Source organism: Zingiber officinale, chromosome 8B (genome assembly GCF_018446385.1).
Source record: "Zingiber officinale cultivar Zhangliang chromosome 8B, Zo_v1.1, whole genome shotgun sequence".
NCBI classification, from domain to species: domain Eukaryota; kingdom Viridiplantae; phylum Streptophyta; class Magnoliopsida; order Zingiberales; family Zingiberaceae; genus Zingiber; species Zingiber officinale.
The window spans coordinates 48,362,077-48,434,165 of NC_056001.1; the positions used below are offsets into that span (position 1 = coordinate 48,362,077).

The following is a 72,089-nucleotide window of genomic DNA, read 5'->3' on the forward strand; positions in this document are numbered from 1 at the left end:
ATAATGGAGAGTATTTTAGACTCCTTACAATTTTAGAGATCCACAAGACCTGAAATGATTGCAATATTAGGTCTCTAGGTCGATCAATAAGTTTCAGTCAAAACCCACTGATCGACTTAGAGACCTCAGATTGCAATCATTTCATGTCCTGTAGATTTCTAAAATTGTAAGGAGTCTAAATATGCTCTCCATTGTTATTTCGACATTCCTAGTGGTGGACTAGAGGTTTTGAAAAACTTAAATATATATTTTTTTCTTTTTTCTTTTTTTTTCCTATTGTTAGGCCTGATATCTCCTCATATCAGACCCACATTGGGCCTGATATGGAGAGATATCAGGCCTAATGTGGGTCTGATCTCTCATAACAGGTTTGAGAAAAAAAATTCAAAAAAAAAAAAAAGAGAAGATAAAAAAGAGGGTAGGAAAGAGAAGATATGTTGCATGCATAGTAGAAAAGAGAAGAGAGAGAAATGACAAAAAAAAAAAATCAGTTAAATTTACCAAGAGGGTAGAAACAGAAACACTTAACAGGTGAGATCCTTTTTATAATATCTCTGCAATCTTCCTCATTATACATAGCAATTTGACATTTCCTAAACATGGTGCCACCATGTTGAATTGATAGTCCCATCGCCGATTATACATCAGAGGGAAATGTTAAATCGTTATATTTTTATTATATTGATAGTCCCATCGCCGATATCTCATATCCGTATAATGATATTGTCGCACATGATTATGACATTTCACATATTGCATTTATTGAAGGGTTAGCCTAGATACCACAAAGCCTGGTGGGCTTTCGGAGGTAGGCTACATAAGATGAGTTTTAGTAGGGGCCCAATGGGATAATGCAACATATAAGGACAAAACCTCTAGTCTCGTGCAGATTGGTTTGATGATGTGCATGTTGATTTATAAGGAATTGAGGGGAGCCAACCAGAATGTGATAAGAATTGGACGATCAGATCATAGAGTCGGAGGGAGCATAATCCTTGGGGGTCGAAGGAATCCGACTGATCAAGTGCATCAGATCCACCTAAGAAAGGTGGAGCCAAGCCTAGAAGTTTTAAGGGACTGATTAGAACGATGCTGCCAAATTAGCCGAGCGGATAGCAAGTAGGAGTAATCTGATTAGTTGAAGATCCTATAAAAGATCAAGTCAAAGGAAAATGAGTTGAGTTGAATGAAACATAATCCTTGGAGTCGAATGAACCCAATCGGCAATATGTTTCTAAAAGGACCATAGTGCGATGAGTCATCATCTTTGGGGGTCTGTATGATCCGATCGGCGGTCCCCGTAGCATTAACCTGATTGAATTTTGACCATCCCGTTCGTAAAATGATTGATCTTCTGGTCCTACGTGGAGATGTCCAATATCTGTCGTATCAATATCCAAAAATCTAAAGAAGAAAAGATAAAAATAATCCTAAACAATAATAAAAATTATTCAGAGCCAAACAACTTTAAATGATTTTTTTTAATCCGAAATTGGGCTGTTATGAATTTTATCCGGTAATCAATCATAGATCCCTAAATTGGTTCAATTTAATTAGTTAAAGGTCACTTAATTCAACTCGAATAAAAAATTACCGTTCAAAATTTATCCACTCATGGCCACTGATCAAAATGGTCCCATAAAAAACAATACAACAAGAGAAGTTTATTAAGTAGTAACTACAAACGATAGCATAATAATACAGCAAAACTAGGTAGAATTAGTTGAATATTGTTTGAAAAAAAAAGAAGTCTACAAATAAATATATAACAGATCAATTGCACAAAAATTAACCAAGCATATAATTGCATAAACTCAATCAACAATTAAGCACGCTTAATTTCAGTCAGAGCATAGTCTTTGAAGCCTTCCTGACCAGCAAAATCCAACACATAACTCGGTAGATGATGAAGAAGAAGCACATGATCCCGACGTTCATCCATCTGGAGTCCTTATCCAGCCCTCTCGCCCTCAGCACATCTCCGCCGGTGAGCATGCACGCCCCTCCATGCCCGACGGAGAAGCATTCGTCCCTCACGCTCCAGTACTCGTTGATGAGCAGGGCGTCCAAAGGGTACCTGTAGAGAGAGAGGTAGTACATGAAGATCCAGTACTTGGGGATGCTCTCCTTGGGGATGAAGTAGCCCGAGAACAGGAAGAAGACCCCCAGGAAGACGCAGATGAGGGAGTTTCCCAGTATGAAATCCGGCGAGACGGCGCTGAGGAAGAGCACCAGAGAACTCGCCATCAGAACGATCAGCCACACCACCAAAACGAAGAAGGAGAAGGCGGCGAAGGAAGGGTTGAGACCCACGAGCCAGTAGACGGGGACGGCGAAGAGCAGAGCCACGACGAGCAGGAAGGGGAGGAAGACGATCGTGTTGGCCGCGACGTAGGAGGAGAGCCGGTACGTGCTCCGCGAGGCCTCCCGCATCAGCACGCGCCGCTCCTGGAGGAAGATGGGAAGTGCTTCGACTGTGGAGGAGAGGAGGAAGCTGAGGCTGAAGGCGAAGAGGCCCAGTCTCTCGGCGACGCCCTCGGCGTCCGGCTCCACGTGCAGGTACACGCTGCCGAGTCCCAGCCCGCCGACCACGGCCTGCATCGTGCGCGCCAGGAACAGCTGCTTCGTTCGGTAGATGATCTTCCAGAATCGCAAGCTCAGGATCTTGATCTCCTCCATGCGGGAGCAGTAGCCGCTGTGAAAAATTTCTGCGTCTAATGCTAAATCTTTGCTAAGCTTGTTCTTGTAATTATAAGTCTCTGTCTCTGTCTTCTCTGTCTCTGTCTCAGGAGGTAATTTCGAAGAGTGAAAGTCCTCTAGCTGCTGAATGATCTCCATGGCGAACTCCAGAGGATTGAGCTGAGTTGGTATTGTGAATCCCAGTCTTGCGATCGTCTGGGTGAGAGATTCCAGACTGCCATAGTGAGCTACCTGTCAAAGTATAGCAAGCATAACTAATCCTGAAAGTCATGAAAATTTTCCATAAACCATTACAGTTAATTTGGAAAACATAGATGGATCATCACGGAGAACCTTAGTATGTATCATGAGTGTCTTGCCTCAAGTTGTCTCCTCGGGGCGGTGTGATGATTAAAATATGGAGTGTTACCATATGAAATCTTGTGGTCGAAACTCGGCGTGACCGAGCATAACCTCTCCCATGTCTTGGTCATTTGTACTAATGGCTAGTAGCCACCCGTGATTTACCTCCTTCGTGTTGGCCTAGGGACGGGTTGGCGGGAGCATTGGGGGCGAGCGAATCGCCTTTTGCCACATGAGTGTCTTGCCTCGAGTTCCCTCGGGGCAGTGCGATGGATTCCCTCGGGACGGTGCGATGGGTTCCCTCGGGACGGTGCGATGGTTAAGACATGGGGTGTTGTCACATGAGGTCTTGGGGTCGAAACTCGGCGTGACCGAGCATAACCTCCCCCATGTCTTGGCCATTTGCACTAATGGTTAGTAGCCACCCGTGATTTACCTCCTCCGTGTTGACCTAGGGACGGGTTGACGGGGGCGCTGGGGGCGAGCGAATCGCCTTTTTGCCACATGAGTGTCTTGCCTCGAGTCCCCTCGGGGTGGTGCGATGGTTAAGACATGGGGTGTTGCCACATGAGGTCTTGGGCTCGAAACTCGGCGTGACCGAGCATAACCTCCCCCATGTCTTGGCCATTTGCACTAATGGCTAGTAGCCACCCGTGATTTACCTCCTCCGTGTTGGCCTAGGGACGGGTTGGCGGGGGCGCTAGGGGGCGAGCAAATCACCTTTTGCCACATGAGTGTCTTGCCTCGAGCACCGTAGGCATACGAAGTGTCATGTAATCGAACTCTCATTGCATTGAGGACAAGTTCATCAATTTTTTTCAAGTAAGACTCGTTAAAGAAGGGGAGCCTTGGCGTAATGATAAAATTATTGTCATATAATCAAAAGATTACGGGTTCGAATCCTGAAAACAACTTCTTACAAAAAGCAGGATAAGACTGGGTATAATGAATCCTTCCTCGAGACCCCGTATGATGAGAGCTTCGTATACTGGACTGTCATTTTACCTAACTCATTAAACCTGACTAATTATAAAATCATTAAAATAAATTTAGAAATGTGATGTTCTAGAATTGCCTTTCCACAGAAGGAATGTTGCATCGTAGCCTAGGCACAACATGATCCTAAGAGATAGGACTGGCTCCCAAGAACTTTACAAGTTCATAATGAATTGTTGCATGATATAACTGAAGAAAATTGATAATCGTCATCATAATTATGATTGTAAGAGTGAGCAGGGGATACCTTCCCGTGGGAGAGGAGCAAGAAGGTGGAGACGTACTGAAGAATCCGATAGCCCGGCTGGTGGATTGTGAGGATGACGACCTGCCGCCTGCTCCGCGCCATGGCCGCCAGCAGCTGCACCACCTGCAGCGCCGAGGCGCTGTCCAGCCCCGAGGTCGGCTCGTCCAGCAGAAGGACCGGTGGGTCATCTATCACGTCCACGCCGATGGCCACCCGCTTGCGCTCTCCGCCCGACACTCCCCGCCGCTCCTTGTCGCCAACGTAGCTGTCAGCCACCTGCTCCAGCCCCAGCTCCCTCACCAGCGCCTCCACCTTCTCCTCCCGCTCACCCGCGCTCGCACCGCGCAGCCGCAGCTGCGCGCTGAACGCCAGCGTCTCCCTCACCGTCAGAAGCGGCAGCAGGTTGTCCTCCTGCGTCACGAACCCACACAGCTTCCGCAGGCGGGGCGCGCTGGAGACGTGCCGGCCTTCGAGGGAGACGGCGGTGGCCGTGGAACTGGAGGCACCGGCGCGGCCAGAGATAACGCGGAGGAGCGTGGATTTACCCGCTCCGCTTGGGCCGACGACGGCGAGGAGCTCGGAGGAGGCGGCAGCGAAGGAGACTGAATTTAGGAGGTGGCGTGCATGGCTGGGCGAGTGGCTACTCCGGCGGCGGAGGAAGGTGGAGGTGGAAGAGGGGTGGATAGAGTAGGATAGATTGGAGACGAGTAGGGTGGTGGTGGTGGCGGTTGTGGAAAGGGGAGAGGAGGAGGAAGATGGAGAGGAGGAGGAGGAGAAGGAGGAGGAGCTGGGGTCGAGGCCTGCAACCGTCTGATAGTCCATAACGATCTGCGGAGATGGTGCTAAAAACAGAAAAGGTTAAAGAAGATGGAGAATTATATGAAGAGTAGAGTAGAGTAGAGTAGGAAAGGAGATTGTAAATGGTGAGTTTGGTGAAGTAGAGGAGACGACGACGACGTTGTTGATCAGGGCATCTGGAAGAAGGCCGGGAGTTGGAACTAACTTGGAGTGGTTTTTGTGTGGGCGGGGGAGGGTTGGCACTGTTAGCTCACCAGAATGCAGAAAATGAATATTTAAGCATAAATATACTGAGGAACACTGATTGAGATTTTGTGAAGTTTTTATACCTTCTTGCAATTTTATTACTAAATAAATTATGTTGGTTTAAGGATATCCTGCAATTATTCTGGTAATTTTATGTATGGAAATTTTAAAATTTTAATTTAATTTCAAATTAGGAGATGATTTTTTTTTTTTTTTTTTATTTACCTTTGGAGCTAATAGTATGGCGCTTTTTTTTCCCTTTCTTTTTCTTACAACTTGAATTGAATTATTTAAAAATTATCTTTCTTTATTTTTTTTTCACAAATCATCAAAGGCGCTCCTTTTTCCAAAAAAATATTTAAATAAATAAATATAGATATCTTTTTCATAATTTTATTTTAAAATTATCTCTTGATCTAGTGCTATTATAAAAGCTACAAGTAGCTTCTATAACGTCAGGCGGATCCTCTGGTCCATAAATTGTGGACCGGAGGATGGTTCCTTGTATGGAATTGGGTGATTTGGATGGATCTCACCCGTAAATAGGTAGGATCCATCTAAATTATCCAATCTCATATAAGGGACCATCCTCTGGTCCACAATTTGTGGACCAGAGGATCCGCTCTCCTATAACGTGTAACAGTTAATATTCTAAAAAGTGTTAGGTGGTAGGTGGGCGGTCACCTACCACCCAATGTGTAGGAGGATTTTTTTCTCTACCAATCGATTGACCCAATTGATTGACAGTGCTCAATTGATCGGATAATCTATTATAAAGACTTCTTTAAGAAAAAATATGCATTATTTAATTTTTTGAAATAGTAAAAATATACAAACTGACAAGGAGCAAAATATTAATTTGTTAAACTTCAACATGCAATGAAAATTAAAAATAGCAAAAGGATACAAAATAACTCATATAATTCTATATCCTTAATTCTTCTTTTAGTTCATCTTTATATTTCTCTAATACTTCCTCTGTATTGGATTCAAACTCAAAATCTATGACATCTTTTTTTTCTTCTTCATCCGATACAAATTCTTCTTCATGAAGTTCTCTTGCATCTTTAATATTTGTCTCGACGTCTTCTTCTCCACCATCAACAAACTATTCTTGTGCCATAATTGTTTCACTAGCATGTAGCACATCAACTCTATTTTTTTCTTGTCTTCTCTTTTTGTTTATATATGATATTGACATTGAATCAAACATAGACTAAATTATTCAACCTTTCAATATCTAGTATATTTTTTTTCTTTGTATGAATTCACATTAAATAAAAATATTAATATTGAATATATATCTAGACATTTAGTAATTACTAATTAGTAGTAAGTGCATAATAAGTAATTAAGTACTTACCTCAAAAGTACTCCAATTTCTCTCACAACTGGAAAAACTTGTAGTTAAAAAGGATCATTTTAATCATCTTTTGCAATTTAGGTACACCGTTTCCAAAAAGATGCCACCATCTAACTAAATAAAAATAAATCAAACAATAACAATAATAAAAATCATAAAACAAGCAATAAAAATTATAAAATAAAGTAAGCAATTATTACTTAGTTCTTACCGCGTGAATCATATTTTTCATCATTTTTTGTGCATCCAATTATAGTCAATGCTCTTCCAAATTCCCCCGCTTTGTTGATATACTTCAACAACTTCACATTTACTATCTCACTTTGGCTATCAATATCATCGGGAAAGAATGCTTTAACATAAGTGAAAAATCCATTCGTGACCACTTCTTCACTTCCTAAGCTCTGGTCATTGAAGGAGTAATAAGAATTCAAGAGGTAAACTGCCAAATGTAGTGGACTAGTTGATTATGACTTTTCTTTGTTAGAGTGTATACTGAAAGCCTAAGCTTTTGTAAACATTTATTTTTAATAAAGAATCACATTTGGTCAAATTGTCTACATTTAGTTGTAGTTGTTCAATTAATTTATATTGTAGATAACATAGTATGTGGTGCCACATACAGAAGATGATGTTATCAGTACCTTATAAATTATAAACAGTAGCTCACGACCAAAATGGAAAGGAACAAACCATTGGAAGGTCGTAGTGTAATTAGGAATTAGTTTATCTTAACTATATAATTACACTAGTACACTTAGAGTGTATTGAGTAGGACCATTTGAGGTCGTTTCTTTTATACTGACTTTATAAAGGAACAAAGACCTCAGTTATTATGGAAGTGTGTGCTCTTAATCCTAATATAATAACAAGCACATATATTTGATATTTATTTCTTTAATTTATCAATGGATGAGATTTAGTTCGATGAATCAATAAGCCTGATAAATTGGGAAATGATATCACTTATAGTGTGTGTTGTTGATTATAGAAGGAAACTGTGTCCTAGTAATCTAGGTTGATAATGCCCCCAAGATGAGCTCATAAGGATTGTCATGTTAAACCCTACAGGTGGACTTAGTCCGACATGACGATAAGGTTGAGTGATACTATTCTTGGATTAAGATATTAATTAAATGAGTTGTCAGTAACTCACTTAATTAGTGGACATTCGACATCTTAAACACAGGGAGACTAACACACTCATAATAAGAAGGAGCCCAAAAATGTAATTTGGGATTGGTGCGGTAGTTCAATAATAGTTCTCTAGTGGAATGAATTATTATTGATAAAATTAAGTTATGTGTTCGGGACGAACACGGGATGCTTAATTTTATCGGGAGACCAAAATAATTCCTCCTCTCGGTCCCTATCGTAGCCTCTTATTTATAGAGTACTATATCCACCTATACCCACCTTCATACCCATGAGAAGGGGGCCGGCCAAGCTAGCTTGTGGTTCAAGCTAGGGCCGGCCAAGCCTTGGTTCATGGGTGGCCGGCCCTAGCTTGAACCCAAGCTTAGGTGGCCGCCCCCCATTAAATTTAAAAGAATTTTAATTTTAAATTTTTCTTATGTGGAAGATGTAATTTATTAGAGAGAATTAAAATTAAAATATCTCTTTTACAAAAGCTTAAGAAAAGAGATTAGATCTCTTTCCTTATTTGTAGATAGGAGTAATAATGATTGTTCCTTACAAGTGAAAAATTCATTCGTGACCACTTCTTCACTTCCTATGCTCTAGTCAATGAAGGAGTAATAATGATTCAAGAGGTAGACCATCAAATGTAATGGACTATCAAGTTGATTACGACTTTTCTCATTAACAATATCAATAATCGGACGATAGTGAAGCTCTTGATTTTTGAATACCACTTTAATTTCTTCTCTCGCTCTAAGTAATTTTTCATACACAAAACCCATAAATGACTTCCTATCCCCATCAATAAGACAAAGCAACTTAACTAAAGGGGTAAACACCTTCAAGCAAAAGCTTACCCCATTCCAAAAATAGGCACTCATACCGGTATTATATGCCACCTTCCGCTTTGCACTATTTGAATGTTGGGAAGTCTTCCACTCTTCACTAGCAACCATAGCTCTTAGTTCACTTTTCTTCTCCATCAAGATTTGAAAAGTTAGAAAAGTGGTTGCAAATCATGTTACTCCTAGCGTCACTATGCCCCTTTTTTGGGTAAACTTTCTTATCATTGACAATATCTTGTGATGTACATAAATAAAGATTATCAAGCTCTTTGTCTTCTCAGTCACCCCTTTGAACTTAGGTTGGTTCCCAATTCCTTGAAGCAAAAGATTCATGGTGTGAGTTTCACATGAAGTCCAAAATATATGTGGCCTCTTCTCCTTCAATAAATATTTTGCCGCCATATTATTCGAAGCATTGTCCATTATCACTTGAACTATATTTTGGGGCCCAACTTCTTCAATGCATTTGTCCACATATTCAAATATATAATTCTTGATGTGTACTTCATCTGATGCTTTCCTAGAAGAAAGGAAAGTTGTGGCACACAAATTCATGATACTTTTTCTTTTTCGGTCGATCTAAGTATCGGTCAAAATTGAGCAACCATTCCAAACTCATTTTGCTTCTTGCTTCTTTAATAGACTTTTAGTTCTATCTACCTCTTCCTTCAAGAAGGGCTCCCTTAATAGGTATTGAGTTGGAGGATGATAACCCAGGCCAAATTAATCAACCGCTTCTGCAAACCTCTTGAAGCTATCAATGTCAATGGCATGAAAAGGAATATAGGCTATTACACCCATCAAGTTAAATATTGGTGCACATTGTGTGTCCTTTGCTTTCAAAGTGTATTAATAATATTTTGTTGTTATTTTATCTTATTACTTCCACTTAATGAAGATTCAAGATGAATGGCGGATGCAAATAGGTCCATAGGGTAAGAGTAAGCGGGCTTCTTCTTGTTCCTAGACTTCTTTTATCTTCCTTCTATTTTTCGCATGCTTCTGTTTTTCGCAAAACTCATACCAATCAATTAGATGCATTCAACCGATCGACCAATCGATTCGGAAGACTTCTATTTCTCATGAAACTCATGTAAATCGGTTGGCCAAACAATTAGAAGTGTTCAATCGATTGGTCAATTGATTCGACACCCTTTTGTTATTGTTTCTAGCAAAACTCATGTGAATCGATTGTTCCAATCGATTAAAAGTGTTCAATTAGTCAGTCAATCTATTAGGCAGACTTCTTTTCTTACAAACTCATTCGAATCGATTGGCCCAATCGATTAGAGGTGTTTAATCAATTGGATAATTGATTTGGCAGAGTTTTATTTTTTTTTAAAAAAAATTGGATGCCCGTACCTAAGCGGCGCTTAGCCACCTAGGCGACCGACTAATGCAACAACACATATAGGCGTCACCTTTGCAAAAGGCGGGGAGGTGGGCGGCTAGCTGCTCACCGCCTAGGCGCCACCTAGGCGGTCCTAGGCGGCGCCATTTAGAACATTGGTAGCAGCTACAACGTGTAATAACTGTAATGTGTAAAAACTACTAGTTGTTGAGATAACAGATTTAGAATGAGTTTACAATTTAAAATTTATATTGTGTAGAAGTTATTCAGTAGCTGCCACAATATGTAAAAGTTACCATGTAACCGCTACAATGTATAGAAGCTACCTAGTAGCTACTACAACATATTTAATGTGAGTTTAGTATTTACAATTTAAGATTTAGGATTTAAAATATCTGAACACTATTATATCAAAATAACTTCTACAATCATTTTAAAGTTATTTTGATGAAATTTAAAAAACTTTAACCCAATTGGTAAATAATATTTGGATACAATAGTGTTCAAATATCTTAAATCCTAAATCTTAAACTCTAAACTCACAATAAACACACTATAACAATTACTAGGTATCTTCTACTTCTACACGGTATAAATCTTTAACTCACCTTAAATATGTTATAGCAACTATTGGTAGCTTTTGCATGTTGTAACAACTATTGGTAGCTTCTGCATGTTGTAACTGTTGGATAAAAAAGAATGCTAGGGGGGGGTGGATTGACTCCTACTCCAAGGCCCGCATGTGAGAGTGTTTTCATTGGACAATTCCTAATAGTTCGTAAAAGATTATTGAAACTTCTAGAAACATAATGTCCAAATTGACATAATATTTTTAGGAAAAATAATGACTCAAATCAATAATACCTTTAAGGTACAAATAAATAATATCATTGAGCAAAGGGAATTTATTTCCTAAAATTAAAAAATTTCTCGTTAAAAATCCTAGCAGGACTAGATTGGAATATCAATCTTGAGACTCAATCATGAACTCTTCAACCAACAGATTCAATAATATATAAAGACAAGCAAGGTGGTTTGATCATTAGGTTTAATGACTATATACCTTCAACTTCACATTATGAGAAAAATGATGAAAATGAAAACTTTAACTTAACGCCTATTAAAGACATTGAAAATAATATCTTAGAAAGACGATGCAAACACTACAACACCACCTAGGCAAAGGATACCTTCAATTAGTCAATCAACTCTTATACTAGGCAATTGACATAGATTACATGTTTCAGCAAGAGACACAACAAGATTTTTTGATAACTTAGACAAATACATGTATATCCTTACAGAAATAACACTCATATGACCCTAGAAGAATTAATAGAACTAGAAAACTTTGAGAAATAAAAAAAAAAAAACTTGACCATCTATGAGGATTATATTTTGACAAACAAAAAAAATATAATTGTTAGAAAATAATTCAACGAGGTCAATCTCATGAATCCAACAGAATCTACCATGACATTTGCTACATTCAGACCACCAATGATCTAGTATCCAAAAAGTTCTATAAGAAATGCGGATTATGGACATGGTCATCCCACTAAGGACAGAAATAACATCATATACAAATAACAATCTATTACTTAAAACTATAGGAAAAAGAAGGCCATCGAAAATTACTTATTTTGGAAAAAAACTCAGTATTATTGAATAAGTGTGGTTACCCCCAAATGTATGATACTTATTTAGAACAATGGATTATATCTGTTCGAATATATTACCAAGCTAGGTATGAACTTGACATAGAAACTGGCGAAGCTATGATGCGCGTAGGAGAAAATTACTTAGGTGACGTAACTAGACCTGTATGAGAAGCCTAGAAGCTAAAATTTTCAGATGAAATAGTTGTATAACATCCCAAGAAAATAATATCCTAAACTTTTGTTATATCATCCGTAGACTCCTAACAGCCAAAGATGTCAATACAGGATTAGATTTACGACAGTGAGAAGCAATGAAAGATTTAAAATAACTTCAACTATTTAGCTGGACATGAATTAAACTTTTTTACAATGATTTCCTAGTACTTATAGTCTCAGGAAATTATTGTAATCATGAATTAGGTAAAAGACGATTCAATAAATTGCTAGGGGACTTAGGGGAAAAATTCATAAAGCCTGAACATACATGAAAGTAACACCCTAATATGATAATATAAGAGTACGAATACAACATATCATCGCAGTACTCAAAGAAAAATATACTTATATTCAAATACAGAAACAACTTAAAAATCAATAATTAGATTTTTGTAGTCAAATATATACGCATCAACAATATAAACACACTCAACATAGGCACAAACAATAAAAGACAATCAATTAGACCCGTCATCAAACCAAAACAAAAAAATCAAGCCTAGAAAGACTTACTACTTAAGAAAAAGTAAGAAAAAGAAGCATTACTTAAATAAAGATAAACATGCCAAGACATTTAAGGCAAAGAAAATATATGTCAATACTATAAGCTATTTTGCCTATAATGAATTAGGATATTTATACTTAGTGTGTTCAAACAGGAAAAACTTATATACAAGAAAGGCTAAATCAGTATCTTATACTAACTTAGAATAATAGAAATACAAGAATATCTGACACTTCTTCTATATACTCTATCACACGAGAAGGTTACTCCGGATGTCAATGTGCACCTAACGTAACCTTTTTATTTATTTATTTATTTAAAACAATTGATTATGCCAATCAAATTTTGTCTCTAAAGATTAGAGATTGAGTTATAATATTAAATAAAAAAAATTAGATATTCACATAATGTGTACTACATAAGGAATGCACATATATATATTTTTTTTTCTTCCAATATTTAAACTCTTCCACATTACACTTGACATATCCAATGTTGAGTATAATGTTTTCATTGATTTCTCCATGAATATAACTGGTTAATATTCATAAATTAAAAATAAAAATTATTTTTAAATAATATTCACAAATAAGATTTACAAATTATTTTTATCAATAAATATCTTATCAAATTTATAAACAAATAAAAAAATAATTCTTAAAACGAACAAATGAACTTATATTGTTAAAACACATTAATCAATTAAACAAACTTAAAAATATAAACCTCACAATCAAATTAAGAGCTAAATTTAACCAAATTTGATTATCATATCAAACAAATTTAAATAATATAAAATTTAACTCGATTTAAATCCTTTACAACCTCACTCTAATCCCAGCAAATCACTGCGGAGCGTTAGCTCCAAATAAATAATGAAATATTGGTTTCGAAACCGCAAAGAATAGCCAGCACTGCGAAAGAGCTTGTTTTGAATTACAGTGCATAAGAATTATTTGGTGGAACATACAACAAGAATCTATCTCATCAAAGAATATCTTGTTAAGAATTTCAGCACATAAAAATTCTGTCACCAGGAACAACACTGCGGACATTCAAGTAGTTGACATCAGCCACATGATCACCAAAATCATCTGGTAAAAGCCAAGAAAGCCATCTTAATCACGTCTAAGGACCATACTATCAGAAACTAGTAAATCTTTTGCAATAACAATTGAAAAAAAAAAATTGATACTAAAAACAAACCAACCTTCAAAAATAGTTCTCACAGTATCTACGTATTGTGGCACTAGTTCCTTGTATATAATACCATCAGGATGAGCATCAAGAACAACCAACACACCTAAAAATCATGTACAACTAGTTAAATGGATGACATCTTATCAATCTTTTCCTTTTCAATATTGAAGTAAATCATTGAGATATCCTTAAACTTTAGAAATGATTATCAGATATTAGTGAATCCTTCTTCTGACATCAAGGTAAAAGAGGTCATTTCATTAAACACGCCTAGTAAATAATTTATACTAATCAAGTGGGTAAGGGGTTTACGACCTTTTTCTTCCAGTTCTCAATTTCAAGAAGATAACGTTGAAGAAAACATTCCACCCTAAGTAAATCAGTAGTGGTCTATGAGGAGCATGATTTTCATCAAGGAGCTACTCTTTTCCAAAGATAAGTTTTGCAGAGTGAACTGAAGTGGTAGACAGAAATGAAATCTAATTGAACTAGTTTTTATTTGAAACAGTGTGCGCTTATGGGTATTGTACTAGATTTCTCCCAGAGCCAGTCTAAAGCACATATCATTCAGAAACAAAGAAAAAGGAATTACTTTTTATCGGAATATTGATCAGTAGACAGGGAGTTGAGTAGAATAACAGTTGCTAGTCCATAAAATAGAAGAATTTGATATACACATTATAGTAGTACAATGCAAGTACCAGCATTTAGCTACCATAAAACAAATGAGTAATAAAAAGTAAAAACTGAATGTCATATAAAACATCAAAAAAACAAGAGGGATATTCAACAATTTGTAACTAGACAAGTTGAATCGTACCAGGTGATCCCCCAGCATCAGTTCTGTTACCAGGTTGTGGTGCAAGCCAAAGTATATTCCTTAGATTCATAGAATCATCATAGACCACAGTGGAACCTGAATAGGACAGGACATAGCACTAAGTAAAACAGGATAGCAGGACCATAACAGAAGTATATCAATCATTTTAACTCTCCACCACAATCAGGTGTGAAGTCTTTGCAGATAGAATATGAGAAAAATAAAATATAAATAAACAATAAATGCATTAGTAACGACTCTAAAGACCTTACCTCTTTGGCAATAACCCATGTTATAAGGAAATGATTCTTTATTGTATTCAGGATACTCTCTTGCATGGAACCTGTAATAAAAAAATAAACACAATAATCTTTGAAAGCACATTAGTATATCAGACTAAGTCAAAATATCTAATCACATGGTTGGCAAGTTAGAAGCTGCCAACTCCTCAAAAACTGGATAAGATATTAAATAAGGTCTATAGATATAACAAAAAAGAGAAGAAAAAAAATTGAATATGACAGAGAGCTGTTACTCTCACACAGTAGTTTCTTGATATAACTCTACACCACATTATCTGTTTTTTCATCAGCATTCTAACTTTATTATGTTTTGAATGCCTTCAACCTATATGAATCTCATTGCATGCAACAAATTACTGTTCTGCCTTAGAAAGATTAACACAGTGCATGCAGATTTTCCTCAACCATTTAACCTTAAAACCAGATTCTATAGCAATTGCACAAGAAGGATTTGAAACATCAACTTCAAATGAGTACCTTGATCATTAAACTCAACAGTCTAAAGCTAAATCATAAATGAATAACATAATGGAGGCTCAAGCCTACAATCTACAGATTGACTCCATCACAAAGTATGAGTAATACGTGGGAGAAAAAATCTATCACAACAATTCATCTTAAAACATATCCAAATTATAAAAACAAATTTTCAAGTTCATTTCATCATTTTGTAAGAACTATGAACTAAAGTTCCATTCATGTAACGCTAATATTCTAATTTGCCATGGATGTTGTGGGGGGAGAAACTGTTATTACAAAATATTCATTGAACAATTGCAATACAAACTTCCCTTAGGAAGTCCAAAGATAAGATGAGAGATTACGAACTGACTAGCCTGTGATCATTTACCAAGAGACAAATCATTTTAGTTTAATTGTTTATTTTTTTTTTCTACTTAAATTTGCATAGGCATTACAAACACTAAGGCACGTTCTATGTTTGCTACTATTCCTTGAAAACACTTGTCACTCTGACAAAAGGAGCATGAAAATAGAGTGAGCGCTGCCGAAGAACACAGAATTTCAAACAATAAGAAAGCCATAACTTTGCTGAGAAATTGGAAGATCATTTTCTACTTACAGAATGCCAAGTCTTCCAGAGTCGGCAATGAAGAGATGGCCATGAAACAGATCATATCGGCTAAGGTTAACATTCAAACCCACAGAAGGTCCCCTCTCAGTAATAAGTTCGAACAAAAACGCAAAATATGCATTTAACTCCTGATCAAGCTCAAATTGGTCAAGTATGGAAGGACTGGTACTTTCATTCGGATGAAAGACAAAAATACTTGACATTTATTACCCAGTTCACAAATCGATAACCATAAGGAGTACTTGTCAATTGACACTTATCTTTCTTCAGGCCCTCCACATCAGGCACCTAGATACAAGAATGAATTCAGGCCAATGTTGCTTACAAGAAAAATGGAGAGAGAGAGAGAAGATTATTAGGACACCTCAATTCAGCATCCTGATCCGAGAGATTGTTAATAAGAAGTTTACTACTCCTACAACTCACAGGCAACGGGGTCGGATCCAGTGCCCCCTGGATCACAGCGGGATCGCCTCCCGAGTCGATGGCGAGGCAAGCCAGCTCCATGACCGACTCCGGCGGCCACCAGATCATGTCGTTGGCACCTTGGCAGCGGCGGAGGTGCTCATTCTTGGCAGAGGAAGGAGGTGAGAAAGGGACAAGAAAACGGAAGCATGATGCGATCTCCCGGGCCTCGGAGACGGGAACAGCGGAGGAATCGTCGGGGGAGCCGAGGAGGGCGAGGAGGTTCGAGGCGAAGGATCGGGGAGAGGAGGGAGGGGGAGGTTGGGAGAAGGATTTGAAGGCAAGGACGGATGGGATCTTGGGGAGGGACGGTGGAGACGATGAAGCTAAGGAGACGGCGAGAGAGATGGAGACGGAGAAGGAGAAGGCCAGCTTGAGGGAGAGCGAAGAGCTCCTCATGGTCAACTTCATTCCTCCCTTCGTAGCCGAAGCCGAACAAGGGGGGAGGAGCAAAAGATCCGAGCCGAGGAAGGCCGGGCCGTCGCCCGAGGCCGACCGAGCTGAGGCCGACCGAGCCGGGTTGGAGACGGGCCATCGGTAAGAAGAGAGGTAATTCTTAAAACTATCACTTATTATATAATCCATGATTTTCTTTTTACTTTCAAAAACTAATAAATTAATCACGGATAAAATTTTATTGAACATCCACTTATTGTTAACATACTCATTAGCATATGTTTTTTTTTAATTCCCACGCCTTACTGTTCGATTAGTCTGAGGTGGACAATCTTCTCCTAATTTATTCATCAGATAAATTTAGAAGTGTATGCGGTTCGATTACCTAAAAGCTCAATTGCCCCAGTAGTTCGAACACTGTCTTATAGGTATTTTGATATGTGCATATTAAATTTATAGAGAATTAATAAATTGCATATGGAGTGACCTGATAGGGTCAAGTCGGTTTGGCTAGATGGATCAGAAGTTTGGTATGAGATCGACTTGGAGGAGATTATTTCGGCTATGCCTAAAAATATCTTGGATGAGTTTGGAAAATACAAAAACACCGAGGATCTTCTGAATTAAATACTGCATTACATGAATAAGAGAAAGAAGTCCAAGAAGAGGAAGTTCAAGAGAAAATTGAACTCAAACTTCAATAATTGAAAAAAAAAAAATCAATGAGGAGAAAAGACTTCATCAGATGAGTCAAGCGGAGAGCCATCCACCTTTCCAAGAAATGAAGATGAATCCGAGTGAAAGAAGAAAGAGACCTTGGAAGAGAAATCCTCAAAGTATCTGTATCTCCATCGAAACTAAGTCAATAGATCACATTATTATGATTGATGCAATGAGTGAGAACATAGAACGAGTGTCTACATGTAAAGAATGAGGAAAAAAAAGATACTTCCCAAATTCGGTAGAACTTTTGGGGGATTTCTAAGAGTTTCCTTTAGCGGCTTCAAATTTTTACATAATTGTATGTATGTTGTCTTGTACACACACCTTGTTTCTAAATTGGATAACTCATTCCTCTTCTAGGCTTAGTTATATTGCATATTCTTCATAGAGATTTTTTGTGTTATTTTTATTTCTCTGTTTTTTATACTTCAGTTCATATTTGTTTTGTAAATCTAATGTCAGTTTAGAGGTTTCATTCTCTAAGTTATATTTATGATCCGAGTGAGCTTGTTCTTGAGATTTTATTCTCTTTGACAAATCTATGTTTTTATACTTTATATAGAGATCTAGATTTACATATGGTAAAGACTACTCTTATTTTGTCACTAATAATCACAAACAATAGCTATCTTTTATTTGTTTTTAGTCGATTTATTTCAAGAAAATTTAGTCTTTTTTTTATAATCTAGTGGTCTGTATTTGACTTATTTGGAATATGATCGGTTCGATCTTATGAAAATTTTCTAGCAACTATCAAGATAAATCTGAAAGCACACAATCTATACAATGATACAACAATTCTAATGGTTCAAAAATGGGAGACGAATTTCTTGCACTCTGGATTTCAAACCTTGTGTACATTTAGAGTCCCAAGGTATACATACTAGTGCATCATAGGATGAGGCAATCAAGAAAATTTAGTTTTTTTATGCCATGATCCATATACTAAAACCTGACTAATCATGGAATAGACAGTCCAACTCCACATTCTGCCCACCAAGTAAAATCAAAAAGCATTGTGACCCTTGATGTAGCGCCTTAGTTTTATCAGTAGTTCAATCACCATAGGTGTATCCTATGCGGAAATGAATCCTAATTGTTTGGAAAATACACCTTGCCTCCTACCACCACACCAAACAACCTTTCAAAAAGTAATGTACAATTTTTTTTTTTTTTATAATTGACACCAAGTGTTTTTACGTTGACAAATCTTGAGAGTGATCAACTTAGTCTCACGAAAATTTTTCACTAATCATCATGGTAAATTAAGAAGTACTTACAGTGGATGACCTATCAATTGCTAATTAAAAAAAATTAAATTCATCTATTAATTTATTCAAATTGAAACTCAATCCTCAACTGCCATATATAAGGTTGCAAAAGGTGGAACAGCCACTCAACTGCCATATAGGCTCCGTTTACTTGAGAGGACGAATTTAAAAACTGAGGAAAATTTTTGGTGAATTTTTTTTTACCGTTTACTTCATGAGAAAGGATGGATTAATCATTCTTTCTATTATTTACTTCTTATTAAATAATGGACGGATGGATTCTTAATCCATCAATGGATCATTTTTTTGCCGTTTTTTTCATCCTCCCAAAATCGGACAGAAAGCCCATATCCGTCCTCTGCTCGCGCGTGTTGACATCATCTAGGCCACAACAGGTGAGCAGTAGGTGGGGAGCCTCAGCAAGTGAGCAGGGAGGGGCCTCGCACTCGCCTGCGAACAACAGTACGACCTCATGCTGGCCTCCCTACTCGGTCTTCGTACAGGGGTGAGCGGCGGTAAAACCCTAGAGCATATCCCTTTTCCATTCCATTCTTGTTAGCCTCTCACTCTCTGATGCTCTATCACGATGAAGAAGACGACGGTTACATGGACTGATGCTCCTTTGTTCGATTCATCGTCGGCAACCTGGCGTTGAAGGTTCTTGTGCCGTCAACACCCCCTGCCTCTCCCTGCTTTGAACAGGCAAGTTCCCTCACTAGATTGTCAACATCCCTATCCTCGCTTCTGGCGAAACCTCCATCGCAGACATCTCGATTCCCGTCGCCGCCTCGTTTCACCTCTCCAAGGATGATCTTGATCGAATCACTAGAAAGTATTCGCTTTTCGCCTATTCCACCAGCCGCGCGAAGCTGAAGGTTTCCATCTACACCGGTGTATTAGGGAGTTCCTTCTAGTGGAGCCCTAGGAATCTCATCGGCAAGTTCAAGATACGGCTGGATTTGAAGGGTTTTGTAAAGGACGGTGGGGCGATGGAGTTCCACAGCAAGTGGGTTGCCATCGGCAAGAAGAGGGGCATGGATCAACAACATCTAATGATGAAGGCCGAGCCTGATGCTCGATTTGTGTTCGAGTTCGACGGTGTAACCTGCAGGTTTTGATGGCAACATGAAGCAACATGTATTCACCTACAAATTTAGTTGTCACAATGCCGCTGTCTTTTTTATCCTCTTTCTTCTCCTATATTCTGTCTTCCTTTCTGTAGGGACTTGTTATTCATCCTTGATTTTGTTTTCCTTTCTCTTCCTTGACTTTGAAGGATAGAGATTATTTTCCTTTCTCTCTCCACGCCTGAGAGTAAACATAGCAATAAGGTGAATCATATGTTCATTGCTGACCATCAAAAAGTAATGTACAAATTTTTGATGGGTTTAAAATCTATCTACTTAAGTTGTTATGATCTTGATGAAGTTGTACTCGAATTGTTGGATCGAGTAGCAGCACTCGTCCATCTTGCGCTTCAACTCCTCCACGCTGCGCTCCACCTCGTCCGTCTTCGGTATCATCCCGGCCATCACCACTTCCACCGCCTCCTCCCCGTACCCCCACTCCCGAGCAAACTCCACATGTTTCATCATGTCATCCAGCTCTGCCGCCACCCTCTCTGCGTGCGACACAAGGCCTTTGAACTTCTGCACCAGCAGCTCGCCGTCCCGCATCGCCTCCACCACCTCATCCTCCTCCTTCAGTTTCATCTCTTGCTCGTCCAGGGCCGCGTGCACCAACGGCTCCACTGCTTTGATCACGGTGGAGCATGCAGTGGCCGCGGTAATGGCGACCACGGCCGCTCCAGCGAAGGCGAGCAAGACGGAGGCCGTGAGTACGCCGACGAAGGCGATCGTGAAGACGACGCTGCAGACCCTGTGCCACCACTTCAGCTTCTGTCGCCGCATAGCGATCCACGACTTCCTCTCGCGCAGGAACACAGCCATCGTGTCGTCCTCGAGTAGATGGCCGTCCAAGTTGAGCCCGGCGAAGCTGTCGACGGCGAGCTTGAACTTGTCCAGATCAGCGATGGTGTCGGCGTACTTGGTGGCCTTGCGGCGGTGCTGACGCCGTCTCTTCCTCCCCATCTTCTCTCGATGGTAGGAGACCAGTGCGGCTCGGATGGCGGCGACGCAGGAGCTCACCTTGGGGAAGAACCGGGCGAGGGCGGCGAGATCTTCCTTGACGCGCGGCAGAGTGGCGTTACGGAAGGTATCCACCTTCGCCTTCAGTTCCGGGTCGCTCTCGATAACCTTTCTGAGGTCGAGGGAGTGGGGGCCGACGGCTGAGGTTGAGCGGCGGAGCGTGGCGGAGGCGCTACCCATCGCTCGCTAAGTGTTTGATCGATCGACGAAAAAATTCGATTATGACTCTGCTTGTGGCCTCTGGGATTTAAATACTTACTGGGAGTTCGTTAGTGAGAGAGCAATTACAAAGAAATTGACTTGAAATTCAGAAACTCGAAGAACATTCTAATACAAAGAAATTAACTTGAAATTCAGAAACTTGAAGAATATTGCAATTACAAAGAAATTGATTTGAAATTCAGAAATTTGAAGAACATTGCAATTACAAAGAAATTGATTTGAAATTTAGAAACTCGAAGAACATTGCTATGCTCCCCTTCTAGCCCAGCAGATCTGAAGACTGGAGGCCCGATAACCCATTAATGCTTTGAGAGCATGCCTCCTCTATAAATAGGACAATAAGGATGGCATAAAGGGTAAGTTTTGTTGATAGTTTTAAAGTATGAAAAATATACAAATGTAAAAATTGTAAAATTTACAGTGATATCCTGTAGTAGATTTGATCTTCATTTTTTGTACAAAATGAAAAAACTCACAGTGATGCTCGGAGAAGAAGATCGAAGAAGATATCGAAAAATAATTTGCCATCAAAAGAACGATCACGAACAAATCGGAAAACTCTTTAAGATTCCACGAGCTAAATCTCTCTCCAATGAATGTTCTTTCTTCTTTTACAATCTTGTTCACATGGACGAACCTTGCACATAGAACTTTCACATATGGGACGAACCCGACTTTACACAAACCTTGCACACAACAAGATCTCGCAAAACTCCCTTTTTCTTCTTTGGCTTGGATAAATATATATATTAGAGAAAGACGACTTTTCCTCTCCCTCTATTAATAGAGGAATTAAATGAGCTAGAAGATGAAGGGGAAGGGGTGCCCTTTCATCTTCTTAACTTCAACATCTCCCACTCGTCCAAGTCAATCCATAAACTATATTATAATCAAGTCACAAAGAACAGAGGAAAACACTAGTTAGTCACAAAGACCAAGTAAAAACATCTAATCCATACTTTAGGGAAAATGATTAGTACGACAGCAAGCACACTGAGCAATTATTACTAAGAAGATTGTTACACCTTACATAGCTGCTCTATAGAATGAATCAGAGGCATTCTCATAATGGCACATAGCCTCTCTCCTGGCGGTACATATCCGTTATCCAGGAAACATCCAATCTCCCATTGGCACACAACCATTATCTTAGAGATATCCATGTCTTACTTTTTTACCCAGATTAAATAATCTTCATTTACATCAATATGAATATCTCTAATCCCTCATAATGACTATTATGTCAAGCGCATGTTCCATATTCAATATTCACAATCATTTTTATACATAGCAGAAATAGGTCGAGCAGTGAATAACATCAAAAGATATAAATATATTTAATCTTCCTTTTTAGCTAAAATTTATTCAGTCTAATCAGTCGCTTTCCTAGTTATGCTTCATAGACCAAATCATCCATAGTCAATAGGAAACATGCTAAAGTAGCAGACACTAATTATAACTTCAAGTAGACAACTAAATAGTCACTTAGGGTAAAATAGAGATTAACTTATAATCTCAAGGGTCTCGCATAGTAGAGAAGCAGCTGGGATCCATTCTCCTACTACCCTTCTTGTCACCATAGCACATGCGATATGAATCACATGCTATAATGTTATTCTCTTTACTAAAACGATTTTCTCAAATATTAACATCGTATAAATTTCGATCTAGACATACCTAATGTCTAATCCTAAATTCAACATATGAATTTTAATCTGGCCTTAAGCAGATTCAGTAAATGGTGGGTACATTTACTCTAATCATTACATAAATGATCTCATCTTGACATAATTATCAAGACGACCTTAACTTATAGGTATGTCTCTAATCACAGAATAGAGATGATTGTCCATATGAGTAGACCAATCTCAATCTGTCAACATGCTCATCGAGACTTTAATCCAAAATATAACAATATATACACTGAATAAATCATGACATTTTACAACGTGTTACATTTTACGAAGTCACAAAGACTTCTCATATCCTTGAAATGACTCTTTAGTCAATGGCTTAGTAAAAGGATCTACAAGCATAGTACATGTAGGGATATACTCAAGAATTATCATTTTATTATCCATAATATTCTTTACAAAATTATGCTTAATTCTATATGCTTGCCTTTGCTAAAATATTTGGGATCCTCGTCTTGACTATTATAGTACACTGTAACAGGATTCCCACTGTTCTCAACAATCTTTAAATGCTTCAGGAACCTTTTCAACCAGATTGATTGTTGCACAACTGATGTGCAAGCCACACAACTTCCATTGTCGACAATGCTACACAAGCCTAGCCATATAGCTTCTATTATCGACAAGGCTACACAAGCTAAGCAACACAGCTTCTATTGTCGACAAAGCTACATAAGCCTGCTTCGTGCTATTTTATTAGATAGTGCCACTATTTAGCAAGAAGGTATAGTCAGATGTGGATTTTTTGTTATCAAGGTCTCCTGTCCAATCTGCATTTGTGTAGCCACTCAGGCTCATCTTAGATCCTTGAAAACAAATACATAATCTATTGTCCTTTTGAGGTATTTTAATATCCTCTTCACCACTTTCTAATGTCTCGATCTTGGGTTTAACTAGAAATAACTAACTAAGCCAATACCATAGCTTATATCAAGACGAGTACACAACATAGTGTATATCAAACTACTAATAGAATTGACATATGATATTACCTTCATTTTGACTATTTCTTTAGGAGTCTTGGGATATAATGTTGCAATATGACATATTGAAGTGTTGTAGCATCTTAGTGATATAAACCTCTTGAGACAATCCCAAAAGTCTTTTTGATTAATCTTTCATGATCTTCAAATCTAAGATGTACTCAACTTCTTTTAAAAAATAATACCCTCCATCTGGGTATATCCTTTTGCAACCAGTCGAGCTTTGTATCAATTAATCGATCGATCTACTTTCCTCTTAATTTCAAGAATCAACTTATTCCCAATAGCCCTTTGGCCCAGAGGAAGATCAACTATAATCCCAAACTTGATTCTTTCTCATTGACTCGATTTCCTCATCCATTGCAACTTACCTTTTTTTTCTCTAACTTAGCATCTTAATACTTCCTCAACCGTTCGAGGTTCATTGTGTCAACTAAGAGTGTTATTAATGCCTTATTATCAAAATCAAACCATTTTTGAGGTTTAATCTTACGAACACTTCTTCGTAAGTTGGATTGTTGAGAAGTCAACTTATGACTTGGCAAATCACTCCTAGGTTGACTGGATTCAGACATATCTTTTGACACCTCTCTTATTGATAATATCTCATTGTTTAAAAAAAATACTTCTAACAACATCACTTTTGGTTGAGAACTTTGCTTTGAGAAAAATCACATCTCTCGAATTTATTTCGGAGATGATTTCATCTAGTTGCTCACCAATGAAAACATAACCTTGGATGTCTCATGATATCTAATAAAGATACATTTTTTTTACCTCTAGGTCCCAGTTTTCCATACTTGTGAGAACTATCATGAACATAAGTAGCTGATCCCCAGGGTCTACTTATCTAATTTTCTGTTTGTCCAACATTCATATGGGGTGGATGAAACTGACTTTGAAGGTACTTTGTTAAGTATATAGGCCACAACTAATAATGCATCTTCCTAATAGGAGATCGACAAATTATCCTGCGCTATCATAAACCTAACCATCATTAGAAGAGTTATATTTCTTCTTTCAGCAACTCCATTTTGCTGTAGAGTTTCAGGGATTGTCAGCTGTCTAATAATCCTTTTATCATTACATATTATCTTGAACATATCAGACAAATATTTCCCTTCACGGTCAGTGCGTAAAATCTTTGTTGGGAGATTGTTGGTGCAATATTCCCCAGGTCAAGGTTGACCTAGTTTGACTGAGCTTGAATTGAGTCAAGCTCGAGTCTTAATGTTTATGTTTTGATGGTTTGACAATACATATTGACAATACGTGTTTGACAATACATGTAGACAACATATGGAGATTGCAGGTGCAATTGTTCATGTGTGGAGATTGTGATGGAGAGTCAAGTAGGTCAAGGTTGACCGGATACTTGACTGGAAAATCCTGGTGAGTGAAGCCAGGTGAAAGTCCTAACTTGGAGGTTAGGCAAAGGAAGTCCTGGTGAGTGAAGCCAGGTAGAAGAAAATCCTGGTGAGTGAAGCCGGGTGAAAGTCCTAACTTGGAGGTTAGGCAAAGGAAGTCCTGGTGAGTGAAGCCAGGCAGAAGAAAATCCTGGTGAGTGAAGCCAGGTAAAAGTCCTAACTGGGAAGTTAGGCAATGGGAAAGACCTAGAGAGTGAAGCCAGGCAGAAGGAAATCTTGGTGAGTGAAGCCAGGTGAAAGACCTAGTGAGTGAAGCTAGGCAGAAGGAAATCCTGGTGAGTGAAGGCAGGTGAAAGACCTAGTGAGTGAAGCTAGGCAAAAGGAAGTCCTGGTGAGTGAAGCCAAGCACGAGAAAATCCAGATGGATCAAGGCTGATCAGACATCTGGTGTTGGAAAGTCCAAGTAGGTCAAAGGGATTGACCGGATACTTGGCACGAGAAGGAAAGTCCAAGTAGGTCAAAGGGATTGACCAGATACTTGGCACGAGAAGGAAAGTCCAAGTAGGTCAAAGGGATTGACCGGATACTTGGCACGAGGAGAAAAGTCCAAGTGAGTCAAATGGATTGACCGGACACTTGGTGAGCGAGTCCTAGTAGGTCAAGGGTGACCGGATGCTAGGCACGATGAACCAATAGGTCATGGTTGACCAGATGCTGGTTTGGGAGGCTTTAGACTTGATTTTGGGAGAAATCATGAGCTGGATCGATCAGCCAATCGATTGGGCGAGTTTTCGTGACAAGCCTCCTCCCAATCGATCAGTGGATCGATTGGGACGAGTGCGCGATCGCACAGAACAGGGTTGGATCCATCAGTGGATCGATCCAGAGCCCCCAATCGATTAGTTGATCGATTGTGAGTCGCGATTCTGCGCGATAAGCCCTGGATCGATCAGCCGATCGATCCAGGCAAATTCCTAGAGCACAGAGGTGCTCTGGATCGATCCAAAGCCTCCCCGATCGATTGGGAGCAATCCAATCGATCGGGATCCGACCGTTGGCGTCGTATTTAGCTGCAGGCGTTCGATTCCTTCGGTAGAACTTACACGATTCATCTCCGATCCTTTGCTGCGCTTTCAGCTCTTCTCCACAGGGTTCTCACCGCCAGTTCTTGAAGCTCTTGGAGGTTTTTCCAAGTCAAGAGGCGGATCTACAGCAAGAGGAAGAAAGCTAGGGTTAGGGTTTTCTGTACTCATTGTAAGCTTTTGCTTGTATTTGTGTATCCTTTCCCTTTCTTCTTGTAGTGTGAACTTGTAGGACTTCTCCTGTCACGCCCCAGAGAAGTCCCTGTCCGAAGAAATTTCGGCAGCATCTCCCCTGTACAGCGGACAATCTGAAACTTTTCTACATCTCATATACCTCAGCCACAGGCGGCTGGAATAATAACAATAAATAAAAACACATTCCACACAACCATCCACGCAGTTATGTATAATCAAACAAAGTAGTAACACTCTGACTCGAAAACCACCCTACTCAACTACACTCGTAAAGCTCAAACCCGACGAACTCACCTCTTCTGCCGTCCAGGCAGGCATGTAGTAGAGTAAATCCAAATCATACCAAAAGTCCATCCAACGGAAAGATACCATACAATATTCATATGTAAAGTCCAAAACAAAACTAAAACAAAGTCTGATAGCGGAAAGCTAAAATAAAACAACAACTCAAAAACCAGCAGAGGAGTAGCACTATGTGCTGTGGGGACCAGCGACTGGAACTCCCTCCTGACAGCATCAACCTGAAAATAACAACAATGGAGGCGGGGTGAGTCCAACACTCAGCAGGTACAATTGATATGCAAAGTAAAGAAACAACACCTAGCACTAATCATGCGTACAGTCTCCTGGTAAGAAAGATAAAAATGCATCTGAAGTAAACAAAAGAATGCTGTACTAACCAGGTCCTGAGTATAAGATCAAATAGTCCGAGTGGTATAAGAATCCTGTATGCATGTCAAACATAGGTATCCAAACAATATGCAGCATATAAATGCAGCAACCACAAACACAAGCAATAAATGCATCATGCATATGATGCCAATGATGCGTCCTGGTCACCCCTGACGCCAGTCGATCATCTCATACAAAAGTGAGGCCGAGTGGGTAGGGCTGTGACAACCGTGCACTCTGTCGTCACTACTCCTGATGAGTGACCGAGTGGACGGGATGCTGTCGGAGTACACCTATCCTCCTACCCCAAATCATAGATGGGGGAGCGCAATGCTCTCAACTCCCGGTACACGATGACGAGGAAGAATCCCTGCCGGATAACTCGTTGTGTCACACTACCCATGAGCGGACCAACGGTGCCTAACAGAGTCCCTGCTGCAACACACTCTGCCTGAATCGACCACTAACCCATGAGTGGTGGTGTGTGCAGATCCATGTAACTGGCGATGTGCTCAACAATAATGGAGCGGACTATCGCACAGCATGCAATCATGCAAATGATGCATGACAATAACCATATAAACATCCTGACCTAATCCATATATATAGAAAAGTGCACCCTAGGTCAACGAATCATATCGAATCAAAGGTACACAGAAGGTATAAAAACCTAGGTCCTGAACATGGTGAAGCATGGTATATCACTACCCCTATAAGCATATATAAACAGGTAAAGTATACATGAGATGCAAAACAAATCAATCAATCAAACATGTATCAAGATTTGGGTAGTGATTAACCGAAACAGATAAGAAACACAATTGATGCAATATGTTAATTTCATTACTAAGCATATCAAAGACAAAAAGTCAAAAGTACCCGCCTCCGAAAATAGAAAGGTCCAATCTAGCAAATCCAAGTCGAGACGCCCGTCTCGAATTAGAGTCCTGCGTCAAAACAGTATATATATTTTATTTAACTAAATCCAAATGAAATAGCTAAATAAAATTCCCAAAACTGCATTAGGACAAAACTCTAATCACCACAATCCAACTTATCTAATTAAACCTTCAATCAAACCTGCACATGATCATCCATCTAAAATAATCAAATCCAATCATGATCTACATAAAGGATTAATTATCTAATTCAATTTAAACATAACCCTAATTCAATGCTACACATGATCATGTAATCAAAAACCTACATATGATCATGAATTCAAAATGATACTATGATCCACAACCAAGATCAAATACCTACACATAAGCCTAATTCAACTTAACTAATTGGTATCAAACTTACTACACATCAGGTATCAATCACCCTACACATACCTCAATCTCCAATCCTCTGTTCTTGATCCAAAGCCACTGATGATGCTGATTTGAAGTGCTGCCGGCAAGAAACATCACCGGAACCAAACTTCCCTGCTGGAGTCTTCCTCCCATATGATCTAGAGGAACACCAAAGTCCACTTCCCGATGACCCTCAACCATGGTTGGTTGCTGCCGGAAGAAGACTCCACCACCAGTTTACCTCCACAATCCTCACGGTACGCTGCTTACCTCCAAGATCCGGCTAGGGCACGGGGCAAGGAAAGAGGATCGGCTCGGGTAGAGGAGGGAAGATCGTCTGCCGGCGCTAGGGTAGAGCACCTGGGGGTGTCGGCACCGTCGGGTATGATTCCGCAGTGGATGGCAACGACATAGCCTCGGCAGAGAGGAAGAAATCGCCGTCGCTCGGCAAGGAAGAAAAGAAGGGGGTCTCGGTGGCTGGCGGCTCGGGCACAGGGAAAAAGAAGTCGGTGCCGGCGCGCAGAGGAGAAGAGACGATAGGGAGGCTCTCGTCGCCGGCAGCCTGGCTTCGGGCGGAGGAGAAGAGGGCGGTTAGGGCAAGCCGTCGGGCGCAAGAGAAGAGGGCGCGTGGGTGTCGGGGGAGGAGTGAACGGCGAAGGGAAAGAAATAGAATAAAAAGAAAAAGGAAATATAAACATTTCCTCTCTTAAATAAGGTAGCCTAAACAGACTTTCCCGGACCCCGTTTGTCCCTTTAACTCGTCCGTACGAGCTCTGAAAAATTTCCGAAAAATTTCCAAAAATGTCAGAAAATTCCCTTATTAATATTCGCCTATTTTCGGTATTTTACATTCTCCCCCACTAATAAAAATTTGGTCCCCAAATTTCAGTATCTACCATCAGCAAGTACTAATAACCGGTAACGATTATAAATGCTGAACGGTAAACTGAATCACATACCTCAAGTAAAAAGATGGGGATATCGAGCTCGGATAGTATCCTCGAGCTCCCAAGTAGCCTCCTCGTCCGAATGATGTTGTCATCCGACTTTAACCAGCCGAATAGTCTTGTTCCGCAACTGACGTTTTTTCCGGTCTAGAATCCATACCGGAACCTCCTCATAGGTGACGTCAGGCTGAAAGGAGAACTGAGATTATCTATCAACACATGTATCAGATCGAGTACGTATCTCCTCAGCGTAGATACGTGGAATACGGCGTGAACGCCTGCCAAGGACGGCAATAGTGCCAACCGATAAGCTACTGCTCCAATCCTTTCCGAGATCTGGAAAGGTCCAATTTATCGTGGAGCTAGCTTACCTCTGAGGCCAATCTCTTCACCCCTTTCGTGGGTGAAACTCGTAGAAATACCTGGTCGCAAATGGAGAACTCTAAGGGTCTCCGACTCCGGTCAGCATAACACTCCTGGCAGTCTTATGCCTCTGACATTCTCTGTCTGATAATATGGTCCACTTTGCCTCACGTTGAGCTCTATGAGGTCTCAACAACTGGGTCTCTCGGATTCTCGTCCTGATCGACGACTGAGCAACCATCGTAACAAGAATACCCTGCTCTGTCTGTCCCTGCTCCTCAATGTCTAACTCAGAGAAATCCTGAATCAAATCCGTGACCACAACTCGGTGGCAAGCTAAAGTCCCTCTGGACCTCTAGCTAAGTGCATCGGCAACCACATTAGCTTTTCCCCGGTGATAGCTAATGGTACAATCATAATCCTTCAGGAACTCTATCTATGTCCTCGGTCAAAGATTAAGTTCCTTCTGAGTGAACAGATATTTGAGACTCCGATGGTCAGTGAGAATCTCAATGTAATATCATACAGGTACTACCGCCAAATCTTCAGGGTAAAAATAATAACGGCCAACTCCAGATCATGAACTGAGTATTTTCTTCTCAGGCTCCCTCAACTATCGAGAAGCATATAAGAATACTCTACCGTGCTGCACCAGAACAGCACCCATACCCTGTAGAGACGCGTCGGTGTAGAGGACAAATTCGTCCTCTTCCGAAGGTAAAAACAAAAAATCAAAGCCGACACTAGTCTCCGCTTCAGCTCCTAGAAGCTGGTCTTGCAATCCTCAGTACAAGTAAACTTCACGCCTTTCATGGTCACGCGTGAAAGTAGCATAGCTATGCGGAAGAAACCCTCGACGAAAGGTCTGTAATATCCTGCGTGTCACAAAAGACTGCGGATCTCCTACACTGATTTCGGCTGCTCCCAACGGTAACAACCTCTATCTCCTGTGGAACCACGGTACACTCATACTGGTGACCGTGTGTCCCAAACATCATAACAAAAGAAAATCCAAACCAGCACTACTGATAATCACATATAGATGTTCTCGTCGAATCATCTCTAGATCTATGCAAAGGTAGTGTACGTGACTCACCTCGGATCCGTAATAGATCACAACATCGTCCACAAAGATAATGGACACCTATCCAAACATCCTCGACATATCAGGATCATCGAGTCCCTGAAAACATCTAAGGCACTGTAAGCCTATATGGCAAAAACCAATACACATAATGTCCGTATCACAGACATTCCTATCCATAAGATCTCCAATAATAAATAAAAAAAAAAAATCTGGTCATCAATAACATAAATCACCAAAGAATAAATCCTCCAGGGTGAGAGCAACGCTCCATCACAGGAAACACCACATATGTGGGAGCAACGCTCTACCACAAGAAATCCTCAATATGTGGGAGCAACACTCCACCACAAATAATCTGAAATATGTATCTGCAATAAATATAGGAGCAATGCTCCGCTACCAGCAATCCGTGATATGTGGGAGCAACGCTCCACCACAAAACAATACCTAAGTACCCCAAGACACCTAACTATCCAGCTAGAGACTGTACAAGATCTCTCTATCACAATTCACTGTGGTTAGCCTAGGATATAACAACCTAGTAACTAATCAAATCCATCATCAACTCTATCAACATCCTAGTGGGTCATCTACTGATAGAAAAATTAGTTGATGGGTTAATTCAACAAATGACATAATGCAGTCACTCCACATTCTGCATTCAGTATAAGTAGAATCATCATACTGCTACCAATGTATACACCTAGCACACATGCTCACACAACATATGTATGATCAATAAAATCCTCCAATTATTATACACCAAACATACTCACAACTCAGGTATATTCAGTATGATACCTCCAACAATACATACCGAACACGTGTGCAAAAATCAATGTAGGTAAAATCAACAATACACCACAAACAACACTCACATGACATATCTTCACCTATGCCAAGAGTATAACCAACATATACTTCCAATAAAGCATACTAAACTCAGGTGCACACACAAATCAAACATAATCAAAAAGTTACCTCAGATACCACACCAAACACATATGTACATATCACAACTCAGATTAAATCGACAAAATGCCTCCATCAAAACACCACCGATGTACTTATACTACATCTCGGATTTAATCAACAAGATATCTTCAATAATACCTCCAGATACATACACCCAACTACATATCCACAAGGAACCTTCAAACCATATCAGAACATGGATACATATACTACTTGCAAATGGACAGTCTACCACAGGACTCCTACAACCCAAAACAATCATGATATATATATGCAAAATCAGCATACCAGCTCAATCAAAGAGACCAACCTTATGCTACCAACACTCATGGGTTACCGGTATATCTAAACAAAATTCATGCATATGTATCAAGCATGAATACATCAATCAAAGGCAACCCAAAATAAAGCAGCCTAATCATCCAGTAACAACCCTGCTCTAGGTTCAAAGGAACTGATATCGGACAAGAAAAATATACACACCGTAGTATAACATTGCCAGTCAATGTCATACACTACCAAGACTATATCCAATGGAAAAAATTTTATCATCATAAATCCAAATGTACTCTTCCAGTATACACTAGTAACGATTGTATCCCATAAGTGTTAAGCAATTAGCTCTACACTTCCTTACATCAGCGGGGTCACATATCCCAAAGCACCCTCTAAGTTATCCCACCAGGTATATACAATCCACGGTCAAAATCTTCATGGAATAAGATACATCGATCCTTTATAACCTATCCAAGCCGATAATGATATATGGCTAAATCAGTCATTTTCACGTCAGTACAAAACATGTACTCAAATGTGCTCTAGATACATAACTAAGCACAAATAACCTAAAGGTTCGAACATCTAAAAATAGAGTATGACAATCCTCTACTGATCAACCAACAAAACTAAATCATTCATCTACTAACTAATCAAGAATACCTTAATCCTCCACAAGCAACTAAGGTATATCCAAACACATAAGATCATATGCATAAATGTGTACGACCCAAAAGAAAAAGTCAGAATTTAAGAACATCAAGACACTCTCATCTTCATCCTCAAAAACATCAGCCCACACTATATCAGATGAATAAATCTCTACTTCCCATGAGGGCAAGTTAGCATTCAAAACATCAATCATTATTTATCCACATAGTCCCATATCAGAGGAAGCATATATCATTTTTTTTTTTATCATCCTGTTAACTATCCATAACCAACCAGGTTTATTAAAATCTCATAGGCACATTCAACCGTAAAACTCTCTAGCACCCAATTTATAATCTGATCACCAACCATAATCATCAAACCTGTGAATATCATAAATGACACTCACTATGTCACCATCAATGACAACCCAAATATAAATCATCAAAATAGTTATCCACTAATAGATCATCAAAACAAATATCTAGTAATTGATCATCAGACAACCACATAACATTTACTCTCATAAATCATTAGAAATCAACATATCATAATATCTTATATCACAATATCCCTCAACCTCAAACCATTCTCAACAATGATCAAACATGGTAACCCCCAATGACCAATTCCATCGTACCTGGTACCCAAATATCCAAAAGATATGAGTATAAAACTCTCTTGGCTAAGTCAACAGGAATATGTAGGTATCATCCACTACCCAACTAACAATAGCAGAGGCTGGTATGTGCCTCCATCTCCTACGAGTAGTAACCGAAGCTAACACTACTGATGGTATGATAAGAAAAATCACCAGAGATTATAATCCTTTATCTCTATTAAGGTCAACCATGCTCAATGGCTAACCCATCACATGTAATATGTGCTACTACAACCAAACATGTACTACATAAAGAATGCTAATACCTTTCATAAACTATAAAATTAAACATCATACCTATATGCCGTCTGGAGATGTTCCATCGCTGTCCAGTCCCCAAAATGACCTCGGAATTCCGTACGAGAAAAACAAACACCGGAAATCCATATAAATCCAAAACGGAAGTCCATAACATAATCGAAACGGACAAATCCGTGCAACCGAAAATAACTGCCCACACCAATATGTCTCGCAACTAGAGCTAGTATTAAAAATATCCAAAATACCAAAAGCAAGTATCACACCCTACTCTGATACCAATGAATTGGTATCAGATAAATCTCGAAAATCCAACACACGGAAATCAAACAAATATCGCCAAACTTTGGCGCTCTGATACCATATCAATTGGTATCAGGTTATATCAACTATCCGAAATACGAAAACAAAGATCGTAAAACTTAAGCTCTCAAAAATCCAGAACACATAGCAAGTATCGTAAACCTCGCTCTGATACCACTAAATTGTCACGCCCCAGAGAAGTCCCTGTCCGAAGAAATTTCGGCAGCATCTCCCCTGTACAGCGGACAATCTGAAACTTTTCTACATCTCATATACCTCAGCCACAGGCGGTTGGAATAATAACAATAAATAAAAACACATTCCACACAACCATCCACGCAGTTATGTATAATCAAACAAAGTAGTAACACTCTGACTCGAAAACCACCCTACTCAACTATGTTAGGACCGATGATCGCGGCTAGAGAGGGGGGTGTGAATAGCCGACCCCAAATCTTCCGTTTCTTTCTACAAACTAGGGTTAGCGCAGCGGAAAATACAACAAAGAAACGAAAGAGAAGAAAACCAAACCTTAACACAAGGATGTAACGAGGTTCGGAGATTAGGGCTCCTACTCCTCGGCGTGTTCGTAAGGTGGACGAAGCCTATCAATCCGTCGGTGGATGAAACCCCGGAGAACCGGCTAATGAAAACTCCTTCTGGGTGGAGAAACCTCACCACAAATCCTTTGCAACAGCAATAAGGAGTACAACAAAATAGAACAAGAAGAACAAGACTAACAGAAATGTGAACAACACTTGCTTGCCTTCTCGTCGGAGTTTGTTGATGAAGCAGCAGCTTCACGGCTCCTAGAATCGCTAGAAAACCAGCACGAAAGCTCACCCGAAGCTTCAACACAATGAGAGCTCAGCAAAGCTCTAGAGAAACAGTAGCAGCAATCAGGAACAAAGAGGAAGAAGAAGTCACTGTAGAAACCCTTGAACTCCTTTTATAACCTGCGAAGAAGACACAGCAGAAACTAGCCGTTGCTAAGCAACGGCTAGGACCTGGACCGATCAGGCTTTAGCCTGATCCGTCATGTGGACGCATGAAGCGTCAACAACTGGGATTTCAATTTCTCTTCATCGACTCCTGATCATCCCTTCCTTTCTCCCGAGCTTTGCGGCGATGGAGACGAAACATCTTCTAGCGGAGCTATCACGATAACATTCGGCAGAGTCGGAGTGGTATCTCGGTGAGATACCCAGCGTATCACTGGATCGATCCACTGATCGATCCAAAGCTTGGTTTTTGCCCAAATCAAGTCCCAAGCCTTCCAAACCAATATCCGGTCAACCTTGACCTATTGGTACTTCATCCCTAGCATCTGGTCACTCCCTTGACCTGCTAGAATTCCCCGCCAAGTGTCCGGTCAATCCCTTTGACCTACTTGGACTTTCCTCAACACCAGATGTCCGATCATCCCTGATCCATCTGGATTTTCCCTTGCCTGGCTTCACTCACCCGGACTTTCACCTGGCTTCACTCACCAGGATTTCCACACTGCCTAACATCCCAGTTAGGACTTTCTCACTGCCTGGCTTCACTCACCAGGACTTTCCAACTGCCTAACATCCCAGTTAGGACTTTCCCACTGCCTGGCTTCACTCACCAGGACTTTCCACACTGCCTAACATCCTAGTTAGGACTTTCCCACTGCCTGGTTTCACTCACCAGGACTTTCCACCTGCCTAACATCCCAGTTAGGTCTTTCCCTCGTGCCAAGCTCCCTGCTTGGACTTCTCCGTGCCAAGTCTCCATACTTGGACTTTTCCAGTGCCAAGTCTCCATACTTGGACTTTTCCCGTGCCAAGTCTCCACACTTGGACTTTTCGCGTGCCAAGCTCCCTGCTTGGACTTTTCCAGTGCCAAGTCTCCATACTTGGACTTTTCGCGTGCCAAGCTCCCTGCTTGGACTTTTCCCGAATCAGGTCAACCAGGTCAACCTTGACCTAAGGTTGCACCTACAATCTCCCAAACACCTATTCTTGTCAAACATCAAGAATACAACTCTCTTCTCGTCAAACATCGTCAAACATCAAAACACAACTCGAGTCAGGTTAACTCGAGTCAGGTCAAACAGGTCAACCTTGACCTTAAGGTTGCACCAACAAACTACACTCGTAAAGTTCAAACCCGACGAACTCACCTCTTCTGCCGTCCAGGCAGGCATGTAGTAGAGTAAATCCAAATCATACCAAAAGTCCATCCAACGGAAATATACCATACAATATCCATATGTAAAGTCCAAAACAAAACTAAAATAAAGTCTGATAGCGGAAAGCTAAAATAAAACAACAACTCAAAAACCAGCAGAGGAGTAGCACTATGTGCTGTGGGGACCAGCGACTGGAACTCCCTCCTGACAGCATCAACCTGAAAATAACAACAATGGAGGCGGGGTGAGTCCAACACTCAGCAGGTACAATTGATATGCAAAGTAAAGAAACAACACCTAGCACTAATCATGCGTACAGTCTCCTGATAAGAAAGATAAAAATGCATCTGAAGTAAACAGGAGAATACTGTACTAACCAGGTCCTGAGTATAAGGTCAAACAGTCCGAGTGGTATAGGGATCCTGTATGCATGTCAAACATAGGTATCCAAACAATATGCAGCATATAAATGCAGCAACCACAAACACAAGCAATAAATGCATCATGCATATGATGCCAATGATGCGTCCTGGTCACCCCTGACGCCAGTCGATCATCTCATACAAAAGTGAGGCCGAGTGGGTAGGGCTGTGACAACCGTGCACTCTGTCGTCACTACTCCTGATGAGTGACCGAGTGGACGGGATGCTGTCGGAGTACACCTATCCTCCTACCCCAAATCATAGATGGGGGAGCGCAATGCTCTCAACTCCCGGTACACGATGACGGGGAGGAATCCCTGCCGGATAACTCATTGTGTCACACTACCCATGAGCGGACCAACGGTGCCTAACAGAGTCCCTGCTGCAACACACTCTGCCTGAATCGACCACTAACCCATGAGTGGTGGTGTGTGCAGATCCATGTAACTGGCGATGTGCTCAACAATAATGGAGCGGACTATCGCACAGCATGCAATCATGCAAATGATGCATGACAATAACCATATAAACATCCTGACCTAATCCATATATATAGAAAAGTGCACCCTAGGTCAACGAATCATATCGAATCAAAGGTACACAGAAGGTATAAAAACCTAGGTCCTGAACATGGTGAAGCATGGTATATCACTACCCCTATAAGCATGTATAAACAGGTAAAATATACATGGGATGCAAAACAAATCAATCAATCAAACATGTATCAAGATTTGGGTAGTGATTAACCGAAACAGATAAGAAACACAATTGATGCAATATGTTAATTTCATTACTAAGCATATCAAAGACAAAAAGTCAAAAGTACCCGCATCCGAAAATAGAAAGGTCCAATCTAGCAAATCCAAGTCGAGACGCCCGTCTCGAATCAGAGTCCTGCGTCAAAACAGTATATATATTTTATTTAGCTAAATCCAAATGAAATAGCTAAATAAAATTCCCAAAACTGCATTAGGACAAAACTCTAATCACCACAATCCAACTTATCTAATTAAACCTTCAATCAAACCTGCACATGATCATCCATCTAAAATAATCAAATCCAATCATGATCTACATAAAGGATTAATTATCTAATTCAATTTAAACATAACCCTAATTCAATGCTACACATGATCATGTAATCAAAAACCTACATATGATCATGAATTCAAAATGATACTATGATCCACAACCAAGATCAAATACCTACACATAAGCCTAATTCAACTTAACCAATTGGTATCAAACTTACTACACATCAGGTATCAATCACCCTACACATACCTCAATCTCCAATCCTCTGTTCTTGATCCAAAGCCACTGATGATGCTGATTTGAAGTGCTGCCGGCAAGAAACATCACCGGAACCAAACTTCCCTGCTGGAGTCTTCCTCCCGTATGATCTAGAGGAACACCAAAGTCCACTTCCCGATGACCCTCAACCATGGTTGGTTGCTGCCGGAAGAAGACTCCACCACCAGTTTACCTCCACAATCCTCACGGTACGCTGCTTACCTCCAAGATCCGGCTAGGGCACGGGGCAAGGAAAGAGGATCGGCTCGGGCAGAGGAGGGAAGATCATCTGCCGGCGCTAGGGCAGAGCACCTGGGGGTGTCGGCACCGTCGGGTATGATTCCGCAGTGGATGGCAACGACATAGCCTCGGCAGAGAGGAAGAAATCGCCGTCGCTCGGCAAGGAAGAAAAGAAGGGGGTCTCGGTGGCTGGCGGCTCGGGCACAGGGAAAAAGAAGTCGGTGCCGGCGCGCAGAGGAGAAGAGACGATAGGGAGGCTCTCGTCGCCGGCAGCCTGGCTTCGGGCGGAGGAGAAGAGGGCGGTTAGGGCAAGCCGTCGGGCGCAAGAGAAGAGGGCGCGTGGGTGTCGGGGGAGGAGTGAACGGCGAAGGGAAAGAAATAGAATAAAAAGAAAAAGGAAATATAAACATTTCCTCTCTTAAATAAGGTAGCCTAAACAGACTTTCCCGGACCCCGTTTGTCCCTTTAACTCGTCCGTACGAGCTCTGAAAAATTTCCGAAAAATTTCCAAAAATGTCAGAAAATTCCCTTATTAATATTCGCCTATTTTCGGTATTTTACATCTCTGCCTTTGGTAGTTACCATAAAGGAGTGTTATTCATAGTAGAGGGTGTGTGAGTGCGTAGATCCTTGGATTAGTCACCTCTTGTGAGGTGGATACCAAGAAAATCTACTTGTTAGCGTTGTGTGTGTTGTTTCTTGTATTTCCGCTGCACGTCTTTGAAGAAACAAGCAACACCGACCACGAGCACGCGACGAGCTATTCACCCCCCCTCTAGCTACATTTCGGTCCCAACAATTGGTATCAGAGTCAGGTCGCTCTTCACCGGAATCATCGCCGGAAGGGGCAAACAAAACAAGCAAAGCTAAAGGGTGAAGAAGTTGGAGCAAATTCATCAAAGTCAAAGAATTCAAGAAGCTCAACTTCAAGATGCAATTCCAAGATGGACTTGGATTTGACACAAGGGTGCCTCCACCATTCACAATGACAAGCTTCGATTCTTGGAGATCAAGAATCGAAAACTTCTTGATGATGGAGATAAGCAATGGTTTACTCTAATGGAAGGATTTGAAGCTCCAACAAACTTCAAGGGCAAGCCTCTCAAGAAAAGCAAATGGAGTCAAGAGCAAGTACAAAGGAGCAAGGTAAATGATAAAGTGACCAAGCTTTTGGTCAATTTATTACCAAACAATATTTTGGCTCAAGTTGGAGAATTCAAATATGCCAAAGAGCTATGGAGCAAATTGACATTGCTTCATGAAGAACCCTCCACTGTACCAAGTCAAGATAAATCCAAAGAGGGCGACTCATTAGAGCAAGACCAAGAAGAGGAGGACTCCGAAGTTGAGAGATGCTCAACTTCCGAAGAAGAAGTCCAAGAAGAAGCTTCATCTTCGAGGGAATGCAATGAAGGGAACAAGGAGGGAGCATACTCCTTGTTCCATGTACAAGATGATGAAGCCTCCTCCTCTAGGATTGAGGGGGAGTGTAGATCATTGACCCCGGAGCAAGAAGAAGCTTCTACATCCGGGTCAAAAAGAGAAGAAGAGGATGAAGTAGCTTCCACCTCCACAAGTCAAGTATAATCTAATAGAGGAGCATCACTATCGGATCAAGAGGAAGCCTCTACATCCACATCACATGGAGGACCAAGTGTCATCCCTATATGTCAAGGTAAAAATATCTCAATTGATAATAAAAATCATATTATATGTTTTGAGTGTAGGGAGAATGGGCACTACAAGAGCAAGTGTCCTAAATTGGCCAAGAAGAAGGGCCAAGTGGCACCAAAGGGCAAGGAGAAGCTCAAGGAGACCGCTCCCGGAACAAAGAAGAGCAAGGAGCACATTGTGTGCTTCTCTTGCAATCAAAAAGAGCATTACCGAAGTCAATGCCCTAAGGGGAAGAAGGCGGTCAAGGCTCAAGGAGGAAGCTCAACTCAAGGGGGAGCCTCCAAGGTAAAAAGGAAGGTATCATTCATTGAGTCTATCACCTTAAATAGTGGTAAAAAGCATGATAGTTCTAATTTATATTATTTCAATGCTATTTACCATGAAAATAGGAGGCATGATAAAGTTAAGGAAAATCATGTAGCTTATCATGCTAAAACCTCTCAACCTAGGTTTAGAAAGGTAGATAGGAATTTAGGCAAGAACCCTAAGGATTTTAGGTATTTGCCTAAGAAGAAGAAAAATCAAGGTTTTAGTGAAAAACCTAAGGTTGAAGAACTATGGAAGGAAAATCAAGTCTTGAGGTTAAGACTTGACAAATTAGAGAGGACTCTTAGAAAAATCACAAATATGACACAAGGGTCCAAGAGTCAAAACCTAGGTCTAGAAGTATCAAAGTCATCCAATGGTCATAAGGGTTTGGGATACAAACCTAAAACCAAGAAGGATGTACCTACTTACCATAGAGTTCCATATAGTTATGGAACAAACCCTAGGCCTAGTGGTCTAGTCAAGGATACAAGGGAAGTTATCCCTAGAAGTATCTTTGCAACAACAAATGTGACTAAGACTTCTAAGAAGTCAAAGAAAGTCACTAAGAAGGTCACACGGGAAGCAATCCCTAGAGTTGATCTAGAAAAAGTGACCAAGGCTTCTAAGAAGCCAAACAAGGTCACTAGGAAGGTATCTAGGGAAGTAATCCCTAGTGAGTACCTAGAGCATCCAAGGAGCACCAGTAGATTTTGGGTTCCTAGGAGCATCTTCTCTACCCCATAGATGGGTTAGAGAGTATCAACTCTAAGTGGAAGGGTAGTTAACCCAATCATGATGAAGTTGACACTCAAGGAGCATTTTCAAGGTTATTATTAACCTTTGAAAATGAAATGGATTTATGATTTACTCTTTGAAAGAGTAAAATGTGCCAAATTTGAGAAGTATTGATTTTATTTTAAAATGACACATATTGGGAAAACATAAGGAAATACCAAGTTGGGAGTTTGGTATTTTCTTAGTGTCACTCTTGTGGAAAAATGAAATATGCTAACATCTGAGGAATGTTTTAATTTTTTTTTAATTGGCATAATTAATTCAAGAGATTAAAGAAATGTCAAGTTGGGTTTTGGCATTTTCTTGAGGAAATTGGGCAATCTAGGGTTTAAATTTTTAACTTAGCTAAGGTTTAAAGACACTTAGATAGGTAATCTAGGTATTTTATTTATGCTAAACCTTACCATGAGTGTTTGCCCATTATATGCCATGACATCATGATTATTTTTGCATTCATACATTATGATGAAAAACATAAAAATATCATGTCATGACATACATACATCATGTAGTTATAGGAAATTTTCTTTTGGAAATTATTTCTTTTTGATGTATGTCATAACATTATCATGCATTATGTTTATTTCCTTAAAATTAAGGACAAATGACATTTATCAACAGGTGGTATCAACAAGTGACATCCTAGGTGGATGTTCAATATCCACAAAATGCCTAGATAGATATGCATGATCCCTAGATTAGGGCAAAACTAAATTTTACATCTCACAAAGACCCATAAGGTGACTTGTATGTGTTTTAGTGCACATTAGATACAAGTGAAATGTTAAGATGATGAACAAAACTCAAGATGTTGATTTAGTGCATTCTTTTGACTTTTAAGTTCATCAAAACACATAGTTATGTGTTTTCCCATCATTGGGAAAGCTAATGTACAAGTCATGTGCATTAAGCTCAAGGAACATGGTGGGATATTGGTTTTGAAAATCAGTTTAAAATACTTTTGGAAAACCTTGGTGAAAGCTATCTTTTGATAGTAATCACCATTGAATAGTTGAACACAAACTTGAAGAAAACACTAACGTTTTTACAAGTTTTTAAGTTTGTGTCAATCTTTGAAAATATGATGTATTTTCTTAGAAAACTATTTTTTCATGATAATATATGCCCTAAATAGTGTCTACATGAATTTTTATGATTTTTAGAATTTTGTAGAATTTTCTAGGGGTTTCTGAAGTTGACTAAGATGAAATTGCAGCAACTATTAGATCTCAATCGATCACCCAATCAATTGAAGGGTCTCAATCGATCAGGCGATTGATTGAGGGCAGGCTTCTCGCGAACAGAAGCCGTCTGGATCGATCCACCGATCGATCCATCCCTTCTGAATCGATCCACCGATCGATCCAGCCCTTCTGAATCGATCAGTGGATCGATTCAAGATGGTTCAATCGATTGGAACCCAACTCCAATCGATCAAAGATGCTAATTTTGGCTGGGAAAGTTTTTTTTTCAGCATTTTGAACCTATTTTAGTCTAGGTAACCATTCCAAACCCCTAAAAATATATTTGTATACATAAAAAGGGTGTTTTCATGTTGAAAACAAGAATGGATTGGTTGAGGAAGACTAAATTGAAGTTTAGGTTGAGGTTTACTTAAAATTTTGAATATTTGAACCTCAAAACTTCAAAATTTGGGTTTCCTAACGTTTTAGGGATTCTAAGTCATTGTTGGTGCAATGATAGAAGTTACCACCATGTCTTTAGGGGGAGGTACTCTTTAAGGACATGAAAATTATTTTTCATACACCGTGGAAGGTGGTTAACCTTCCTTAGTGAAAGATACTCAAGGTTGAGCATTGGATTACAATGTGTTGGATCGAGATCGTGCTAGAGGGGGGGGGGGGTGAATAGCGCTCGCGGAAGTTTCGTTCGTATCGGAATAAAAACAAACAAAACGCAGCGGAATAGATAAAGAAAACAACACAAAAGACACAGGTCGATTTTACTTCGTTCGGAGCCTAAGGCGACTCCTACTCGAAGGCCCGCGATCCTTGATCGCTTCCAGTGGGCAACAACTATAAGTTCGAGAGTATACAAAGATGATTTACAAGTAATGCAGTAAATAATCTTATATCGACAATGGAAAATACTAAATTGAAGCTTCGGGTTGTCGGTGTCGAGTTGCAGCACTTCGGGACGAGTTCGTTAGCAGCTAAATGCAGAAGGAAGACTTGAATATTGTATTTTCAAGCTGCTGGTCGAATCCCCTTTATAAACAGTGTTCAAGGCGCCTAAAACCCCTCCAAGGCGCCTCCAGGCTGGCCGCATCACCCGCGTGGATCAGAACCGACCTGGTCGAATTCTATCCTGTTCAAGGCGCCTCCAACCTCTCCAAGGCACCTTCATCAACTTGTTCAAGGCGCCTTAAGCCTATCCAAGGTGCCTTGAAGCTTGCTTAGGTTTTGCACCCGAGGCGCCTCCAAGCTCCATGGAGGCGCCTCGGACACTGTTCATCCGAGGTTAATCTTTGCACTTTGGTCCCTACAAGATACATTAATCCCAAATATACCCTGCAGCACAAAGTTAGCACATAAAACATAATAGAAGTGACAATGACAGTCTCTTGACTGTCCGAGTCTGACTTCGGGTTTCCGCCCGGAAACCCTAGGTCGACCCGACGCCTACTGTTCCCTCTACGGGGAACGCGTCCTCACCTACTCCACTCAGGAGATTTACCTGTTGCCAGTGTGATCCTCCAGATCGACTGGACTTTTGCTCAGCACTCGACGCTTCCGGACTTTCTGCTGGACATCTGCTTCCCGGCTAGTCCAGTCTTTCACCTGGTTCACGACACTAGGACTTTCCACCTAGAGTTACCACCCCCTAGGACTTTTTGCCTGAAGTCATCGACCTGCCAAGACTTTCCGCATAGGGTTACCACCCCCTATGACCTAGGGTTACCACCCCCTAGGGTTTACCCCTTTGCCTAACAGCAGTTAGGACTTTCCTGAAACACTCATTCAACATGTTAGATACAAAACATCTTAACTTTGAATTCTTTGCCATTATCAAAACACGAGTTCGATCGTCGGATGCTTCCCGCACCAACAATCTCTCCCTTTTTGATTATGGCAACTCAAATTCAAAGTTAAGTAAACAAACGAATAGATAACCATTTAACACAGGCAAATTTGCTAATTATAGGTGAACACATTAACCAAAGCAAATTTGCTAAACTATATGCTCCCCCTTAACTATTGCTCCCCCTTAACTGATGCTCCCCCTTAATTTAAATTTGAATTTTGCTACTCTCCCCCTTTGCCATATATCAATAACAATAATAGACTTTTGAATAATTATATACTTACCATTTATTTCTTATTTATAGTTAAGTGAAAAGAGGTATCTTTTTGACAAATTTTAAAGGCTAGGAGAAAAAGTAATCTTTGAGGGTAATAAAAACAACTTTGTAGGAATTTACAATGTTAGATTTCAAAGTTAGCTAGGCTCAGCAAGGATTTGAGCATTAAGATTGTAACTTAGCTTAGATCTTTAGAAGTATAAAACTTGGGTTAATAGTAAACTTAAGTTTGAACAATATTTAAATTTGGTTTAGTTTATTCATTCAAATTCAGTTAGTCCTTAAGTCCAAGCATGAGTTATATTCAATTAACTTACTAGGTATCAGAGCCCTAAAGATCAAAACATTCTTAACTAGAAAATTGAGTATACTTTTCCAACTGTCTAACCTTTAGCTACTTGCTGACTGCCTATAGAGCAATAACTTTCACATGGTTAGTCAAGTCAAGTTAATTTGGTCCAGTTAGATTTGACTAGAGCTGGAAGACTCAACTTGATTAATGTATATTGCGTATTTAACGCTCAGACTCATATTGATGCACAGATATAAGCATTCTTGAGTCCAGGCTATACCTTATGCATCTCACGCCGTTCTATATTTTTCAAACACAATCAAGGTACACCTAGGTGTTTGTGAGATGCTGTGGCTTAATTCTAGGGGAACATGATTTCTAGGGGGAAAACTTAGGCTAATTCCAAAATTTTAAAAAATCTAAGAAAATTGGGAATTTTGAAAAAATTATTTTTCCTAAATTTTGAAAAATGACAAATAAATCCAGAATTTTGAAAAATCTAGGAAATTGGAAATTTTAAAAATTATTTTTCCTAAAATTAAAAGAACAAGACAACAAAATGAGACACCTACTCTACCCAACACATTCCTATTTGCCTTCTAAGTGCACTGAACTCAAGTTCAGGTAAGGGTTTTGTAAAGATGTCAGCTAGGTTTGATTTGGACTCAACGTGGTTGAGTGCAATTTCACCTTTAGCTACATGATCCCTTACAAAGTGGTGTTTTACCTCTATGTGTTTAGTCCTGGAGTGGTGAATAGGATTCTTGGTGAGATTAATTGAGCTGATATTATCAATAAAGATTTGTGTATTTTTATACTCTAGTTGATAGTCTTTTAACGTATGCATCATCCACAGCAGTTGAGATGCACATTCTCCTAGAGCTATGTATTCAGCTTCTGTGGTGGATAGAGCAACACAATATTGCTTTCTGCTTGACCAACTTACTAGGCACTGACCTAGAATCTGACAGCTACCACTTGTACTTTTTCTGTCTAACTTGCACCCGACATAGTCTGAATCAGAATAGCCATAAAGGTCAAAGGTGCAAGTTCTTGGATACCAAAGTCCTACATTTAGAGTTCCTTTAATATACCTAAGTATTCTTTTAATGTATAATAGGTGTGACTCTTTTGCACAGGATTGGTATCTTGCGCACATACCTACTGCAAATAATATGTCGGGTCGACTTGCAGTTAGGTAAAGTAAGCTACCTATGGCACTCCTATAATATTTTGGGTCAACTGATTTTCCTTCAGGGTCAGAGTCAATGTTTATATTGGTTGCCATTGGAGTATTTATAATTTTTGAATTTTTCATACAGAATTTTTTAATTAACTCTTTAGCATATTTAGTTTGATAAATGTAGATTCCATCTTTAGTTTGTTTAATTTGTAAGCCTAAGAAGAAATTAAGTTCTCCAACCATACTCATTTCAAATTCACTTTCCATTAATTTGATAAATTCTTTTAAGAATTTTGAATTAGTTGAGCCAAAGATTATATTGTCAACATAGATTTGAGCTATAAAGATGTCTTTTTCTATAGTTTTCACGAACAAAGTCGGATTGATTTGTCCTTGGTTAAATTCTTTGGATATTAAGTAATTAGATAATCTTTCATACCATGCTCTAGGGCTTGTTTTAGTCCATATAGTGCCTTTTTTAATTTAAATACGTAATTAGGGTAGTCTCTGTCTTCAAACCCTGGAGGTTGGCTTACGTAGACCTCTTCCTTGATAAAAGCATTTAAAAAGGCTGACTTAACGTCCATTTGGTACAATTTAAATCCTTTATTTGCTGCATAGGCTAATAACATCCTAATGGACTCGAGTCTAGCTACTGGAGCATAGGTTTCATCATAGTCTAAGCCTTCGACTTGACTAAACCCTTTGGCTACTAACCTTGCTTTGTTTCTTATTATATCACCGTGATCATCCAACTTGTTCCTAAATACCCATTTGGTGTCTATTATTGATTTATCTATGGGTTTAGGTACACGGTCCCAGACTTGGTTTCTCTCAAATTGGGCTAATTCTTCTTGCATTGCAATGATCTAGTCTGGATTAGGCAGGGCTTCTTCTATAGTCTTAGGTTCAATTTTAGAAATAAGGGCAATCTGACTAAGGTTTCTATAGGATGATCTAGTTATGACTCCTAGGTTTGGGTCACCCAAAATTTGGTCAGGTGGGTGAGAGGTACTTACTCTAGTTGGTCTTATCTGTGAGTCAGAAACTGGTTCTTCTGACTCATTAACATTAGGTTGGATTTCATCATCATCTATAGCTCTTGGATTAATGTCAATATTTTCATAAGGTAAGTTGTTTTCTTCATCAAATATTACATTAGTTGTTTCTTCAACTCTCGAGGTATTTTGATTATATACTCTAAAGGCCCTACTGGTAGAGGAGTATCCTAAGAATATTCCTTGGTTAGACTTGGGTGTAAATTTTTCTAAGTAATCTTTAGTATTTAAAATGTGAACTTTACACCCAAATACTTTTAGATAGTTTAGATTGGGAATTTTATAATAGTAGAGTTCATATGGTGTTTTATTGTGAAATTTATTAATTAAAATTCTGTTTTGAATATAATTTACAGTATTTATCGCTTCAGCCCAAAATTAATGATTTAAGTGATATTCGTTTAACATAGTCCTAGCTGCTTCTTGTAATGTTCTATTTTTACGTTCCACTAGTCCATTTTGCTGGGGGGTTCTAGGACATGAAAATTCATGTTGGTATCCATTTATTTTACAAAATTGGGTAAACCTATGATTTTCAAATTCCCCTCCGTGATCACTTCTTATTCTTTTAATTTTAGTATCTTTTTCATTTTCCGTTAAGTTGCAAAAATTACTAAATATTTCATAGGTTTCATATTTTATTTTTAGAAATTTTACCCAAGTGTACCTAGAGTAGTCATCAATTATTACTAAGCAATATTGGTTCTTGCTTAGTGATTTGGCTTCATGTGAATCAAATAGATCAAGGTGAAGGAGCTCAAGTATGGTGTTGGATCTTTCTAGGTTGGTTGACTTGTGGGTTGACTTGGTTTGTTTTCCTTTTTGACATGCATCACAGATTGAGTTTTCAATAAATTTTAATTTTGGCAAACCTCTAACTAGACCATTTTGACTCATTTTTGAAATGAGTCTAGTGTGAGTGTGACCCAGCCTTCTGTGCCACAGTTGGGTTTCCTCTTGTTGTGTCAGGAGACACTTTATTGAGGATATTGATAAGTCAATTGTGTAGATGTTATTTTTCCTAAGTCCTTTAAGTTTAATTTCTGGGTTTTCAATATTTTTAACTAGACATCCAGATTTATCAAAATTGACTAGGTATCCGCTGTCACACAATTGACTTATACTTAGTAAATTAAAGTTAAAATTTTCAACCAATAAAACATTTCGAATAATGAAATCGGAACTAAGTTCAATATTACCTTTTCCGATTACTTTAAGTTTACCGTTGTTGCCGAATGCAACTGATCCTAGACTCTTGTACTTGAGTTTGGTAAACTTCAACTTATCTCCAGTCATATGTCTGGAGCATCCACTATCCAACATCCATTGATCCAATTCCTACACATGAAGTAGTTGAATTGTTTTTTTTTTAATGGATTTAAAGATAGCGTGATTGAAGTAGACTACTTAGATTTTCTATTCTATTGTATTCAAGGTAATTTAGCAAACACTTATGTTTATTGAGTTTAAAAATTAAAATAATTTTGAAATTTAAGTTTTTTAAAATAATTTTGAAATTTAAGTTTTTAAAATAATTTTGAATTTTAAGTTTTTAAAATAATTTTGAAATTTAAGTTTTTTTTTAAAAAAATAATTTTGAAATTTAAGTTTTTAAATTTTTTTTGAAATTTAAGTTTTTAAAATAATTTTGAAATTTAAGTTTTTAAAATAATTTGAAATTTAAGTTTTTAAAAATAATTTTGAAATTTAAGTTTTTAAAATAATTTGAAATTTAAGTTTTTAAAATAATTCTGAAATTTAAGTTTTTAAAATAATTTGAAATTTAAGTTTTTAAAATAATTTTGAAATTTAAGTTTTTTTTTTTAAAAATAATTTTGAAATTTAAGTTTTTAAAATAATTTTGAAATTTAAGTTCTTTTTTTTTTAAATAATTTTGAAATTTAAGTTCTTTTTTTTTTAAATAATTTTGAAATTTAAGTTTTTAAAATAATTTTGAAATTTAAGTTTTTAAAATAATTTGAAATTTAAGTTTTTAAAATAATTTTGAAATTTAAGTTTTTTTTTAAAAAAATAATTTTGAAATTTAAGTTTTTTTTTAAAAAAAATAATTTTGAAATTTAAGTTTTTTAAAAATAATTTTGAAATTTAAGTTTTTTTAAAAATAATTTTGAAATTTAAGTTTTTTAAAAATAATTTTGAAATTTGAGTTTTTTAAAAATAATTTTTAAATTTAAGTAAATAATTTGAAATTTAAGATAATTATTAATTAATTTAATTTTAATTCCTTAGTCATCTCACCCGATCTAAATTGTCAACAGGGCATCCTATAATTATTGTGAGATGAATTATTGTAGAATTTAAGGGTCTGGTTTAACTTTGTATTAGATTCAGGTTTAGCTTTGGGTTCAACAAGTAAGCATTCTTTGGATAAACTTCTGGGCTATGGTGAGTCACACGGAGCTCATTAAAGTAACCATGCCTTCGAGGTTTTCCAAATAGTCCTACCCATTGAACTTAATACTAATCCTTGGTCTAACAAGTTAGGATCCATTTAAGGGTAGCTTCGGTCAGTTCCACTTGCCCAAATGCACCAGGTCGAAGCCATATCTTCCTAGACATGCGATGTCCAAGTTTCCCTAACGTACTATCATCCAAAAACTTCACCGGTACTGTGGTTCAAGTTAAACTCAGCCCGTTTTTAAACTAGCCTTAATTACCCTGCCGGGTAATCTACTCTTGTTTTATCCATTTCGGGTAAATTAGGTTCAGTTACCCTGTCGGGTAGTTCAGTTGGAGGTGCCAGCTAGTTTGGATCCACCATCTATTTTTGAATTTTTTATATTTTTAATTTTGAATTGTTAATTTGATTTTGAATTTTTAATTTGATTTTGAATTTTTAATTTTAAATTTATAATTTAATTTCAATTTTTTTTTAATTTGAATTTTGAATTTTAAATTTTAAATATCGTTTTTCTTTTAGCTTTCCCTGGATCATATCCTCGATATGGTCTATCGAGGTAGTGTATTTGATCATTCGGAACCCAGTATTGGCCAAGTCCAACTTGATTGATCAATTTGGACTTGGGGACCTATGCTTGGACTGATTTACTATTTTGTTTGTTTATTAAGAATAGATAAGATCTATATTTCTTTTTACTTTTATATCCCAGCCCAGTTTTGTTGTAAACGGCTCTTTGTGTCCCATGAATTAGGTCAAGATTCTTGGAACCTAAAGAAAACCGTTCTAAGATATCTTTTAGATCCTTGACCTGATTTTTCAAACTTGAATTTTCTTCCTCAAGTTTTTGAACTTGAGTTGAATCTTCAGTCTGAACTTGATTAGGTAAGGATCCAGAGATAGTCACTTCAGAAATTTCCTTTAGAAGTGACTTAATCTTAAGGTTCGATTTAGCTAATTTGCGAAGTAAATAATTAACTAAATTATTAAGTCTAGGAATACTTACAACGGAGTCTGGCCCTTCGGAAACGGATGCGGATCCGTGGCTTCGCTCGGACTCGGCCTCTGACTCGTTCTCAGATTCGATGATTTGGTCCCGGGCCATCAATGCGAGCAAACTCGTCTGCTCGAGTTCGTCGTCGTCCTCCTCTGAAGAAGATTTGTCCCACGTTGCTTTCAGGGCCTTCTTTCTTCTTTGCTTTTTGGCCTCTTTTTGCTTGGGACAGTTGGCTTTGATATGGCCTTTCTGGTTGCACCCATAACAGGTAACTTCAAATTTTGTTTTCGGACTAGGTTGGGCCTCCTTGAATTGAACTGCCTTCTTCAGATCTTTCTTGTTGAAGCTCTTCTTCTTCTTGTAGAGCTTCTTCACAAGGTTCACGAGTTCGCTGGTTAGTTCATCCTCTGAATCTTCTGAGTCGGATTCGTCTTCTGATTCCGATTTAATTTTTCGTCGTACTCTTGATTCCCGTGTTCGACTCGTACCTGCAACCAAAGCAATACCCTTCTCGGATGGCTGCGCATTAGTTTGTTCATGAAGTTCAAATTCACTAAACAATTCATCTAACTTTAAAGCAGATAAGTCCTTGGAGACTTTGTAGGCATCTACCATTGATGCCCACAATGTGCTCCTCGGAAACGAATTTAGTGTGTACCTTATGACGTCCCGATTCTCTACCTTTTGTCCGATTCAGTGGAGAGAATTGAGGATGTCTTGAATGCGCGAGTGTAGTGAACTTACCTTGGTTTCTGAGGTGCCCTTGTGAAGTTCGATCAGTTTCTCCCAAAGCTCCTTCGCGGTTGAAAAGGGACCGACTCTGTTGAGCTCCTCCTTGGTAAGACCGCACTGGATGGTGCAGGTAGCTTTGGCGTGGGCTTCCACCTTTTTGATGAAGGCTGGCTCCCAGTTCTCACAGGATGTAGGCTTACCATCCGTATCAGTTGGTAGTTGCAGTCCTGTCTTGACGATCATCCAGGTCTCGAATTGGATCTTTAGAAAGTTTTCCATTCTGCCCTTCCAATAACCAAAGTCTTCTCCGGTGAAGAGTGGGGGTCGGGCTGTACTGTAGCCTTCTTGTAGAGCCATTTTAAAATAACTGAAAAAGAATGACAAGAAAATCCCAGGACTTGGTCCTGGATTAGTAGTGCGGGAAGTATATAAAAGAATCACGAACTCGAGTGGTGTTGCACCAACTCTAAGCAAAAAAAAATCGATTCGAGAAAAAGAATTAGAATATAGCTATGAGGCTAAATTCTAATCGACTCTGAAAAAATCTGAAAATTCCACGAGAAAATTGTCTTGAATGGTGGTTGCACCGATTCAAAACGACCCCGCTCTGATACCAATTGTTGGATCGAGATCGCGCTAGAGGGGGGGTGAATAGCGCTCGCGGAAGTTTCGTTCGTATCGGAATAAAAACAAACAAAACGCAGCGGAATAGATAAAGAAAACAACACAAAAGACACAGGTCGATTTTTCTTCGTTCGGAGCCTAAGGCGACTCCTACTCGACGGCCCGCGATCCTTGATCGCTTCCGGTGGGCAACAACTATAAGTTCGAGAGTATACAAAGATGATTTACAAGTAATGCAGTAAATAATCTTATACCACAATGGAAAATACTAAATTGAAGCTTCGGGTTGTCGGTGTCGAGTTGCAGCACTTCGGGACGAGTTCGTTAGCAGCTAAATGCAGAAGGAAGACTTGAATATTGTATTTTCAAGCTGCTGGTCGAATCCCCTTTATAAACAGTGTTCAAGGCGCCTAAAACCCCTCCAAGGCGCCTCCAGGCTGGCCGCATCACCCGCGTGGATCAGAACCAACCTGGTCGAATTCTATCCTGTTCAAGGCGCCTCCAACCTCTCCAAGGCACTTTCATCAACTTGTTCAAGGCGCCTTAAGCCTATCCAAGGCGCCTTGAAGCTTGCTTCGCAGCCAGCTTAGGTTTTGCACCCGAGGTGCCTCCATGGAGCTTGGAGGCACCTCAGACACTGTTCATCCGAGGTTAATCTTTGCACTTTGGTCCATACAAGATACATTAATCCCAAATATACCCTGCAGCACAAAGTTCGCACATAAAACATAATAGAAGTGATAATGACAGTCTCTTGACTGTCCGAGTCTGACTTCGGGTTTCCGCCCGGAAACCCTAGGTCGACCCGACGCCTACTGTTCCCTCTACGGGGAACACGTCCTCACCTACTCTACTCAGGAGATTTACCTGTTGCCAGTGCGATCCTCCAGATCGACTGGACTTTTGCTCAGCACTCGACGCTTCCGGACTTTCTGCTGGACATCCACTTCCCGGCTAGTCTAATCTTTCACCTGGTTCGCGACACTAGGACTTTCCACCTAGGGTTACCACCCCCTAGGAATTTTTGCCTGAAGTCATCGACCTGCCAAGACTTTCCGCATAGGGTTACCACCCCCTATGACCTAGGGTTACCACCCCCTAGGGTTTACCCCTTTGCCTAACAGCAGTTAGGACTTTCCTGAAACACTCATTCAACATGTTAGATACAAAACATCTTAACTTTGAATTCTTTGCCATTATCAAAACACGAGTTCGATCGTCGGATGCTTCCCGCACCAACACAATGGAGAGTGGATATCTTCATTGTTTGAGTTGTAAATGCTCAAGGTTGGGCATTTGTCTACATTGGGGGAGAATGTAGGGTTAAGAATAAATGAAAGGTATGGGACTTTCATTATCGGGTTGCTCACAACGAGTGAAGTTGTGAACAACGTTAAGCAACTCTTCAGGGGGAGAGTTTCTTTTTGATGTGTGCCTAAAGATGGGGTTTGTGTTGATGTGTGCCAATAGGAGGAGAATGTAGGGTTTAAGTTAGGACTTCATTATCTAAGAGGGAGTTTGCCCTCTTAGAAGGAGAATGAAGGGTTTAACTTATGCCTTCATTACCTAGTGGAATGAAGGAGGTTTAGGCTATAGGATTAGCCTAACTTAAAGAAGGTATTGTCAAATATCAAAAATGGAGAGATTGTTGGGAAATTGTTGGTGCAATATTCCCCAGGTCAAGGTTGACCTAGTTTGACTGAGCTTGAATTGAGTTAAGCTCGAGTCTTAATGTTTATGTTTTGATGGTTTGACAATACATGTTGACAATACATGTTTGACAATACATGGAGATTGCAGGTGCAATTGTTCATGTGTGGAGATTGTGATGGAGAGTCAAGTAGGTCAAGGTTGACCGGATACTTGACTGGAAAATCCTGGTGAGTGAAGCCAGGTGAAAGTCCTAACTTGGAGGTTAGGCAAAGGAAGTCCTGGTGAGTGAAGCCAGGCAGAAGAAAATCCTGGTGAGTGAAGCCAGGTGAAAGTCCTAACTTGGAGGTTAGGCAAAGGAAGTCCTGGTGGGTGAAGCCAGGCAAAAGAAAATCCTGGTGAGTGAAGCCAGGTGAAAGTCCTAATTGGGAAGTTAGGCAATGGGAAAGACCTAGCGAGTGAAGCTAGGCAGAAGGAAATCCTGGTGAGTGAAGCCAGGTGAAAGCCCTAATTGGGAAGTTTGGCAATGGGAAAGACCTAGCGAGTGAAGCTAGGCAGAAGGAAATCCTGGTGAGTGAAGCCAGGTGAAAGACCTAGTGAGTGAAGCTAGGCAGAAGGAAATCCTGGTGAGTGAAGCCAGGTGAAAGACCTAGTGAGTGAAGCTAGGCAGAAGGAAGTCCTGGTGAGTGAAGCCAGACACGAGAAAATCCAGATGGATCAAGGCTGATCAGACATCTGGTGTTGGAAAGTCCAAGTAGGTCAAAGGGATTGACCGGATACTTGGCACGAGAAGAAAAGTCCAAGTAGGTCAAAGGGATTGATCGGATACTTGACACGAGGAGAAAAGTCCAAGTGGGTCAAACGGATTGACCGGACACTTGGTGAGCGAGTCCTAGCAGGTCAAGGGTGACCGGATGCTAGGCACGATGAACCAACAGGTCATGGTTGACCAGATGCTGGTTTGGGAGGCTTTAGACTTGATTTTGGGAGAAATCATGAGCTGGATCGATCAGCCGATCGATTGGGCGAGTCTTCGTGACAAGCCTCCTCCCAATCGATCAGTGGATCGATTGGGACGAGTGCGCGATCGCACAGAACAGGGTTGGATCGATCAGTGGATCGATCCAGGCAAATTCCTAGAGCACAGAGGCACTCTGGATCGATCAGTGGATCGATCCAAAGCCTCCCCGATCGATTTGGAGCACTCCAATCGATCGGGATCCGACCGTTGGCATCGTATTTAGCTACAGGCGTTCGATTCCTTCGGTAAAACTTACACGATTCATCTCCGATCCTTTGCTGCGCTTTCAACTCTTCTCCACAGGGTTCTCACCGCCAGTTCTTGAAGCTCTTGGAGGTTTTTCCAAGTCAAGAGGCGGATCTATAGCAAGAGGAAGAAAGCTAGGGTTAGGGTTTTCTGTACTCATTGTAAGCTTTTGCTTGTATTTGTGTATCATTTCCCTTTCTTCTTGTAGTGTGAACTTGTAGGGCTTCTCCGTCTTTGGTAGTTACCATAAAGGAGTGTTATTCATAGTGGAGGGTGTGTGAGTGCGTGGATCCTTAGATTAGTCACCTCTTGTGAGGTGGATACCAAGTAAATCTACTTGTTAGCGTTGTGTGTGTTGTTTCTTGTATTTCCGCTGCACATCTTTGAAGAAACAAGCAACGCCGACCACGATCACGCGACGAGCTATTCACCCCCCTCTAGCTACATTTCGGTCCCAACAATCTTAACTTTATGTTCCGTTTGATTCTCAATTTCGTTCACATAATGAATGAAGTAATATACTGCTTCAGATTTATGAGAAATCAAATACACATGACCAAAATGAGAGAAATCATCAATAAATGTAATGAAATAGGAAGCTCAATGTCTAGCCTTCATATTCATTGGACCACAAATATCTGAATGAATTAATTGCAATAATGATTCAGCGCTTATAGCCTTACCAAATGATTTCCAAGTTGCTTTTCCAGTAAGACAATGCTCACATATAGACAGGTGAATCTTAGTCGGAGTGCCCAATAGACTCTCTCTAGCCAACCGATTCATACATTCTTGTCCTATGTGTCCTAATTTAGCATACCAAACCTCATTAGTTATATCTGCATCACTAGTTAGAGCAATGCTTGAAAAACAACCCTCAATAGCATAATTGATATATGGTTCTACATCAAGAACCATAAAACCATTTGATAAAAAATCATATCCGATTGACACTGAGTCAATCTTAAGTTCAACACTCCGGCTATAAAAATTAATACAATACCCTAAATCAAGAAGACCTATAATAGAAACAAGACTGTCGAATTTCAGGAGCATACAAGACATCATGTAGAAATAAAACACTACCACCACGGAGGTTGAGTTTGTAAGTGTCGACTCCTTTAACTTCAACTCTTGTATTGTTTCCTACATAGATCCATTTGTTGCCAGTTGGTACCTGTCGGTACTCTATAAATGTAACTCACTCCTGAGCTACATGATTGGTTGCTTCCAAATCTATAATCCACAAAGGATAAGAATCAGCTAATAACACTAAACTAGTAACAAAATGCTCAAGAAAAGAAGACACACTTGCATTGTTTCAATTTGGTCTTCTCTCCTTTCTTCTTGATTGAGTCTTGTCCCACAACAACAACTTCTTTCTTCTTTCTCTTCCCCTTCTTGAACCATTTCTTTTTCATGGATCTAGATGATCCAACAGAACTAAAAGCCACATAGGCTAGTCCAGAAATCCTTGTGGATTCAACTCTCTTCGCCTCCAATTCTACATGACATAAGATGTTAGTGAAAGTCTTAATACTCTCACTGTGAGTTAGGATCTGCTTCATGGTCTCTCAAGAATCTGGAACAACCTGTTTGGAATGATATGGAATTCAATTCCTTTTAGAATTGGAATTGAATTTCATGCTTTGGAATGATTTTTTAGCTAAGAATTGATATGGAATTTAATTCCAATTCCATTAAACAAGGCAAAAGTAAATCACACCTCTTTATGTGTGATTTAGATAGGGAATTCAATTCTCCATATTATGTCCATTGTGCCCTCATTCTCTCTTCTTTGTAAAAAAAGAAATGAAGAAAGAGAGAAAGATAAAATGGTAAAACATAAGAATTCCATAACTTAAGTTGTAATTCATTCCAAACATGAGAATTGAATTCAACTCCTTATGGAATTCAATTCATAATGGAATTCAATTCAATTCCATGACTTAAGTTATTTCCAAACAGGGTGGAAGGGAACGAATAACTACTTGAACATTAATCAGTATTTCCAACTCCTCTTGAGTCAATATGTTGGTGAGCTGTCCAACTTTCTCCATCTCTAAGCTTTAGATTTAGGCCAAGAAATTCCCACAGACTGGGCCAATATGATCCTATCTGAAAATTGAAGAGATGGTGCACTGGAAACGGTGGCTTGTTTGTTGACTGGGAGAAGATTTTTTACTCCAAGGAGAGATTTTCTTCTAGTATTGCACACACTAAGATGAGCAAACAAAATGTTAGTGCCTAGAAACTTGAGGGAGTCATTGGTGAAGGTCTTCCGACGCTCGAGTCAGTGCGAATTCTGAATGGGTGAATGAATAACCATAGAGAATATGTGCACGAGAGGAGTTTTTTAGTGAGCTTCAGTGTACCTTCTCAGCGGAGAGGACCCTGCTTTATATTCCACCTCTTATAACCTTTGTAATCATAAGGTGGCTAAGAATGTCAGAGATTATTGGGTAATGGAAAATATATAACCTAGGCAATGTGCAATAATTGTCCAAGAAATCTTCCTTTACCCACATGTATACCCATTTTACCATTTATAGCTTATGTCATTGATGAGGCAGGTTGATGGAATATGCTGTCATAAGTGGTTGACTGATGAGAAACACAATAATTCTTGAAGAATGTTCTAGCAAAATATTCTCTGACATGTGGTTGTCATGATTCTCTGATTATTGTCTGTTGAGTGTATCTCGATCGGCTTAAAAGGTTGGTCGTCTTGAAGTTCATCGGTGTATTAAGCTGCTCGATTATATGTTGGGTAGTGGTGAAAACCCATTCGAGTAGCAATATGATAAACTAAGCATGCTTGAAATCCATCCGATAAATAACATGAAACTAAGTACCCCAGGTCTAACCGGCTTTGTAGTCGGTCGAGCATATAATGGGTTACTTCTCAGAGAACCTTAAACTGATCGTCCGTATACTAATGGGTATGAAGCAAACCTGAGGTCTCAAAGTCTGTTTGGGTTTACACAGAGAGGATCGTACAGAGTAGGGAGTTTGACCTTTACCTCGACCGAACCTATGGTCTATCAAATGTGAGGTGGGTTGGACATCTCTTAAACTCAGTCAGCTATTGAATGACCGCACATGCTAGTTTCCTATTTCAAGGGTAAAGCAGTAAACCCCCTATGTGTTGAATTTTGTTTTAAATTCAAAGCTTTTTTTTTTGTAGTGTTTTTAGTCCTACATTGCTAAGTGGAGAAGCTTGGAAGGGCTTATATAGGAAGCCCTTCCATCCTTGCTTAGCAATGATAAGAGGACCTACACGCATGCGCGGGCCAAGCCCAAATCGAGTGGATTTGGGGGGTTCGAGCCGGAAATCCATAAACCGGGCGTCACGTGCGCGATTAACGCGCGCAGGGGGGGTGCAAATCCCCAACCCGTGGGCCTTGCGCTCATAGGCGGCCCGGTCTCTTTTTGTTGGTTTGGTTCAGTCTGAACCAAACCAGTTTGGTTTCCGGTTCTGGTTCGGTCTAAACCAAAACCAAACCAGAGTTTGGTTTCGCGCGTGAGGAAGGGACGTGGACTTCGGTTTTGTTCCGCGCGTGAGGAAGGGACGCGGACGCGACACTGAGGCGCGTTTCCTCGCTAGCGAAGCAGTGCTTCGTACCTTCTCAGAGTGAATAAAAGGGGACTTGCAGCACCTCTATTCTTCACTCAAGCCTTGATCTTTCTCCCTTCTCTGTGCAATTCTTTCTGCTTTCTTCTCGTCTTTCTTGTCCTGAGGCTTGGTCTTCCGGTGATCTGAGGTTGGGTCCGAGTGTCGCGTCCGTTTTGGAGTGCACCTACGGATGAGACGAGCGGTTGTCGGATCTTGGGGGAATTTTCCCGGAGAGTCCTTGCACCGTGAGGCGGCAATAAATTCTCTAAGGACAGTCGGCGTGCCGACGCTTCAACCAGATAACTATATTCTAAACCTTACTCCTTTATTTATCTGTCTATTGCATGCTTATTTTTGTGCAAATATAATACTGCTTGTATTGCTTTATTATTTTACAACATTCTTAGAGAATTTATTGCCTGTTTCAATAGACATGATGAATGATAGGGTAATAGGATCTGATGAGGCTAGTGCTAGACCCGAGAAATTTTACGGCCAAAACTTCAGACGTTGGCAACAACGGATGAAATTTTGGCTTACTACGCTACGGCTATTCTCTGTTATAGAAACAGACCCTCCTTCACCTAATGAAGAGGAACCTGCCCGGTGCTGCCTTAGAGAGGTTTAAGCAAAGGGATTATCTCTGCCATGGGAGAATCCTGTCTGCCCTCTCAGACGCACTATTTGATGTGTACTGCTCAACCTCTTCAGCTAAAGAGCTGTGGAAATCTTTGGATAAAAAATATAACTCCGAAGATTCTGGTTTAGAAAAGTATACTGTGGCAAAATTCCTGAACTTCAAAATGGTTGAAGGAAAATCTGTGGTTGAGCAGACACATGAATTCCAAGTTCAAATTCATGGTCTTGCTGAAGGAGATATGCCATTACCTAAAAAATTTCAGGTCTTGTCTATCATCGAAAAATTGCCTCTGAGTTGGGAAGATTTTGGCATGACTCTTAAACATCGGAGAGGTAAAATCTCTCTAGAAGATTTGATGATTGCCTTAAATATTGAAGAAGAACATCGGAAGCAACATAAAAATGATGATACAAGAATGCCTATGGATTTTATTCCAAAGGCAAATGTAGTAGTCTCATCTGACAAGAAGAAATTCAAAAATCAGAAAATGAAGAACAAGATGAAACCCAACCCAAAGGTTCAAAAGAAAACTGGAACCAAACCTAAGCCTTGCTGGGCATGTGGACAGGTTGGACATTATGCCAAATTCTGCCCTAAGCGAAAGGACAAGAACCAAAGCAATACGTCCAACACCAAGGCACAAGTAAATGTCGTGACTGCTAGTGATGACACCAGCGATAGGTTTGTTACATTCAAACCGAACTAAACTTGATCTATCAACCCAATGAATGGTTAGTTGATACAGGTGCTAATGTACACTGTTGTACTGATCACTCTGCCTTCCTTACTTATCAGGTAATTGAAGGCACTTCCGTGACCATGGGGAACTATTCTGCAGCCAGGGTGTTTGGGATAGGACAAGTTGACCTGAGGTTCACCTCTGGAAAAGTCTTGTCACTGCATGAGGTGCATCATGTTCCAGCGGTCCGTCGGAATTTGATTAGCGGATCAAAGTTAGTCTGTGCTGGTTATGAGTTGAACTTCAAATGTAATAAAGTTGTAATATTACATTTAGGAACCTTTATTGGAAAAGGTTACCTTAATGAAGGTTTATTTAAACTCAATGTAGAAAATGCTACTTTAAATAAAACTTCTGATATTGGTTGTTCATATAACATTGAGTCTTATGATCTGTGGCATGACAGATTAGGACATGTCAATTTTAATACCGTAAAAAGGATGATGAATCTTGACATGATCCCTAAGCATGCTATAAATGATAAGAAAAAATATGAAATTTGTGTGGAATATAAACAACCCCGTAAACCCTTCAAATCAGTTGATAGAAATTCTGATATTTTAGAATTAATTCATACTGACTGTTGTGAGTTTAACGGTGTAATAACGAGAGACCATAAAAGATATTTCATTACCTTCATTGATGACCACTCTCGTTATTGTTATGTTTATTTGCTAAAAACCAAGGATGAAGCTTTAGATAAATTTATGATTTTTAAATCTAAAGCTGAGAATCAAACCGATAAAACTATTAAGAGGTTAAGATCTGATAGGGTGGAGAATTTACCTCGAACCTATTTCAAAAATTTTGTTAAGATACAGGTATAATCCATGAGGTAACTGCTCCATATAGTCCTCAATCCAACGGTATAGCAGAACGAAAAAATTGAACCCTTGAAGATATGATTAATTCCATGTTAGGCAGTTCTGGGTTACCCAACTTTATGTGGGGGGAGGCTCTATACACTGCATGCCATGTGCTAAATAGAGTCCCAATGAAGTCAAGGGATAAAACCCCATATGAGCTTTGGAAAGACCGAAGGACAAGTTTGAAATACCTTAAAGTGTGGGAGTGCCTGGCAAAGGTACTAGTACCTGAACACAGAAGGAAAAAACTTGGTCCAAAGACCGTAGATGGTATCTTCTTGGGTTATGCTCAAAATAGTATTGCATATAGGTTCCTAATTATTAAATCAGAAATTCCTGGAATAGATGCAAAGACTATTGTAGAATTTCGCGATGCTACATTTTTTGAGGATATATTTCCTATGAAGACGAGAACACCTCAATCTAGTATTTCTACTAGAAATAAGCCTTCTTCCGTAGAGGTCCCATTATCCGTAGTGGGTACACCTTCCTCAAGTCACTCTAGACTAGATGAATCTAGTGAGTATACAGAACCAAGAAGGAGCAAGAGGCAACGTATGTCTACGGATTTAGGCCAGGACTTTATCACCTATAATATAGAAGGTGATCTTGTGACATATAGAGATGCCATGGCTTCTCCTGAAGCTAAACACTGGAAAGAGGCTATTAAAAGTGAAATGGACTCTATTATCTCTAATGCCACTTGGAAGTTGGTAGATTTACCTCCTGGGTGTACCACTATAGGATGCAAATGAGTGTTTAAGAGAAAACTAAAACCTGATGGGTCAGTAGATAAATTCAAAGCCCGCCTAGTTGCTAAGGGATTCAAAAAAAAAAGAAGGGATTGACTATTTTGACACTTATTCTTCTGTTACCAGAATTACTACAATCCGAGTGTTAATCGCATTAGCATCCATATATCATCTTGAGGTCCATCAAATGGATGCCAAAACAGCATTCCTAAATGGAGATCTAGAAGAAGATATATATATGGATCAGCCTGAGGGATATGTAGTCTCTGGAAATGAGAATAAAGGCTGTAGGTTAGTCAAATCTCTTTATGGTTTGAAGCAAGCCCCAAAGCAGTGGTACGAAAAATTTGATAGAGCTATGCTATCGTTTGACTTTGAAGTAAATGACTCTGATAAATGTGTGTATGCTAAAATGAAAGGTGATAATTGTATTATCCTATGTTTATATGTAGATGATATTCTACTATTTGGAACTAACCTTTATATTATTAATGAGACTAAGGCCCTCTTAAGTGGTAAGTTTGATATGAAGGATATGGGTTGTGCTGATATGATTTTAGGGCTGAAGTTGACTCGTTCAATTGATGGAATAACAATTTCTTAGTCACTCTATGTTGAGAGAGTATTAGAGAAATATGGTTATAGCCAAATTAAATCTGTTGTCACACCATATGACCCTTCAAAAACACTCCACAAGAATAATAGTGGTGTGACAGTGTCTCAATTAACATACTCACAAATAATAGGTAGTCTAATGTATTTAGCTAATTGTTCTAGACCTGATATTTCTTTTGCTATAACGAAATTGAGCAGGTTTACCAACTGTCCGGACAGAACGCATTGGGATGCATTAGATAGAGTACTCAGATACCTAAAAGGTACTATATCCTTGGGCTTGTGGTATGGGAGATTCCCTGCTGTCCTGGAGGGATATAGTGATGCTAGTTGGATAGCAGACACTGCTGAGTGTAAAGGCGTTACTGGTTATGTCTTTACACTTGGAGGCGGTGCAGTTACTTGGAGGTATGTTAAACAAACGATTATATCCCGTTCTACATCTGAGGTAGAATTGTGTGCTTTAGATACCACAGTAACTGAAGATGATTGGCTTAAGGGTCTTCTTTCAGAAATTCCCTTGATGGTAAAGCTAATACCTTCTATTTCAGTACACTGTGATAATCAAACAACAATAGCTCAGATTAGAAGCTCCAAGTATAACCAGAAACAGAAGAGACATGTACGAATAAGATTGAAGTCTATTCGTGAGCTAGTGTCTCTTGGAGTGGTGTCATTGGACTTCGTAAGTTCAAAAGACAATATTGCTGATTCACTCACAAAAGGACTTGATTCCGAGAAAATCAAGAGATCCAGTAAGGGAATGGGACTGAGGCCTATCCTGGTTTCATCTATAACGGCAACCCAACCTATCTGATTGGAGATCCCAAGAAGTAGGTTCAATGTGGTATAAACAAGTTATAAGGGTGAACCGTAAGCATCAAATTGATTGAGATGTAATCTCATAGTCTCTTCCCTGGATAGATGTTTGACTGCTAGTAAGGATGAGCTTGGAGGCTCTTAATGAGTTCAAGGTCTTATTGACAGGATGCTCGCAGTACATCCTTGGAGAACTCACCTATGTAAGTGTAACTGTGTGGCCGCAGTGTGGGGGGTCTAGGCAACTCCCCTTAGCACTTATGAAACAAGATTCGGTGGCATGGCCGTAATGCACCAACCTAGAAGGATTCAACCATCGCCCGTGATGAGTTGTTACCATTTGACTTCACATATAAAAAGGTTTAAGTTCAAGACCTAGTTCACTTCAAACCTATGTGAATAAGATTGGTGTACTTAGGTGAAAATTCAAACCGGAAGGTATTTTCACTAAAAGCTCATTGCAACCTAGCCTCAGAATATATATTTTTTTAATTTTTTGTTTTTAACCGAAATGATTTGAATTTGTGAGGGATTGTTGAATTTTGTTTTAAATTCAAAATATTTTTTTTTGTAGTGTTTTTAGTCCCACATTGCTAAGTGGAGAAGCTTGGAAGGACTTATATAGGAATCCCTTCCATTCTTGCTTAGCAATGATAAGAGGACCTACACGCATGTACGGGCCAAGCCCAAATCGAGTGGATTTGGGGGGTTCGAGCCGGAAATCCATAAACCGGGCGTCACGTGCGCGATTAACGCGCGCAGGGGGGGGGGGGTGCAAATCCCCAGCCCGTGGGCCTTGCGCTCACGGGCGGCCCGGTCTATTTTTTGCTGGTTTGGTTCAGTCTGAACCAAACCAGTTTGGTTTCCGGTTCTGGTTCGGTCTGAACCAAAATCAAACCAGAGTTTGGTTCCTCGCGTGAGGAAGGGACGCGGACTTCGGTTTTGTTCCGCGCGTGAGGAAGGGATGCGGATGCGACACTGAGGCGCGTTTCCTCGCTAGCGAAGCAGTGCTTCGTACCTTCTCAGAGTGAATAAAAGGGGACTTGCAGCACCTCTATTCTTCACTCAAGCCTCGAGCTTTCTCCCTTCTCTGTGCGATTCTTTCTGCTTTCTTCTCGTCTTTCTTGTCCTGAGGCTTGGTCTTCCGGCGATCTGAGGTCGGGTCCGAGTGTTGCGTCCGTTTTGGAGTGCACCTACGGACGAGACGAGCGGTTGTCGGATCTTGGGGGAATTTTGCCGGAGAGCCTTTGCACCGTGAGGCGACAATAAATTCTCTAAGGACAGTCGCCGTGCCGACGCTTCAACCGGATAACTATATTCTAAACCCTACTCCTTTATTTATCTGTCTATTGCATGCTTATTTTTGTGCAAATATAATACTGCTTGTATTGCTTTATTATTTTACAACACTATGTTCGACCGGCTTAAGGGTCGATTGGTCCTCTTCCGAACGACTTGTAATTCAGTCAGGTTGGCACTGAGAGCCTTAGTGCTTGGCGAATAACAATGTCGAATAGAGAATGTCATCTTATTTTGATTTTGACCGCCACGTCACCTAGATTTTGATTGTCACATCATCCCCAGGGTCTGACCGTTATGTCCCGTATCATCTACAAATATCTTGGATGAGTTTGGAAAATGCAAAAACACCAAGGATCTTCTGATATTAAATAATGAAGTATCATGAGAATCTCAAATAAGAGAAAGAAAGTCCAAGAAGAGGAAGTTCAAGAGAAAATTGAAGAAGAGGAAAAAAAAAAAATTCAAACTTCAATAATTGAAAAAAAAAAAATCAGTGAGGACAAAAGACTTCGTCGGATGAGTCAAGCGGAGAACCATCGACCTTTCCAAGAAATGAAGATGAATCCAAGTGAAAGAAGAAAGAGGCCTTGGAAGAGAAATACTTAAGTATCTACATGGAAACCAAGTCAATAGATCGCATTATTATTATTGATGCAATGAGTGAGAACATAGAACGAGGGTCTGTCTACATGCAAAGAATGAGGAAAAAAAGATAATTCCCAAATTTGGTTGAGGTTTAGAGAGTTTCTAAGAGTTTCCCTGAGTGGCTTCAAATTTTTACATAATGGTATGTATGTTGTCTTGTACACCCACCTTGTTTCTAAATTGGATATATAACTCATTCCTCTTCTAGTCTTACTTATATTTCATATTCTTCTTAGAGATTTTGTGTTGTTTTTACTTTTTTTTTTTATACTTCAGTTCATATTTGTTTTGTAAATCTAATGCCAAGTTAGAGGTTCCATTCTCTAAGTTATATTTATGATCTGAGTGAGCATGTTCTTGAGATTTATTTTCTTTGACAAATCTGTGTCTTTTTTTACTTTATATAGAGATTTAGATTGAATATCTTTAAGAATATTCTTACTTATTTGTCACTAATAATCACACACAATAACTATCCTTATTTATTTAAAGTCTCTTTTTATTTCAAGATTTTTTTTATAATCCAAGTATCGAGATCTTATCATCTGAATTATCCGGGAGATGATCGGTTCAGCCTCATAAAAATTTTCCATCGGCCACAGGATAAATCCGAAAGCACGTAATCTATATAATGATTCAGTAGTCTAGTAGTTTAAATCCGGGAGATGAATTTCTTACACTTAAGTTTCAAATCTTGGGTACATTTAGAGTCCCAAGATGTGCTTACCGGTACACCATAACCTGGGGCAATCAAGAAAATTTATTTTGTTATCTCAGATATCCATATATTAAAACCGGACTAATATTAGGATAGACGATCCAACCTCACATTTCCCCATCAAGTAAATCAAAGTACTGTGGGTCTTGATGTAATGCCCTATTTTCATTAGTATTTCAATAATCATAGGTGTACCATACTTGGGAATTGGACCCTAGTTATTTGGAAATACATTTTGCCTCCTACCACCACATAAATGTATAATTTTTTTTTGGTTGACATCAAATGTCCTACTAATTCTGAAAATTATCGACTCAATTGCATAAAAGTTTTTCACCGATCATTAAATCGGGAAGCGCTTATTCTTTCGTCAACTCGTCTTAAGAGAAATTAAATTTATCAGTTAATTTATGAATGGATCCTTAGTGATTGAGAAACCTCGAATCATATATTCATCGCTCACAATCAAAATGTAATGTACAAATTTTTGCTATTTGTGTTTAAAGTCTATCTACTTAATTTGTTATAATCTTGATGAATTTGGAATCGAATTGTCGGATCGAGTAGCAGCACTCTTCCATCTTGTCCTTCAATTCCTCCACGCTGCGCTCCACCTCGTTCATCTTCTGCATCATCCCGGCCATCACCACTTCCACCGCCTCCTCCCGGTACCCCCACTCCCGAGCAAACTCCACATGTTTCATCATGTCATCCAGCTCTGCCGCCACCCTCTCTGCGTGCGACACAAGGCCTTTGAACTTCTGCACCAGCAGCTCGCCGTCCCGCATCGCCTCCACCACCTCATCCTCCTCCTTCAGTTTCATCTCTTGCTCGTCCAGGGCCGCGTGCACCAACGGCTCCACCGCTTTGATCGCGGTGGAGCATGCAGTGGCCGCGGTAACGGCGACCACGGCTGCTCCAGCGAAGGCGAGCAAGACGGAGGCCGTGAGTACGCCGACGAAGGCGATCGTGAAGACGACGCTGCAGGCCCTGTGCCACCACTTCAGCTTCTGTCGCCGCATAGCGATCCACGACTTCCTCTCGCGCAGGAACACGGCCATCGTGTCATCCTCGAGTAGATGGCCGTCCAAGTTGAGCCCGGGGAAGCTGTCGACGGCGAGCTTGAACTTGTCCAGATCAGCGATGGTGTCGGCGTACTTGGTGGCCTTGCGGCGGTGCTGACGCCGTCTCCTCCTCCCCATCTTCTCTCGATGGTAGGAGTCCAGTGCGGCTCGGATGGCGGCGACGCAGGAGCTCGCCTTGGGAAAGAACCGGGCGAGGGCGGCGAGATCTTCCTTGACGCGCGGCAGAGTGGCGTTACGGAAGGTATCCACCTTCGCCTTCAGTTCCGGGTCGCTCTCGATAACCTTTCTGAGGTCTAGGGAGTGGGGGCCGACGGCTGAGGTTGAGCGGCGGAGCGTGGCGGAGGCGCTACCCATCGCTAAGTGTTTGATCGATCGACTAAAAATTCGATTATGACTCCGCTTGTTGCCTCTGGGATTTAAGTAGTTACTGCGTGAGAGAGCAATTACAAAGAAATTGACTTGAAATTCAGAAGCTCGAAGAACATTGTAATTACAAAGAAATTGACTTGAAATTCAGAAACTTTAAGAACATTGCAATTGCAAAGAAATTGATTTGAAATTCAGAAACTCGAAGGACATTGCAATTACAAAGAGATTGATTTAAAATTCAGAAACTTGAAGAACATTGCTATGCTCCCCTTCTAGCCCAGCAGATCTGAAGATTGAGGCCCGATAGCCCGTTAATGCTGGGAGAGCATGCCTCCTCTATAAATAGGACAACAAGGATGGTGTAAAGGGTAACTCTTACTATTCTTCTTCCTCCTTTATTTTCATCCCCATCCAGTCCATCAGCTTGACCGTCGGAGTGGTCACGGTGACACCCATTGATGCGTGTTGACATGTAGGCTCAGGAGCTGTCCGAGTGTAAGGACTAAGGAAGTAGAAGCTTTACCGGTTTAAACTCTCAAAGAAAGTGTGTTAAGACAATATCAATTGAAATTATTTTTTACGTCGTATGTGAGAAAATAGAAGTAAGACGTTGAGAAGGAAAGACGCTGAGAAAGGAGTAGCATCATGTTGATCAGGTTGCCACTAGAAGCCGACAACTTGAATGCCATGGTTGGCTCACCTCAGTCCACACTCCATGTGCAGCCTACTTCTTCTAACAAGGGAAGTCTGAATGGACCTTGTTGGTGTATGTCATCGTTGCCCGATGTTGGCTCTCCTTCGTCTTTCTGCATCTCGTCCCTCTTTCATTGACCATTCTGTGGGCTACCCGGCAGGATGATGCATCACGGAGATAATCAAGGATAGGAGGCATTAGCCTATCTGGGCTTTAGCCCTGGCCTATTTTTTTTAATATACAACGGTCTACCCGATCAATCCTAAATCCCTAAATTAAATTATGCTATCAGTTTGGGTGCCCTTTTTATATACAATTTCTATCATTGATTGATCAATCCTAAATTTCCAAACAAAATTCTATGATCAATTCTAAATCCCCAAATCCGATTGTCATCTCATTGAGACGGTCATTGATTGACCATTGGAAAAGGAACGATGTCACCTCCTGAACATTCCTTATGCTCTGTTTATCTAAAGGAGTGAATATTGGATAAATGAAACAAATCTAGGGGCATGAGAAAAGAATAGAAATGAAAAAAATCTCTTCCTCTACATGCTTGTTCATTTTGATTGAGGAAGACAGATACATGCGGTGTAATTTTTGTAATTGAAAAATAGTATATGCATTATTTTTGGATATATGATATAATTTTGTGAGTTAAAAAGGGTACATGCATCATTTTTTTAGTATATGATATAATTTTATGAATGAAAAGGGATACATGTATTATTTTTTTTCATCCGCTGTTTTTCGTCCGATTTTGAGATGATCAATTTTGGCTCCAAAACTATCCCCTGATAGATTGCATCTCTCTTTCCTCTTAAAATTTTAATGAAATAAACAATGAAAACTTTTTCATTATAAGAGCTTTTCCTTAATTTTACTTTCCGCTCTCCCAAGTAAATAGAGCATTCGCCTTCCATGCAAATGTAAGAGTTTTCCCACTTCTCCTAAATTATTGACATGCGTGTCATTATTTAGACTTTCTTCTAGAATTGATGCATTGGTGAAAAGGTAAAGGAAAAAATGCAGATGTTTATATGATCTCCTGTGGTTTTCATCAACTGATACAGTTAATTACTTGTGTAATTATTTAGATTATTTTAATATCATATCAAGAGAGAAAGAGGGAAAACAACATTTTATTATTTTTTAAGTCAAGAATTTCCACCCATTCAAATCTCCCTCTAAACCTCAAAGAGTTGAGTTTGATGAAACTTCTCTAGAATAAGATCTTGGATTGTGTATTTCAATGTGACAACATTTTGTTAATCATCATGATGAAATTAGACGAGCTTATGTCAAAATGGGGTTATATCAACCTAAATTATCGGAGTACCCATGATTAGAATTAGAAAAGCAACAATGCCGATTTCAATACACATGGTTTAAAAAATTTTCATGGTTAGATTACTCTCCTTCAAAGGATGCAGTATTTTGTTTTCCGTGCTATCTTTTTGAATTAAGTGAAGCGAAACAATTTACATTTACAGTTGAAAGATTTAGAAGTTCAAAACTCATTAATGATGGAGCCGAATGTACCTTTTTGTCTCGCATGAGAAGTTTTTACTCCGTGCACAATAAATTTGCAAAATATATTGTTGATTTGATGAATGCAACTCGACGTATAGATAAAGTTATGAATTGAAAATCTTCTGAATAGACTCAAAAGAATTGATTAAGGCTCGCAATAACAACTGAGAGTGTCCATTGGTTTAGTTTGCAAACATGTGAATTGATAAGTCATGATGAATCTTTAAATTCTTAAAATCATGATAATTTTATTGAGATGCTAAAACTTTTGGAAAAATAGAATGTTAGTATTGGCGATGTTGTCTTAGAGAAAAGTCTAAAAATACAAAGTTTATCTCGTAAAAATTCAAAAAGAAAACTTGCATGTTGTTATGGATAACAGAGTTATAAATAGAATATGTGGTAAAACTAGCTAGTTGCAGATATATAAGTTGCTTAGCATTGAAGAATGGGCAAAAATCAAAACCCTAAATGCAACATTTGTGATATATAAAATGCAACATTTGTGTAGTATAAAATTCTTTTGATACTAATTCTTCCAATATGATTTTATACTAATTCTCTCAACATTTGTGTAGTATAAAATGCAACATTTGTGTAGTCTCTCAACATATCTGTAGTTTTTAATATGATTTTATTCATTTTCTGTTATGGTGAATTTTTGGTAAGTATTTTGAATATAAATGCAACATTTGTGTAGTCTCAAATTCGTTTAATACTAATTCTCTCAATATTGTTGCAGAAAATATATATTTGGGAGGAGGACCACGAGACTGAATTTCAAAATACATGGAACATCTACTAAGTAAAACTTTATAGGAACTTATTATATAATTGGAGAAAGAGGCGAACCAGGCCATCTGAGGTGTCCATTGATATTTGGGAGGCTTGGAGTGTCATTTGGGTTGTCAAGAGATGGTAGTCAAATTCAGTGATTACTTGAAGCAATCACAATGATGAACTTGTTGGGCCAAGCTTCGGATCCACAAAGCATACTGTTGGATCCCGTTCTATTGCCAAGCATATCGTAGACTTGGTAAGTTCGTTAATTTAATGTTTAGAAAAAACTTTATTGCTATTATTGACTTTGTTTTAATGTACTTGTATTTTTTTTTTATGAAAACTGCTTCATTACATAGATCTCTCAGTTCTTGAGAGGTATTTAACAAGACACATAAGAAGAAAGATGAGATATTTGTCGATCTGCGATCCCAAACAGTAACATAAGAATATTAACTTTATCCAATTACACAATTATCATTAAATATATTTATAGACTATATGTGGATATTAATTAATTAATTATTTTTTAAAGATGAAATAACAAATAAAATGGCATAGGTGTCTCAGACTGATACAGAGGGAGAGGAGTCATAGACTCTATCTACCAATACGATTAATGACATTTATTATGATGTCGTCAGTAAAAGGAAGAAGACCACTTTTTACGACCTTGGAGTTCCCAAGACAAACTTATCTTTAATCTTATGAGGGCTCCTCTTGGGATCAGGGGTTGTCCTAGGTCCTCATCATCTAGTGAGGTACAAGAGTTGCAACAAGAAAATCGAGAATTGAGGAATTGAGTCGTGACATTGGAGCATTCAATGATTACTTGGGACGCTAGAGCTGAGAAGATGTATCACCGTATGTGTGTCATGGTAGCTTAGTTCACTCTGACGCAGGAGTCGCAGTCGCAACCATATCATGAGTTCCAAGATACTGAGGATCCCAATGATACCCCTGAGAAACAACTCATTTTGAGGTGTGTTATCATATAACTTAGTTTTTTGTTTATCTTTCTGTTTTAATGAAAAATATTGCTATGACTTTTTAAATTATATGCATCTCTAATTATATTATATTTTTTTGTGAGTCGTTTCAGTTAATGATATTCATATCACCATCTGCAGAGATATCTAAAATTTTTGAACTAAGGTATGCTTTTTTAAAGAATGTAAAATTTGCATTTATCAATTTATATATTTTTGATAAGTAGTTATTCCTTACATAGTTTAACTTCAAAATATATTGTTGTATTCATAACCTATTATACCTTATTTTTGGCAAGACTGAAGATGATTGTGTACTAGATTTTTAGTTCCATATCTTGTATTGGATGATATAGATTATTGTATTAGACTTCTCTTAATTGTATTCAGCTGTTTGGTTTGCATCATTTTTTATGTTCAGATTGGATAAGATTGAATTTTATTATCGTTTGTCATGTTTTGGATGTTGTGCTTGGATTGTATTATCGATTGTATCGTTAGACTTGTTTATTATGTTTGGATTGGATGTTGTGGTGTTTAGTTCTATAATGTAAATATTGTGTTGTTTAGTTCTATAATGTAAATGTGTTGTGATAACCATCATTTGTGATGGTTTATTGATTATTATATTTTATGTAAAAAAGGAAAACACTAAAACGAGGAGATTATGGCAAAATTTTGCCAAATTTAGTGATGGAAAATTATAATTCCGTCGCTATTTATCGTAAAGATGACGATGACATTTCAAGCTTCCGTCACTATTAGATATGATAAAATAGCGATGAAATTATAATTTTCATCGCACTATCGTAAAGATGGCGATGACATTTCAAGCTTCCGTCACTATTAGATATGATAAAATAGCGATGAAATTATAATTTTCGTCGCACCATTATGAAAATTAGTGATGAAAACCTTAATTTTATGTCGTTAATCTCAAAGTAGTTAAATAGGAAAATTATTGAGATTAGCGATGGAATTTATATTTATATCGCTAATTAGCTACGAAATATAAATTATCCATCTCTAAACCTACGATAATTATATATATGGTAAATTAGCAACAGAATATAAATTCCGTTACTAAAATAGCGAAGGAAATATAAACTCCGTTGTTATTTTAGTGATGGAATTTATATTATATCGCTAATGTACTGTAGCAACCCAATTCATGGGGACGAAAAGTTTCAATTGCTAAAAGGTCGCTAATTGGAATTAGCCATCGATTAGTGACAGATATTTGTCTCTAATAATGGGATGTTTTACAGTGTAAGGATGTTAATGTGAATGTGTGGATATACGAGGATGAACAAAATAAGAAATGAAAGCATTAGAGAGAAGTAGGAATTGCATCTATTGAGTAAAAACTCTGTGAGACACTTAAAGTTTAAGATGGTACGAACATATACTTAGACGACCAATAAATGCTCTAGTTAGGTGATATAAATCTATGATAAATATACACATCAAACAAGGAAGAGTGAGATTAAAAAAGACTTAGTTATCAATAATAAAATAAGATAAAATTTATTTAAGTATAGATGATGATATAATAGGAAATAGAACCCAATGATGTAAAAGGATCAATATAGCCCACCCCCACCTACTAGGATAAAATTTAGTTGTTG

The 72,089-nt window shown here is 39.2% G+C and overlaps 4 protein-coding genes and 1 long non-coding RNA gene across 6 annotated transcripts; 1 reads left to right on the forward strand and 4 right to left on the reverse strand.

The window, feature by feature from the left end:
* Positions 1 to 1,645: 1,645 nt before the first annotated feature.
* LOC122013381 (ABC transporter G family member 23-like) lies at positions 1,646 to 5,154 on the reverse strand. The gene is made up of 2 exons (XM_042569637.1): positions 4,286 to 5,154; positions 1,646 to 2,931 (listed from the first exon to the last, which is right to left on the reverse strand). The coding sequence occupies exons 1-2, from the start codon at positions 5,105 to 5,107 to the stop codon at positions 1,846 to 1,848; spliced, it is 1,908 nt and encodes a 635-aa protein (XP_042425571.1). The 5' UTR covers positions 5,108 to 5,154; the 3' UTR covers positions 1,646 to 1,845.
* Positions 5,155 to 13,175: 8,021 nt separating this feature from the next.
* Positions 13,176 to 16,815, reverse strand: LOC122017483. The gene is made up of 7 exons (XM_042575114.1): positions 16,252 to 16,815; positions 16,036 to 16,113; positions 15,814 to 15,953; positions 14,703 to 14,773; positions 14,431 to 14,526; positions 13,621 to 13,713; positions 13,176 to 13,504 (listed from the first exon to the last, which is right to left on the reverse strand). The coding sequence occupies exons 1-7, from the start codon at positions 16,699 to 16,701 to the stop codon at positions 13,422 to 13,424; spliced, it is 1,011 nt and encodes a 336-aa protein (XP_042431048.1). The 5' UTR covers positions 16,702 to 16,815; the 3' UTR covers positions 13,176 to 13,421.
* Positions 16,816 to 19,024: 2,209 nt separating this feature from the next.
* LOC122016709 lies at positions 19,025 to 20,100 on the forward strand. 2 transcript variants are annotated; one of them, XR_006121177.1, is made up of 2 exons: positions 19,025 to 19,185; positions 19,273 to 20,100. It is a non-coding gene; the product is annotated as an uncharacterized LOC122016709 (long non-coding RNA). The 2 variants fall into 2 exon arrangements; XR_006121178.1 differs by having other exon boundaries at positions 19,076 to 19,195.
* Positions 20,101 to 20,157: 57 nt separating this feature from the next.
* LOC122013767 (UPF0496 protein At5g66675-like) lies at positions 20,158 to 21,007 on the reverse strand. Its single transcript, XM_042569995.1, has 2 exons — positions 20,241 to 21,007; positions 20,158 to 20,191 (listed from the first exon to the last, which is right to left on the reverse strand). The coding sequence occupies exons 1-2, from the start codon at positions 21,005 to 21,007 to the stop codon at positions 20,158 to 20,160; spliced, it is 801 nt and encodes a 266-aa protein (XP_042425929.1).
* A 44,516-nt stretch (positions 21,008 to 65,523) lies between these two features.
* LOC122013768 (UPF0496 protein At5g66675-like) lies at positions 65,524 to 66,447 on the reverse strand. Its single transcript, XM_042569996.1, has one exon. It carries the CDS (start codon positions 66,445 to 66,447, stop codon positions 65,524 to 65,526), a length of 924 nt encoding a protein of 307 aa, XP_042425930.1.
* Between the last annotated feature and the right edge of the window lie 5,642 nt (positions 66,448 to 72,089).

Coding starts and splice junctions, on each gene's coding strand:
- LOC122013381 (XM_042569637.1), bottom strand. CDS start 5,107: ATGGACTATCAGACGGTTGCAGGCCTCGACCCCAGCTCCTCCTCCTTC. Junction 2,932..4,285: donor TGCTCCTCTCCCACGGGAAG/GTATCCCCTGCT, acceptor ATACTTTGACAG/GTAGCTCACTATGGCAGTCT.
- LOC122017483 (XM_042575114.1), bottom strand. CDS start 16,701: ATGAAGTTGACCATGAGGAGCTCTTCGCTCTCCCTCAAGCTGGCCTTC. Junction 16,114..16,251: donor TGGATCCGACCCCGTTGCCT/GTGAGTTGTAGG, acceptor TCTTGTATCTAG/GTGCCTGATGTGGAGGGCCT. Junction 14,774..15,813: donor TCTGGAAGACTTGGCATTCT/GTAAGTAGAAAA, acceptor TTTTTATTACAG/GTTCCATGCAAGAGAGTATC.
- LOC122013767 (XM_042569995.1), bottom strand. CDS start 21,007: ATGGGTAGCGCCTCCGCCACGCTCCGCCGCTCAACCTCAGCCGTCGGC. Junction 20,192..20,240: donor GAGTTTGCTCGGGAGTGGGG/GTACGGGGAGGA, acceptor ATGATACCGAAG/ACGGACGAGGTGGAGCGCAG.
- LOC122013768 (XM_042569996.1), bottom strand. CDS start 66,447: ATGGGTAGCGCCTCCGCCACGCTCCGCCGCTCAACCTCAGCCGTCGGC.